The sequence below is a fragment of the Hemiscyllium ocellatum genome, unplaced genomic scaffold (genome assembly GCF_020745735.1).
Source record: "Hemiscyllium ocellatum isolate sHemOce1 unplaced genomic scaffold, sHemOce1.pat.X.cur. scaffold_98_pat_ctg1, whole genome shotgun sequence".
NCBI lineage: Eukaryota > Metazoa > Chordata > Chondrichthyes > Orectolobiformes > Hemiscylliidae > Hemiscyllium > Hemiscyllium ocellatum.
The window spans coordinates 1-52,982 of record NW_026869341.1 but is presented as its reverse complement, the minus strand read 5'-3'; the positions used below and the strand labels follow the sequence as shown (position 1 = coordinate 52,982).

Sequence of the window (52,982 nt, the reverse complement as noted above, 5' to 3'; positions counted from 1 at the left end):
GGGGGACACACAGCGAGGGATGGGGGACACACACACGCAGGGAGGGAGGGACATGTGCACACACAGCCAGGAAGGGACACGCACACACACAGCGAGGGAGGGGGACACACACACACACACACACACACACACACACAGAGAGCGAGGAAGGGGGACACACACACACACAGCGAGGGGGAGGGACACACACAGCGAGGGGGAGGGTCACACACACACACACACACACACACACACAGAGCGAGGAAGGGGGACACACACACACACAGCGAGGGGGAGGGACACACACAGCGAGGGAGGGACACACACACAGCGGGGGAGGGGACACAAACACACACGCACAGCGAGGGAGGGGCACGGCCACGCACACACAGCGAGGGATGGGGGCACACACAGCGAGGGATGGGGACACACACACACACAGCGAGGGAGGGGGACACACACACACACACAGCGAGGGGGTGGGACACACACACACACACAGCGAGGGAGGGGGACACTCACACAGCGATGGAGGGGGACACTCATGCACACAGCGAGGGGGGGTCACGAACAGTGAGGGAGGGGGACACACAGCGAGGGAGGGGGACACGCGCACACACAGCGAGGGAAGGGGACACGCGCACACACAGCGAGGGGGGGGACACGCACACAGAGCGAGGGAGGGGGGACACGCACACAGAGCGAGGGAGGGGGGACACGCACACAGAGCGAGGGAGGGGGACACGCGCACACACAGGGAGGGAGGGGGACACACAGCGAGGGAGGGGGACACGCGCACACACAGCGAGGGGGGGACACGCACACATAGCGAGGGAGGGGGGACACGCACACACAGCGAGGGAGGGGGGACACGCACACACAGCGAGGGAGGGGGGACGCGCACACACAGCGAGGGAGGGGGACACGCGCACACACAGCGAGGGAGGGGGACACGCGCACACACAGCGAGGGAGGGGACACACGCACACACAGCGAGGGAGGGGGACACACACACAGCGATGGAGGGGCATACTCACGCACACAGCGAGGGGGGGTCACGCACAGCGAGGGAGGGGGACACACAGCGAGGGAGGGGGAGACACGCACACACAGCAAGGGAGGGGGGACACGCACACACAGCAAGGGAGGGGGGGACAAACACACACACAGCGAGGGAGGGACACACACACACACACACACATACAGCGAGCGGGTGGGACACACACAGCGAGGGGGTGGGACACACACACACACACACAGCGAGGGAGGGACACACACACACACACAGCGAGGGAGGGGGGACACACACAGCGAGGGATGGGGACACACACACACACACACACAGCGAGGGAGGGGACACACACACACACAGCGAGGGAGGGGGACACGCGCGCACACACACACACAGCGAGGGAGGGGACACGCGCACACACACAGCGAGGGAGGGGACACGCACACACACACGAGGGGCTGGGACACACACACAGCGAGGCGGGGACACACACAGCGAGGGAGGGACACACACACACAGCGAGGGAGGGACACACACAGCGAGGGAGGGACACACACAGCGAGGGATGGGGACACACACACACAGCGAGGGATGGGGACACACACACACACAGCGAGGGAGGGGACACACACACAGCGAGGGATGGGGACACACACACACACACACACAGCGAGGGAGGGGACACACACACACACAGGGTGGGAGGGACATGTGCACACACAGCCAGGAAGGGACACGCACACACACAGTGAGGGAGGGACACGCACACATACACAGCGAGGGAGGGGGACACACACACAGCGATGGAGGGGCATACTCACGCACACAGCGAGGGGGGGTCACGCACAGCGAGGGAGGGGGACACACAGCGAGGGAGGGGGAGACACGCACACACAGCAAGGGAGGGGGGACACGCACACACAGCGAGGGAGGGGGGGACAAACACACACACAGCGAGGGAGGGACACACACACACACACACATACAGCGAGCGGGTGGGACACACACAGCGAGGGGGTGGGATACACACACACACAGCGAGGGGGTGGGACACACACACACACACACAGCGAGGGAGGGACACACACACACACACAGCGAGGGAGGGGACACACACACAGCGAGGGATTGGGACACACACACACACACACAGCGAGGGAGGGGACACACACACACACAGGGTGGGAGGGACATGTGCACACACAGCCAGGAAGGGACACGCACACACACAGTGAGGGAGGGACACGCACACATACACAGCGAGGGAGGGGGACACACACACAGCGATGGAGGGGCATACTCACGCACACAGCGAGGGGGGGTCACGCACAGCGAGGGAGGGGGACACACAGCGAGGGAGGGGGAGACACGCACACACAGCAAGGGAGGGGGACACACACACACAGCGAGGGAGGGGGACACACACACACAGCGAGGGAGGGGGACACACACACACACACAGCAAGGGAGGGGGGACACGCACACACAGCGAGGGAGGGGGGGACAAACACACACACAGCGAGGGAGGGACACACACACACACACACACACACACATACAGCGAGCGGGTGGGAAACACACAGCGAGGGGGTGGGACACACACACACACAGCGAGGGGGTGGGACACACACACACACACAGCGAGGGAGGGACACACACACACACAGCGAGGGAGGCACACGTGCACACACGGCGAGGGGGGACACACGCACACACACACACACACACACACACACACACACAGAGCGAGGAAGGGGGGGAAAACAGACACACACAGCGAGCGGGTGGGACACACACCCACATACAAACACACACACACACACACATATACAGCGAGGGTTGGGGACACACACACACCACACACATACACACACACACACAGAGCGAGGAAGGGACACACACACACAGCGAGGGAGGGACACACACACACACACACACACACACACACAGAGGGAGGGGGACACACACACAGCGAGGGAGGGGGACACACACACAGCGAGGGAGGGACACGGACACGCACACACACACACACACACAGCGAGGGAGGGGGACGCACACACACAGTGAGGGAGGGACACGGACACGCACACACACACACACACACACACACAGCGAGGGAGGGGGACGCACACACACACACACACACACACACACACACAGAGGGAGGGACACGCACAGATACACAGCGAGGGAGGGACAGACACAGCGAGGGAGGGGGACACACACAGCGAGGGAGGGGGACACTCACGCACACAGCGAGGGGGGGTCACGAACAGCGAGGGAGGGGGACACAGCGAGGGAGGGGGACACACAGCGAGGGAGGGGGACACGCGCACACACAGCGAGGGAGGGGGGGCACGCACACAGTGCAAGGGAGGGGGGACACACGCACACAGTGCAAGGGAGGGGGGACACGCACACACAGCAAGGGAGGGGGGAGACGCATACACAGCGAGGGAGGGGGGAGACGCATACACAGCGAGGGAGTGGGGAGACGCGCACACACAGCGAGGGAGGGGGACACACGCACACACAGCGAGGGAGGGGGGAGACGCATACACAGCGAGGGAGGGGGGAGACGCATACACAGCGAGGGAGGGGGGTGACGCATACACAGCGAGGGAGGGGGGTGACGCATACACAGCGAGGGAGGGGGGAGACGCATACACAGCGAGGGAGTGGGGAGACGTGCACACACAGCGAGGGAGGGGGACACACGCACACACAGCGAGGGAGGGGGGAGACGCATACACAGCGAGGGAGGGGGGAGACGCATACACAGCGAGGGAGTGGGGAGACGCGCACACACAGCGAGGGAGGGGGACACACGCACACACAGCAAGGGAGGGGGACACACGCACACACAGCAAGGGAGGGGGGACACGCACACACAGCAAGGGAGGGGGGAGACGCATACACAGCGAGGGAGTGGGGAGACGCGCACACACAGCGAGGGAGGGGGACACACGCACACACACAGCGAGGGAGGGGGACACAAGCGCACACACACAGCGAGGGAGGGGACACGCACACACACACACAGCGAGGGAGGGGCCACACGCACATACACACGAGGGGGTGGGACACACACACAGCGAGGCGGGGACACACACACACACAGAGCGAGGGAGGGACACACACACACACAGCGAGGGATGGGGAGACACACACACAGCGAGGGAGGGGGGACACACACAGCGAGGGAGGGGGGGACACACACAGCGAGGGAGGGGGGGGACACACACAGCGAGGGAGGGGGGGGACACACACAGCGAGGGAGGGGGGGGACACACAGCGAGGGGGGGGGACACACAGCGAGGGAGGGGACACACACACACACACACACACAGCGAGGGATGGTGGGATACACACACAGCGAGGGATGGGGACACACACACACACAGCGAGGGATGGGGACACACACACACACACACAGCGAGGGATGGACACACACACACACACACACAGCGAGGGATGGACACACACACACACACACACACACACACACACACACACACACACACAGCGAGGGATGGGGACACACACACACACAGCGAGGGAGGGGACACACACAGCGAGGGAGGGGACACACACACATAGCGAGGGATGGGGGACTCTCACACACACACATACACACACACACAGCAAGGGAGGAACATGCCTCACATAGTGAGGGAGGGACATTTTCACACACACATTGAGGGAGGGACATGCTCACACACACACAGCGAGGGAGGGACACACACAGTGAGGAGAGTTACACACACACAGCGAGGGAAGGGGACACACACACGTACACACACACACAAACACAGAACAAGGGAGGGACTCGTGCACACACAGTGATGTGTCTCCTCGGACGTGTAATCGTCCAGCTCTTACTCTAGTCTGCTCCCTCACAGGGTCACCGTCTCTGTCACTCCCAGGTACAGCTAGGCCTCGATCCTCAGTGCTGATTTATATTCTCCCAGGTGTGAGTCAGCCTCAAGCTCCTGCTCCAAGTTGCTCCCTCACACGGTCACTCCCTCTGTGACTCGGTGCTGATTTCGAGCCTCCTGCTCTGCTGTTTCTCCAGATCCAAGTCCCAGTCGGCCTTGACCCTCACTGCTGATTTATATTCTCCCAGTCTGTGCTGCTCTCTCTCAGATTCTCTCCCTTAGTGACTCCCAGGTAATGGTAGGCCGCAAGCCTCAGCTGAGATTTATAACATCCCATTCCGCACTGGTCTCTTACAGGATCACCATTGTACCTGGAAGACAGTGGGAAATAGGAGGATTAGACAGAGCAGAGGGTTTTACAGTGATTGATGGAGCTGTAGGGGATGGAACAGGTTATCTGGGGAGCTAGGCAGACCTGCAGTAACTAAAGAGCGTTACTGGAAGATACAGCGAGTTGCAGACACTGAAGAAGGCAAAGGAAATAGCGAGATGGGGGCTTGTTCATGACGGAGCTTTGTAGAGTCTAAAGGGCTTCAAAGTTTGGGAGAAGATTTGTAGCTCGGGTGCTCGTTGTTGTGGTTCTGTTCGCCGAGCTGGGAATTTGTATTGCAGACGTTTCGTCCCCTGTCAAGGTGACATCCTCAGTGCTTGGGAGCCTCCTGTGAAGCGCTTCTGTGATGTTTCCTCCGGCATTTATAGTGGTTTGTCTCTGCCGCTTCCGGTTGTCAGTTCCAGCTGTTCGCTGCAGTGGCCGGTATATCGGGTCCAGGTCGATGTGTCTGTTGATTGAATCTGTGGATGAGTGCCATGCCTCGAGGAATTCCCTGGCTGTTCTCTGTTTGACTTGTCCTATAATAGTAGTGTTGTCCCAGTCAAATTCATGTTGCTTGTCATAGGAGTGTGTGGCTACTAAGCATAGCTGGTCGTGTCGTTTCGTGGCTAAATGGTGTACTTGGATGCGGATCGTTAGCTGTTTTCCTGTTTGTCCTATGTAGTGTCTTGTGCAGTCCTTGCATGGGATTTTGTACACTATGTTGGTTTTGCTCATGCTGGGTATCAGGTCCTTTGTTCTGGTGAGCTGTTGTCTGAGAGTGGCTGTTGGTTTGTGTGCTGTTATGAGTCCGAGTGGTCGCAGTAGTCTGGCTGTCAGTTCGGAGGTGTTCCTGACGTATGGTAACATGGGCCAGTCCTTTGGGCCGCGGCATGTCCTCGTTCCGTTGTCTTTCCCTGAGGCATCTGTTGATGAAATTGCGTGGTGTTTGACCCCACCCCACAGCTCACCAATAGAATAAACAACACACTGAGAAACTACAAAAAAGATAGATAATGAAAACTGAAAGCAACAACACCTTCAGATTCTATGGACTACCTAAAGTACACAAACCAGACATCCCACTCAGACCCATAGTATCACTACCAGGGACACCATCACACAAACTGGCTAAAGAGCTACAACAGAAACTGAAACACCTGATCAGCAGATCCAGACACTCGATACAGTCAACACAGGAATTCTTGGACATCATCAGAAATACACACATAGACAAGGAAGAAACTATTCGACGTAACAGCACTGTTCACCTCTCTTGACAAAACCCTAGCCAGAGAAACAATAGCCAACCTGCTGGACGTACAGAACAGACAACAAGACGGGGAACCTATCAACAAAGACAGCATACTCAAACTACTGGACCTGTGCCTCACAACACACTTCACATTCAACAACCAAATATGTGAACAAATCAACAGCACACCCATGGGCTCAGCCATCTCTGGACTCATCGCAGAAGCGGTAATGCAAAGATTAGAACAAACAGTCTTACCGCAAATTCAACCCAAACTCTGGGTCAGATATGTGGATGACACCTTTGTAATAATTAAAAACACAGAAATAGAGAACACACACCGGATCATCAACGCCACACTCACAGGAATCCGATTCACTACAAAGGTAGAAAAGGACAACCAACTCCCATTCCTAGACGTGATGGTACAGAGAATACCGAACGGAGAATTCACCACAAAGGTATACAGGAAAGCCACACACACAGACCAAGTCTTGAACTACGAAAGCAACCACGCCAACACACACAAAAGAAGTTGCATCAAGACACGGTTCAAAAGGGCCACAACACACTGCAGTACACCAGAACGGCAAAAAGAGGAAGAAGAACACCTCTACAATGTATTCGCCAGAAACGGATACCCCCGCAGTTTCAGTCAGGATTGTCTGTATGGATCTGCTAGACAACTGCCCTCTAATATTGATGAGGGCAGTACAGATGATGTGGGTTACATGGAGTTCATTAAGGTCTTTGACAAGGTCCCACACGGAAGGCTGGTCCAAAAGGGAAGATCCCATGGGATCCAAGGTCAGTTGGTAAATTGGCTCCACAATTGGTGGAGGGTTGGTTTTGTGATTGAAAGCCTTTGCCCAGCGGGTGTACCACAGGGATCTGTGCAGGAGCCATTGCTGGACGTTATGGACATTAATCACTCGGATGGGAAAGCAGAAGGTAACATTAGTAGGTTTGTAGATAACATGAAAGGTGAGGGTGTTGTCCATGGTGAGGGGGATGGACTCAGGCTGCAGTCTAATGTCCATCAGATGATAAACTGAGCAGAGTAATGGCAGACAGAGTTTACTTCTGATCACTGTGAGGCAATGCACTGTGGGAAGTCTCATAAACAAATGATATCCATCATGAATGGTCGGTCCTCCTGGAGTACTGAGGAATACAGGGACCTTGGTGGGCAAGTCCCTGGATGTCTGAAGGTGTCAGCACAGGTAGACAGGGCTGGGAAGGCACCTGAACTGGGAGCAGGAGGGGGACCCATATCCTGGTGGGGAACGTTGCTGGAGCTGCTCGAGAGGATTTAAACTTGTCTGGCAGGGCTGTGTGACTCCAAAGAGTTGTAAGGCCAGAAGGAAATTTGAGGCTGGTACAGATGTTGTAGACAGCAATATAAATAGACAAGGCAGGCACGAACATAGCAGACAATGAGGGAAAACGGGTGGATTAAACTGCAGTTATTTCAATGCAAAGGGCCAGACAGATAAGGCAGATAAACCCAGAGCATGGATGGGAACATGGGATTGGGATACCATAGGTATTACAGAAACACAGCTGAGGGAGCGACAGGCCCAGCAGCTCGATGTTCCGGAGACAGATGCTGCAGGAAGGATAGAACAGGAGGCAAAACAGGCGGAGAGCTGGTGGTTTTGACTGGGGGAAACATCCCAGCAGGACCTAGAGGGAGTATTCATGCAGGATCGCCCAGTTAAACGATATTAGTGGAACTGAGAAATAAAAATTGGCCATTAGTTTTCTATGGTCGGACTACAGCGATAGGCAATGGGAGATGAAGGAGCAAATATGTCAGGAGATCTCAGATATCTCTTAGAATATTAGGGTTGTAATGATAGGGGATCCTAACTGTTCCAAACCTGGACTGGGATTCCTACTAAGTTAAGCATTTGGATGAAAGGAATTTGTTAAGTGTGTTCCTGAAACTCCCAGTCATTATGTAAGTGGCCCAACTAGAGAATGGGGCTAAAGCTGACCTCCCCTTGGGAAACAAGGTTGGGAACGGGACTGAGGTGTTAGTGGGGGAGCCCTTTGGAAAGTCACCACAATTGTATTCGTTTGAAAATAGTGATGGAAAAGGAAAGGCCTGGCCCACAAGTTCAAGTTATTCAATGGAGCAAGATAGTATTGGACAGGAATTTTTAAAGTAGATCTGGGGAGGCTATTTGCAGGTATGTGGATGGGTGTATGAATAGCAAATGTTTAGAGGGATATTGGCAAAATTGTGGCAAATGTGACTAGAAACGTCATGCAGGAGTTGGTCTGAAGGGCCTGTTTCCATGCTGTATATCTCTATGACTCAATGTCTTGAAATGAGTCCACATTATCGAAGAGGAGGTGCTGGAGGGTTTAAAACACAAAGGTAGATAAATCCCCAGGCCCTGATCAAATGTAGCTCAGGACATTGTGGGAAGCTGGTGAAGACATTGTAGGGCGCCTAGCAGAGATATTTGTACCATAGAGAGCTATGTGTGAGAGGCTGATAGACTGGAGGGTGGCATTGTGGACAGTGAAGGTGGTTTTCTGAGATTACAAAGGCATCCTGATGAAATGCATGAACAGCTGAAAAGCTGTAGATGGAGTTCAATCTGAATAAATGTGCGGGAATGCATTTGGTACAACAAACACGGGCAGGGCTTATACAATTAATGGTAGGACCTTCGGGAGTGTCGTAGAACAGAGGGACCTCAGGGTTCAGGTACATAATTCTTTGAAATTTGTAACATGGAGAGACAGGATAGTTTAAAAAAAGGTGCTTGCCTCATTTGCCTTCACTGCTCAGTCCTTTGGATATCGGAGTTGGAAGCCATATTGAGATTATACAGGCCATTGGTGAGTCCTCTTCAGGAATACTGTGTCCAGTTCTGGTCGACCAGTTATAGGAAGGATATTATTAAGCAGGAAAGGGTTGGGAGGAGATTTACTGGGATGTGGCTGGGTATGAAAGGCTTCAGTATAAAGAAAGGCTGAACAGGTTGGTATTTTTCACTGAAACCTGAATGTTGACAGATGACCTCATAGATGTTTATAAAATCATGAGGAGGATAGATCGAGTTAATGGGAGTTGTCTTTCCCATGGACAGGGGAGTTTCAAGGCAAGGCATTACATTTTTAAGTTTAGAGGAGAGACATATAAAAAAAAGACATGAGGAGCACATTGTTACACAGAGGATGGGTTGTGTGTGGAATGAACTTCCCAAGGAAGGGGTGAATGTGGGGACATTTACAATGTTTAAAAGACATTTGGATTAGGGCAGGAATAAGAAAGGTATGAAGGAATATGATCCAGGAACAGGTAGGTGGGATGAGATCCGTTTTAGAGTATGGTTAGTGTTAACAGAACAGTGTGGTATGACTCTCTGACTATGATTATAATGTTGTGTCATTAATTAAGAAAGGCTGCAAGAGAAAGCCAGGGAGCTACAGGCTGATGAGCGAGACATCAGGGTGGGTCAGTTGTTCTGACAGGTAGGCCTTATTACGAACAGCCAGCATGGCTTTGTGCGTGGGATAACATGTCTCACAAACTTGACTGGAGTTTGCTCAAGATGTGACCAAAAACATAGACAAAGGCAGAGCAACAGACGTTGTTTCTGGCTTCAGCAAACCCTTGTTCAGGGTGAAGCATGATCCATTGGTTAGTAACGGTAGATAACAAAGGATCAGGGAGAGCTTGCCAACTGGATACAAAATGGGATGACAGTGAGAGACAGAGGATGGTGGGAGAGGGTTGTTGTTTAAACTGGGGCCTCTGACCAGCAGTGTGCTGTAAGGATTGGTGCTGGGACCACTGTTGTGCACCATTTACATAAACAATCTGAGTGAAAAGAGAGCAGTCCCTGTTAGTATGTTTGTGGATACCAAGATTAGTGGAAGAGTGGGCAGGGAATATAGATATCGAAGGGGATATTAATCAACTGGGCCAGTGGGCCAAGGAATGAAAGATAGAGTTTAATTCAGGTATTGGATTTAATCAGACAAACCAGGGAGGACTAACACAGTTAATGGTTGGGCCCTGGAGAGTGTTGTAGAAAAGGGAGAGACCAAGGGGTGCAGTTACATTGTTCCTTGGACTGGCATCACAGGGGGACCGGGTGTTGAAAGCGGTAATTGGCACACTTGTCTTCATTGGTCAGAGCATTGAGTACATGAGTTGGAGATATTGGTAACACTGTCGTCAATATTTCTCCTGGGCAGAGGAGGCCACGGGGTGACCTTATAAAGGTTTATGAAACAATGTAGGGCCTAAGTACGGTGAATAGCCAAGGGTAGGTGAGTCCAAAGCTAGAGGCATAAAGGTGGGGTGAGAGAGCAAGGATTTAAAGAGGGAGCTGAGGGGCAACATTATCCACAGAAGATGGTGCATAGACGGAATGGACTGCCAGAGGAAATGGTAAAATCAAGTACAATTACAACATGGAAAAGATACTTGGGCAGGTACATGGAGAGGGGAAGGTTTGAAGGGATACGGGCCAAACACAGGCAAATGTGATTCATTCCATTTAGGAAACCTCGTCCGAAGAATCATGCCGCACAGAAACAGACCCTACGTCTGCAGTTATTGGAGGAGAAGACTATCGAGACAACGCATGTTGTACAGACTAAAGCAAGTTACAGCGTTATGGATGGTCATCTGGACTGGAGGTTTCAAATATGTGAAATAATTGGTGAGAGGGGAGGAGATGACAGAGATAGGAACTGTGATAGGAGTTAGAATGATTGAAGACACTGGTCCTCAATACAAGCCGTAGATAGTGTTGGAGAGGGAATAGGGAACAGAAAGATCCCAGATTGCATTACCACCCTCTCATGGGAGGCCTGCTTTCCCCTCAGTTGTTCTGATGCTCCCTAAGAAAGCACAGGACTGGACTGATAACTGGGAACTCCCGATGCTGTCTCATTACAACAAAACTTGCAGCAGGTATGGTGATTGAGCCTGGGTTGTGTCTGTACTGTGCTCCCCCTCCAGCACTTTCTCTATGTCCTGTTTTGTTAGCTGATGTTTGGATCCCTCTTACTACTTTCTGCTCTGTGCACTGGAATGACCTTACCTGGCAGCAGGGTTGATTGATGACTCCGACCTCCCTGACTGTGTCTTTCCGGCTGACCAACCATCGTCCCAGCCAGCAGTTGGCAAGTCTATTGAGTCAGGAACTCCATGAGTACCTGTAGAAGACACAGAAAGGGGCAGAATGGGAAATTAGACTAATGCTTTGAGGGTGACACATATAGAATGGCACTGAGCCCCACATAGATCTGGAAAATCCCAGTCTCCATTCCTGACCTGTGCTGCCTCATCTCTCTGGAGCGGAGAATTCTGTTGGCTCATGATCTGGAGTAGCTTCAAAAGTGAGAGAGGCTGACAGAAGCAGCAATTAGACCCCCACAGTGAGGGATACCATACGGTGAGGTACTGAGTCACTACACCAGAGCGCCGGGTCAAACAATTGTGCAGGAAGAAAGGGTTTTGATTCATGTTGCACTGGGATACACAAACTGTGAGCAGGTGAAGTGATGGCCTTGGGGCATTATTGTGTGACTATTTATCCAGAAACTCAGCAAGTGTTCTCTGGACACAAGTCCAAATCCCACCATTGTAAATGATTGAATGTGAAATAAATGCTTCAAAAATGATGTAATTAAAAACATGTAAGTGAGTATTAAACAATTGCTGATGTTAAGAAAAATACATCGGATACATCCCTGTCTTTGGTGAAGTAATCTAAAATGGCATTGGGATATCCCAGGTATTACAGAAGAACAGCTGAGGGAGGGACAGGACAGGCAGCTCAATGCCCCAGGGGACAGATGCTGCAGGAAGGACAGAAGGGGAGCTGAGAGAGGAGGAGAGCTGCTGGTTGTGATTGGGGTGAAACATCACAGCAGGGACTGAGAGAGGAGATTCCTGCGGGACCGCCCAGTGACGCTGTGTTCATGGAATTCATCAGTAACAATGGGTCTTCCCTTTCCTCTGATTGTTCTACAGACCCCGAGAGCCCCGCCCTCCTGCACCTTGACCTTCACAACATGGCGGCCCAGAGCGCTCCCTCTTCCCTCAAACAAATGGCGGCCGTGACCCTGGGCCGCTTCCCTGATCAGAGACCGCCACCTCCTTCCCCGGGCCTGGAGGGGCTTTTTTGTGTTTTTTTACCTCTATCCGAGATTTGTGAATTCTGTCCGCTCCTTTCTCCCAGCGACGCTCCCACACACCGGCTCTGAGCTCACTCTCTGAAGCCGATCGCAGCCGCTGCCGGAGAATTCAGCTCCGTGACTCTCCCTCTCCCTGTCCCGATCAGTGTGACACTGCGCATGTGCCACATAGGAACCAAACTGCGCGTGCGTCTGAGGTTTCCGGTGAGTTTATACAGATTATTCATAACTGAAGAGAATCATGGGTGATATATTTGTCATTAACAACAGTTCTGTCGACTTACAGATATAGAGCTGGCTAGTATGAGAGTAGATTGTTCGGTCCAACTCAACCATACTGGCCAAGTATGTAAATTACCAGTCGTTCTGAGTTTGAAAACAAGTTTCTTACTCAATTTGTGCAAATCGATTGAAAATATGTACGTTATCAGATTTACATCACAACTATTTCTTAAAATCTCACATTGATTTATGACAGAGGTTTAACACTCCACTATGTAGTGAAAACGATCAATCCTGCAAAACAGTTTGCATTCTGACCAATCCTGACGCGTTCACTCCCGAGAATGCTTTGGCCCCGCCCCTCACTCACTCTGGTTGGAGGACCGGCCGCTGCTTGGTCCTCCAGTTCCGCCCCTTCCTCCCATTTGCAGAGTTGATTCGGGCGTGACTCAGCAGCTAAGCACCAGAAACATTAAGGGACAAGGGAATTTAGAGTCGATGTCTTGTGATGCGGTGAAAATATCCCGAATCTTGACCGGGAGGCCTGGGTTCAATTCACAGCGAGTGCAGGTGTGTCTAATAACAACTTTAAACAGGTTCATTCGGAAAAACAAGGGAACCGAGTAAAAACAATAGAAAATGCATACAATGTGGTGGGGTTCTCAATGCTCAGATGATTTTAGTCTTTACCAAGTGTTTCAGGGCCCCAATGGGTCCCAGTACAGACTATTCCACTCCACCTAGTGCGCAGCCAGATACCAGGATTGTGGGACAAATTGTTGTGGTGGGATCCAGAGGTGCTTTCCCTCTATTTTGGAGGTAAAAATAGGTGAGAAGAAGCAGGGTTTTGTATGGAGTTACCTGCTCCCCTCCTGTTGCAGCAACTTATTATTGCCCTAACTTGACCTCGTACATTTTTGGTAGCGATCAGTGACATTTCGTAAGCCAACATACAAGATCTGTCACTCTGTTTAAGACAGCAGAAATCTCTTGTAGCACAATAGTCATAGAACAATACAGCGCAGAACAGGCCCTTCAGTCCTTGATGTCACGCTGACCTGTGAACTGATTCTCACCCCTACACTATCCCAAAATCACCCATGTCCTTATCTAAGGATTGTTTAAATCTTCCTGATGTGGCTGAGTTGTCTACATTAGCAGGTAGTACGTTACCCCTCTCTGAGTAAAGAACCTGCCTCTGACATCTGTCTTAAATCTATCACTCCTCATTTGTAGTTATGCCCCCTCGTGCATACTGACATCATCATCCTAGAAAAAGACTTCCACTGTCTACCCTATCTAAGCCTCTGATCATCTTGTATGTCTCTATCAAATCCCCTCTTAGCCTTCTTGCCAAGGAGAACAGGTTCAAGTCTCTCAGCCTTTCCTTGTAATACCTTCCCTCCAGAGTAGGCAATATCCTGGTTAATCTCCTCTGCACCATTTCCAATTCCTCCTGTCCTTCCCGAAATATGGGCACCAGAACTGCACACAGTATTCCAAGTATGGCTGCACCAGCTTTTTGTATCTTTGCAGCATGATATTGCGGCTCTGGAACTCAATTACTCTATGAATGAAACCTAACACACCATATGTCACCTTAACAGTACTTTCCACCTGGGTGGCAACTTTCAGGGATCTATGTACATGGACTCCGACATCCCTCTGCACATCCACACTACCAAGAATCTTTCCATTGACCTAGTACTCTGCCTTCCTGTTATTCTTCTCAAAGTGCATCACCTCACATTTAGCTGCATTGAACTACATTTGCCACCTCTCAGCCCAATTCTGCAGTTTATCCAAGTCCCCCTGCAATCTGTAACACACTTCCACACTGTCCACTACTCCACCGACTTTAGTGTCATCAGCAAATTTACTAATCCATCTACCTATGCTTGCGTCTAAGTCATTTCTAAAAATGACAAACAGCAGTGGTGGTCCCAAAACAGATTTTTGTAGCACACCACTAGTAACTGGACTCCAGTTGAATATTTTCTATCAACCACCACTCGCTGCCTTCCTTTAGAAAGCCAGTGTCTAATCCAAACTGCTAAATCACCCTCATTTCCATGCCTTTGCATTTTCTCCAACAGCCTACTGTGTGGAACCTTATCAAAGGCTTTACTGAAGTCCATGTATACCACGTCAACTTCCCTACCCTCATCTACATGCTTGGTCACCTTCTCAAAAACCTCAATGAGGTTTGCGAGACATGACCTGCCTTAATGAAACCATGTTGATTATCTGAAATCAAATTGTTGTTTGCAAGATGATTATAAATCTTATCTCTTATAATCCTTTCCAAAACCTTTCCTACAACAGAAGTCAGGCTCACTGGTGTATAATTACCTGGGTCATCTCTACTGCCCTTCTTGAACAAAGGCACAACATTTGCAATCCTCCAGTCCTCTGGTACCAAACGTGTAGACAATGATGACTCAAATATGAAAGCCAAATGCTCTGCTATCTCCTCCCTAGCTTCCCAGAGAATCCTTGGATAAATCCCATCCAACCCAGGGGACTTGTCTACTTTCACTCTTTCTAGAATTGATAACACCTGTTTCTAACTAATCACGATCCTTTCTAGTCTAATATCTCATACCACATTCTTCTCCTCTACAATATTCTCCTTTCCCTGAGTGAAAACCAATGAGAAATGTTCGTTAGCACCTCTCCGATCTCCACATGGTACACACTCAACTTCCCATTCTGTCTTTGATTGGACCTGTTCCTACCGTAATCATCATTTTATTCCTCACATACCTATAGAAAACTTTAGGGTTCTCCTTTATTCTATTTGCTAAAGACTGCTCGTGTCCTCTCTTTGCTCTTCTTAACTCTCTCTTTAAATCCTCCCTATCTGATCTGTAACTCTCCATCTCCTCATCTGAACCATCTTGTCTCATCAACACATAAGCCTCCTTCTTCTTCTTAACAAGCGATGCAATTTCTGTAATAAACCACGGATCCCTTACCTTATCACTTCCTCCCTGCCTGACAGGGACATACCTATCAAGGACGTGCAATATCTGTCCCATAAACCAGCTTCACATTTTCATTCTCTGCATCCCCTGCATTTTGCTACGCTATTCTATGCATCCCAATTCCTGCGTAATTGCATTATAATTGTCCTTGCCCCATTGATAACTCTTGCCCTGTGGCAGGTACCTGTCCCTTTCCATTGCTAAACTAAACATATCTGAATTATGGTCATTCTCTCCAAAGTGCTCACCTAAAACTAAATCAAACACCTGGCCAGGTTCATTACCAATCACCAGATCCAATGTGGCCTCCCCTCTTGTTGGCCTTCGACATACTGTATCAGGAACCCCTCCTGTACACACTGGACAAAAATTGATCACCCAACATATGAGAGTTATAGCATTCCCAGTCAATGTTGGGAAAGCTAAAGTCCCCCATAAGCTCTTCAGACACGTTCTCAAACAGACTCGCTACCTCTCTGCACAAAAGCTAAAGTCCCCCATAATGCCCACCCTGGTACTTTTGCTCTTACCCAGAATAATTTTGCTAATTCTCTCTTCAACTTCCCTGGAACTCTGTGGAGGCCTATAAAAAAAACTCTAAGCAGTGTGACCTCTCCTCTCCTGTTTCTAACCTCAGCCCACACTACCTCAGTAATAGAGTCCTCATCAAAAGTACTCTCAGCCACCGTTATAATATCCTTGACTAACATGACTTGCATGGACTCATTGCAGTGCTTCAAACTCCATGAGGCAGCCATACTCTCTATGACAGACAGACTCAGTCTGGAACCTCCTCTGTCAGTATTATTGCCAGAGCCCGTAGCCTTTGCACTACTTAGCCATTTCTTGATGTTATCCAAACTGAATCAAACTGGCTTAAAACTCGCATCTGTGATGTTGGAAACCACTGCAGAAGGATGAGATGGATCATCCCACTTTGCACTTCTGGATACAGATAGCTGCAAATGCTGTTGTCGTATCTGGTGCATGGATGTGTGAGGCCCCTCCATCAGTAAAGGTGGGGATATCTGTGATGCTTCCTCCAGTGAGTTATTTAATTGTCCATCACCATTCACAACTGGGTGTAGCAGAACTGCAGAGTTCCGATCTGTTCCATTGGATGTAGGATCACTTAGCTCTGTGGCTTGGTGCTGATGCTGTTTGAAATGCAGATGGTCCTGTTTGGTAGCTTCACCAGGTTGGCACTTCATTTTTAGGTACACCTGGTGCTGCTCTTGGCATGCCCTCCTTTCCTGTCCATTGTGATGGGTGAGAGCAGGATTTACAAACCCATTAGATTACAGATTGTGCTGGAGTACAGTTCTGCTGCTGTTGATGTCCCACAGTGCCTCAGAGATCCAGTTTGAGATTCTACATCTCTTCAAAGTCTGTCCCATTTAGAATGGTGATAGTGTCACTCAACACAATGGAGGTTTTTCTCAACTTTCAGCCAAGACTTTGTCTCCAAGAGGAATGTGTCCTGTCCGATACCGTCATGGACAGATGTATCTGCAGCTGGTCAATTCATAACAATGAGATCAAGTATGTTTTTTCCCTCTTGGTTCCCTCACCACCCATTGCAGACTCAGTTGAACAGCTGTGTCCTTTAGGACCTGACCAGCTCAGTCAGTAATTCTGTTGCAGAGCTAGTCTCGATTGTGGACATTGAAATCCTGTACCCAGAGTACGTTTGACACCATTTTACTTCCCCAGTGCTTCCTCCAAATGGTGTTCAACATGAAAGAGAAGTGATTCATCAGCCAAGGGAGGACGGTACCTAGTAATCAACAGGAGCCATGAGACTTCCTGGTGTCCGGAGTCAATGCTGAGTACTCCGAGAGCAAATCCTCCCTGTCTGTGCCACCACCTCTTCCTGGTCTGTCCTGCTGGTGGGACAGGACATATTCAGAGATTTCAGGAGAAAGTGAAGACTGCAGATGCTGGAGATCAGAGTCGAGAGTGTGGTGCTGGAAAAGCGCAGCAGGTCAGGCTGATGAAGGGCTTAGGCTCGAAACGTCGATTCTCCTGCTCCTCGGATGCTGTCTGACCTGTTGTGCTTTTCCATCACCACAATCTCAATATCTTGGGATGGTGATGGTGGTGTCTGGTCATTGTCTGTAAGGGTTGATTTCATGAGTATGAGAATGTCAGGCTGTTCCTTGATTGGTCTGTGAGACAGCTCTGCACATTTTGGCACCAAACTCCAGATGTTAGTCTGGAGGACGTTGCACCATCCAGAGGGCTGATTCTGTGGCTGTATTTTCTGGTGCCTTGTTAGAAACCGAGTGGTCCACCCAGTTTCATTCCTTTGTTGAGACTTTGCAGTGATTAATACAGTGAGTAGCTGGCTGGGCCACTGTCGGGTTGGCAGGATTGTTTTTGCCATTGACAATGGTTTCATGGAGATCAGGAGATTCCTAATTCCAGTTATTTTTTTCTTGAATTCAGATTCCACCATCTGCCAAGTTGGGATTCGAACCAGGACTTCAGTCATTTGTTTTAATATTTTGGATAAAAGTTAAATATATTAGGTTTGTTTAATCACTTTAAATATCACTTACCCAGGTTTTGTTTCTTTGTGAAACACTGTCCATCCTCCTGTCTCCTCCATCCAACAAGAAGAGTTTGGAGCACATGGCGTTTCTCTGTCACTAAGACTGAGATAATCCAATCTGCTGCTTCCCTCCCTCTCACTAGCCCACAGAGCCAAACTGCCTCACATGGTGTTCCTGGTTTTTGTCCTAAACTTACATCTTCTTCCAGTCTCTTGTCAAGCCTTATCAGAACTCATCTTGACCCTTTACCCTAATTTCACTAAACTATAGACTTTCCAACTCTCTTTCCTCCTCCTTCTCATCAGTCCCCCTCACTGATTCACCAATATTGTTCCTTGTTCTGTCTTTTCTGGTTTTATCCTTCTCTCCCAAAATCCTGCTCCATCTCCACTCTCTCCCTTTCCTTTCTGAATTCCTTGCATTTGGTGTCCTTGGCCCCTCCTGTATCTCACATACATACTGCCAGGAGGTGCCATTGTGCAAAAGCACCATGTTGGGTTTCACATGTACACTGACGATGCCCAGCTCTCCCCCCCCCCCCCCCCCCCATCATCCCTCTCCATTACTCCACTGTTACTCAGTTATCAAACTGCTTACCACATTCCCACTACTCGATTAGGTGCAGTTTCCTCCAATGAAACATTGTAATGGTTAAACCCATTGTCTGACAAATTCCTTTCCCTTACTGCTGAGCCTTTCCCTCTCACTGGGAACGATGCAGCAGAACTACACTCTTCACAATATTACAGTTGTATCTGATGTGAAGCTGACCTTCTGATCAGACATCTACACAATCCCAAACACCAGGAATTCCAATCTCTTAAATGTTGCTTGTCTCCTCACTCCAGATCCATTGCTACTGAAACCCCTTACCCGTGTTCCCTTAAACTTGATGAATCCGAAACAGAACCCTTGATTCTGTGACTGACTCAGAATCTGGTTTCAAACTCCCCCCTCTGTATTTACCCTCAGACACATCAGTATTTATTCTGTCAAACCCCTTAAGAATCTGGTGGTGCAGTCTGATTGTAGGTTGTGGAAACGGCAGAGGATGATGTGTTGTATCTGGGTGGAAGGTAAGGACTTGGTGGGGGGAGGGGGGGTGGTCTATCCTTGTTGCAGTTGGAGGTGTGGGTTTCAAAGGCAGAGATACAGGAAGTGGAGGAGATATAGTGGATGGTATTGACCACATGGGAGGGGAAATTGCAGTCCTTGAAATACGGGCCATTTGGTATGTTCTGGCCTCACTGGAACACTGCAGTAAGCATGAGACAGAGACGTTGGCCAGGGAACAGGCTCGTGTGTTAAAGTGGCAGGCAGCTGGAAGCTCGGGGTCTGTTTTTGCAGCAAAACGTAGATCATCAGTCGCCATTTCCGCCACCTCCACTGAGATGCTGCCAGACCCAGATTCCTGTCCCCTCCATTAACAGCTATGCACTCTCCCAATCAGATCATAATCCACTCCTTTGTCTTTCCAAATGTTCCTGTCTCTCTTTGGGTTCTGTCCCTGCCCATTATTTACTCTTTAACCCCTATCTCCTGCAGTACAAAGATCTGCAGGTTAGTTGAATTGGCCAAGCTAAATTTCCTATAATGCTCAGGGATGTGTAGGTGAGGTGCATTATTCAGGAGAAATATACAGTAATAGGGTAGGGGAATGGGTCTGGGTGGGATACTCTTCGGAGATACGCTGTGGACTTTTAGGGCCGAATGGCCTGTTTCCACACTGTCAGGATCCTAATTTTCCCAGCTCTCATCGGTCCTGAGGAAGGGCCACTGGACAGATTCCTGTTCCCAGATGCTGCCAGACCTGCTGAGCTTTCCCAGCACCTCCTGCTTGTTGTTCCTGATTCTCACCATCCATCCACCTTCCGGGTTTGATTCAGGCAGGGGGAGGATCCCACCACTGACCTCACAATGGGGTCCAGCTGATTGATGGCAGCTTCGGACCAATAGGAAAAGGGGGTGGGACTGGTGGACCAAGTGGAACCAGCTGGTCATCCAAACAATGGGAGTGAATGAGGGGCGTGGCCAGTGGGATGACACGTCACCAGTAACTCCGCCTGTGCAGTGTCACGTGACTCGGCCATTGGTGAATGTGGGAGACACAAACAGAGAAGGGGAGAATGGCCTCGGAGACAGGAGATAATGAGGCACTTTAGACTGGGAAGTCTTAATTACACTCTGTGCGGAACGTTAGTCTGAATTAGAAACTCTTTCCCACCTTTGCAGCAGATGGGAAAATGGCTGCGGCCCTCAGGCGGTGAAAGGTCCTGGGATATGGCCGCCATCTTTATTGGGGGCAAGGTACAATGAGGCACATGGACATGTCCCATTCCTAGGATGGGGGGGGGGGTGGTTGGGGGGGCGGAGGTGGGGTGTCATTGCACATATCACTCGTCTGGCAGGAATAGCGTGTGATTTTAGGAGAGGCATTTACACATCAAGCACATACCAAGAGAAAAGTATGTCTTTATATTCTTCCTGTACTGACTGAGTTTTGTTTTGTGAATTCATTTCATAGGATATTAAATCAGAATAATTGAGGCTGGGATCTCAAAAGCAAGTTTTTACAGTCAGTGGAGTCATCAGGATCTGAATATCATTGGCATTTAACTGTGGAAGGAGAAAGGTTTGTCTGTTCTGTTTGTGGGAAAATATCTCCGATATTTTTGTTAAGCAGAAAGATGTACAAATTTGTGGTTGGATCACCCTTTGGGTGTGTGCTCTGTTCTGGGCCCTGCAGCTGAGGAAGGAGATATTGCCCTGAGAGGGAGCACAGATTTATCCAAATTACACCTCGTCTCTTTGTAAGAACCCTCAGATTTAGACCCAGGCACCCACTTCGTGATGTTAACCCGTAAACTTCATATTTTCAATTACCTGCAAACTTCCCATTAAATGTCCTTTTGGATTCAAATTCCAGTACCTTTTCAGGTGGAATGTTCCAGCTTCTGACAACTGACTGTTCATTCAGAAACTGCTAAGGTCCATGTTGACTCTGGGGTTACAAAGGGCTGAATTGAAAGATGAGATGCTGTCCCTGAGCTCCCATTGAGATACATTGGAACAGTACAGGAGGCTGAGGGCAGTGTAGGTGTGAGCAGACAATGACAATGACAGGGCTGCACTGTGGGTGCTACTTGGCTCAATGAGTGTTTTGGAGTTAGATGAAAACAGAGCGAGGGAAGACAGGGAGAAGGTGAAACTGAAATTCATTTTTAGTTCAGGCCGTTCAGAAATTCCCATGGTCCCAATGGGAACAGCCAGTTTTTAAGTGATACCTGCGGGGTATTTGTTAACAGTTTTTAAAGTAGTTTTCCTGAGGGCAGTTGAGAGTTAACCACATTGCTGTGGGTCTGGAGTCACATGTAGGCCAGACCAGGTGAGGATGACCGTTTCCATCCCTGCAGGACATGAGTGAACCAGATGGGTTTTCTAACAATCGACAATAGTTTCATGGTCATCATTCGCCTTTTCATTCTAGATTGTATTGAATTCCGATGCCGTCATCAGCCATGCTGGGATTCTAACCCTAATCCTCGGAACATTGCACATATCACTCGTCTGGCAGGAATAGCGTTAAGCCGTTGCCTCCCTTTTTAGCAATGTTTAAAAGAAAGTTCCATCATTCTACGCATACAATGTGAGATAAAGTACTGCAACCTCCATGTGTCAGCCTCTCCAAAAGGTCAATCAACGGAAATTTGTTTGGGGGTGAAATATTTCACTTTTTTTTGTGGGGGGGGGGCGGGTGGGTGGTGTTTATTAAACAAAAACGAATCCAAATAAAAATCTGATGCCACAGACGTGTAATTTCTGAAGCCGGAGGGGGATTACAGAGACAGGGAGGGTTGTGGGGCCAGAGGGGGACTGTTGTCCAAACATCACTGTGGTGTACATGGACTGCAGCATTTCAGGGAGGCGGTTAGCCACCACTTTCTCCAAGACAAGGAAAGGTGGCCAATAAATACTGGTCTGGGCAGCAAAGGCACCCTCCAGTGAATACAACCAAGCAGTGACCTCTCTGAGCTGACTTGCTGTGAAGTTAAAAACCTCTCTGGAAATGGAATGGGCAGAGAAGAGAAACAGTGACATTTCACAGCTGCCCTCAGAGAGACCTCACCCTTGGAAGTACTCAGAGCCGGGATCAGCTCAGTGAGTTTCAGTCTCTTCAAACATCAATCTTAGTCAGTTTTATTTTATTAAATCTACAATAGTGAGTAAAGTGAGGATTTCTTTTTAATGTCTTACGGTCTCTTGATTAAATGTTTAAGATATAAAACATAAGTTATTCTCGGGCAGTATTTATCGAGCAGTTAGACTGTGCCTTTGCCTTGGTCTGTAGATTATTAAGGCAGAGTGATGGCCTGTTGTAGAGTGGCGTGCTGTTCCTGTTGGATGTGGGAAATTAGGGAGAGTTTCAATGATCCTGATGATTATGTCTGCAGGAAGTGTGATTACAAATTCAATTGGATCACATGGATTGGTGGAGGAGTGATTAAAGGCAGTGAGGAATTGACAGGAGCCGGGGAGTGTGATAGGCGGCAGTCTCAGGATTGCAGGATACTGCAGATACAGTCAGGTAGATGGGTTACCCCCAGGAAAGCTAGGAGGGGTAGGTAGGTACTGCAGGAGTCTCCTGTGGCTATCTCCATCTCAGACAAGTGTACTGTTTTGGAAAATGTAGTTGGTAATAGACTTTCAGGGGAAAGTAGCACTGACAGCCAAGTTACTGGGACTGAGACTGGCTTCTAACATAATGTGAGGTATATCCAGTTCCACACGATCGATGGTGATAGGGGACTCTCTAGTCAGGGGCACAGTCTGCCATTTCTGCACCTGACAGTGAGGCATCAGAATGGGGTGGTGCTGCCCTGGTGCCAGTGTCAAGGATGTCTCACAGAGGGAGCAGAATATTCTCAAAAGGGAGAATAACCAGTGGGAGGACATTGTACATTGGTACCAATGGCATAGGAAGGGGAAAGCATGGGGTCCTGACGAGCAGGGAGATTTGCTAGTGCCACTCGGGAGACGTTAAACCAGTGAGGGAGTCGGGGTAATCCTAAAGAGATAGTGAGAAAAGAGGTGAGTCTGAGGCTGGTACTGTTCACCGGTCAGACTGTCAAGGCTGGCAAGAGCAAGCTACAGAATGAGGTGGGACGGACCAGTTGCACTGCATTTATTTCAGTGCAAGAGACCTGACAGGTCAGGCAGGTGGGCTCAGGGTATGGTTTTGAACATGTGACTGGGATATTACAGCAATTACAGAGGCAGCACTCAGGGATGGGTAGGACTAGCAGCTTAATGTTCCAGGTATAGATGCTATAGCAAGGATAGAAAGGGGCCAACAGAGCAGGGGGAGAGGTGTTTTTGATTAGGGATAACATTATGGCTGGGCTTCGGGAGGATATTCCTGGGAATACCTCCAGGCAAGTTACTTGTGTAGTACTGAGAAATAAGAAAGGGATGACCATCTTACTGGGATTGTATTATAGACTCTCTCCCAATAGTCAGCGGGGAATTGAGACAGAATTTTACCAGGAGACCTCAGTTATCTGTAAGAATAATATGGATGCAATGATAAGTGGTTTTAACTCAGCCTCGGAGTGATGTAGTGTTAAGGGCTTGGATGAAAAGGTATTTGTTCAGTGTGTACGCGAACATTTCAGATTCAGTTTGTAGGATGTACCTACTAGAGAAGGAACAAAACCTGACCTGTTTCCTTTATTCATTCACAGGATGAGGCTATCACTGGCTCGGCCAGCATTTATTGCTGCGTTTACCCAGAGGGCAGTTAAGAGTCAACCACGTTGCTATAGGTCTGGAGTCCCATGCAGACCAGACCAGGTAAGGATGGCATTTTCCTTCCCTAAAGGTCATGAGTGAACCACATGGGTTTTTTCAACAATTGACAATGGATTCCTTCTCGTCACTAGATTATTTTTTCCAGATATTTATTGAATTCACGTTCCAAAATCTGCCGTGATGGGATTCAAACCCAAGTCCCCAGAACGTTATCTGGGTCTCTGGATTAATTGTCTAGTGATAATTTCACTCCATCATCACTGCCTCTTAGGAAATGAGGCAGGGTGAGTGACTGAGGTATCAGTGGGGCAGCACATCAGCACCAAAGATCCCACAGTATTGTGGCTCAGTGGTTAGCGCTGCTTCCTCAGCAACAGAGACCTGGGTTTGATACCAGCCTCAGGCAACTGTCTGTGTTGGAGTTGGCACATTCTCCCCAGTGTTTGTGAGGGTTTCCTTCGGATATTCAAATTTACTCCTACAGTCCAAAGATGTGTAGGTTAGTTGGATGAACCATGTTAAATTTCCCATAGTGTCCAGATGCAGTATATGAGGTTTTGGGATGTGCAGGCAAATCTCTGCCTGATGTGAAAAGATCGTTTTGAGGTCCTGGGCAGAGCTCAGTGACGTGTGGCTGAACGTTTTACATTTTAGTGGCGGTAAGGGAAGGTCAAAGGTGTGGAGCATGTGTTGGTGGGAGGCTGTGGACCTAACAAGGGAGGTGCAGAGGGAATGGTCTCTGTGGAACGCAGAAAGCGGTGGGGAGGGAAATATGTCTATGGTGGGGTCTGACTTTAGGTAGCAGAAATAAGAGGTTAATGCGCTGTATCTGGAGATTAGTGGGGTGGAAGATGAAGCCCGCAGGGCTGTATTCTTTATTGTGGCTGGAGGGGTGGGGTAAAGGTGGAGGTGCGGGAAGTGGAGGGTATGTGTTGGAGGGCATTGTTGATCAAGTCGGAGGAAAGTTACGGTCCTTGTAGTAGGCCTTTCTGGGATGTCCTGGCATAGAATCCAAAGAGATTAAACGAATATATCACAGACAAAAGATTAACTGGACCAGAGAATAGGACCGCTTAAAGGTCAACAAGGCTGTCTATGGAATCACAGAGGGTGTGAAATATATGCAAATATTTCACGTCATTTTTACTGGAGAAGTATATGGAAGCTCGAGAGTTTGGAGAAATAAACAGTGATAACTTGAAAAGTGTCCATGTTACAGAGGAGGTGGGACTGGATATCTTATATCGCATCAAGGTGGATAAAGCTGTGGAACCTGATCAGGTGTATCCTGGAACTTTCCGGAAATCTAGGGAAGTGATTGTTGGGCCTCTCCTGTGATATTTGTATCCTTGATAGTGATAGGTGAGGTGGGTGCCATTATTTTAAAAAGGTGGTAAGGAGAGGCCATGGAACAAGAGAACAGTGAGCCTGAAGTCAGGCAGGCAAGTTGTTCGAATGGACAGGATATCCATCTATTTGGAAAGGTAAGGAATGATCAGGAAGAGTCACTGTGGCTTTGTACATGCACAATTGGGTCTCACTAACTTGATTGAGTGTTTTGAAGTGACAAAGAAAATTGATTAAGCCAGGCGGTGAATGCTGTTTATATGGACATTCAACAAGGTTCCACAAAGCAGACTGGTTAGCAGGGTTAGATCACATGGAATGCAGGGAGAGCAAGCCATTACAAAACTACCTTGAATGTAGGAGACAGAGGATGATGATGGAGGGTTGCTTTGCGGACTGGAGGCCTGTGAGCAGCAGTGTGCTGCAGGGATGGATATTGGGCCCTTAAATAAATGACTTGGATGTGAATATATGAGATATGGGCAGTAGGTTTACAGAAGACACCAAAATTGGAGGTGTAGTGGACAGTGAAGAAGGTTAGTTCAGAATACAACAGGATCTTGATCAGATGGGCCATTGGAGCAAGGAATTGCAGACTGAGTTCAAATTAGATAAATGTGAGCTGTTATATTTTGGAAAGGCAAATCAGGGCAGGACTTATGCACTTAATGGTAAAGTCCTGGGGAACATTGCTGAACAATGGGACCTTGGAGTGCAGGTTCTTGGTTCCCTGAAAGTAGAGTCACAGGTAGGCAGGGGAGTGAATGCAGCATTTGGTACGCTCCCCGTTATTGGTCTGTTGTGATGTCATATTGTAGCTGGACAGGGCACTGATGAAGGCCCTTCTGGAATTCTGTTTTCAGTTCCAATCTCCCTGTTCTTGGAATAATGTTGAGAAACTTGAAAGGGTTCAGAAAACATTTGCAAGGACTTTCCTGGGGTTGGACGATTTGAGCTATTGGGAAAGGCTGAATAGGCTGGGACTATTTTCCCTGGAGATTTGGAGGCTGAGAGGTGATCTTATAAAGTCATGAAGGGCATGGATAAGGTGAGCAGTCAGGGACTTTTTCCCAAGTTCGGTGGCTCCAGAACGAGAGGGTACAGGCTTAAGGTGAGAGGGAAAAGATTTAAAGGGGATTTAAGGGGTATCGTGTTTAAGTTGAGGGCATTGCAAGTATGGAATGAGCTGCCAGAGGAAGGGGTGGAGGCTAGTACAATTGCAGCATTTAAAAGGCGTCTGACTGGGTACTTGAAGAGGGAGGTTTTAGAGGGATAAGGGTGAACCGCTGGCAAATGGGACTCCATTAACGCTCTCCGTTAATGGTCAATGCATTGAATACAGAAGCTGGGACGTCATATTGTGGCTGGACAGGACGTTGATTAAGCCACTTCTGGAATTCTGTTTTCAGTTTGAATTTCCCTGTTCTGGGAAGGATGTTGTGAAATTTGAAAAGGTTTGGACAAAATTTACAAAAATGTTACCAGGATTGGAGGATTTGGGCTACAGGGAGGGACTGAATAGGCTGGGGCTATTTTCTCTGGAGAGTCAAAGACTGAGAGGTGACTTCATTGAGATTTATAAAATCACGAGGCGCGTGGATAAGGTGAGCAGCTGGGGTCCTATTTCCTCAGGTTAGGTGGGTCCAAAACTAGAGCACATGGGTTTAAGTTGAGAGGGCAAAGATTTAAAAGGGATCGAACTGGCAACATTTTCAAGCTGAGTGTGGTGTGTGTATGGGAAGGGCTATCAGATGAAGTAGTGGAGGCTGATAAAATCACAACATTTAAAAGGCTTCCAATTGGGTACATGAATAGGAAGGGTTTTGATGGATACAGGCCAATAGATGGTAAATGGGAATTCATTAGTTTAGGATTCCTTGTTGGCACAGACGAATTGGACCGGAGGTCTGTTTCTTTGATCTTAATAAATTAAGATGCATTCCTCTCTTTTGTGCAGAGCTAGCTGAAGCACAGATAATTATCCTTGGAGCTGAGAAGGTGAAGCAGTGATTTTGACCTGGTGCCGATTTTGTTCCAAGGTCTTGAATTTGCAAAGAGAGAGAGGAATTGTTAACCCTGTCACAATTTTTAGTAACTACTTTCAAGTAATTGGCAAATAATACAAGGTGAAAATGTGAACATTATTTTACTCAGTAAGTTCTGAGCATCTGGAACAGTCTGAACGACACAGATTCAGCAGGTATTTTGAAACAGACTTGGAATTTTACTTTTTAAGGAAAGATTTGGGGGTAGTTGGGACAGATTTGCACCATCTACAGAGGGAGAGAGGACAGCTCCAATGGGCTGAATAGCCCCCAGCCCCAGTGCTCTGTGATACTGCCCCATTCACTGTGAATGATGAAGCTCATCCCAGAGCAGAGAGAGGGAGGAGCTCACCTCTCAATCGGCGCCGGCTTGATTAACGGCAGCTCCAGACCAATAGGAGGAGAGTTGGTGTGGTCCTGCAGCCAATGGGAGTGAATGAGGGGTGTGGCCAGCAAGACGACACCTGTCCATGAGCTGTGCAGATGCAGTGTCACTGGGTGGGGGTGGGAGAGACAGCAGAGACTGGGACAGAGGCTGCTGGACCTGAATTACAAACTCCCGGTAAATTAAAACCAAACGAACTGCAGATGCTGTAAATCAGAAACAACAACCAGGAGGTTCTGGAGAAGCTCAGCAGGTCTGGCAGCATCTGTGACGAGAAATCAGAGTTAAAGTTTACGATCCGGTGTTCCTTCCACAGAACAGATGTCACTGAGAAAAAAAAAAGTCAAGTTTATGTGCAGAAGATAGTGTTTTTTTGGGGGTGGGGGACAAGATAAAAGGAGTAAAGGGTAGGTGTGGATAGAGTGAGAAGAACAGTGGGTAAAGGAGTGGATAACCATCTGGCTGGGCGAAGGTGACTAGCTGTTAATGGAGACTGTTAGTGGCAAATCATAGGTGGTGTGTAATGACAGGCTGTGAGAGCAAGGCCTGGTGTGTGGGGTAGGGGGCTATGGCATGGGGTTGTTAAGCTACAGTTAGCCACTAACTGTCTCTGTTGTAAGCTGTGGCCCATCTATATCACTCCACGATTGGAACTGCCGAGGACACAGACCTTTGGAATATCCTCCCTCACCCCCACTCTGTCCGCCTTGAAGATGTATCTAAAAATTGTTCTTTAATCAACGTTTCCATCATTTGTGAAGCATTTTAGGAGATTTGTCAATGTGAAAGGCTCCATACAATGCAGGTAGTTGTTGTTATTGTCTGACATCAGGAGAAACAGGGATGAGCCCTCTCTCTCTCTCTCTCTCTTATACCTGATGAACAGCAGCAAAAGCAGGAAGCACTGAGCATGCTCCAGCCCACAATGGGCCTCGGATTATTGATGTCAGCGCAGGACCAATGAGTGGGGGGACGAGGCTGGAGGACCAGGATGTGCCAGTTGGTCCTTCAACCAATCGGAGTGAATGAGGGGCGGGACAATACTTTACCACCTGATAAACCTCACTGACAGCACTGTGTGTGTTGTGGCCAAGGCATTGGAAATGTGTGAAGGTGCAGGGCAGGGGAAAGGAAAGACATATTGACCAGGAAGAGAAGGGAATTTTCGTGGTATGGAATGAGGGGTTTTACAGAACTTAGTGCACATTGTAAAACACAAATTTGAAAATCCCAAATGCTGCAACACTTTCCCTCCCTGTAATGCATTTAGCACTGCCTGAAATATCAGCTGTGTTTCTCCTTCCACATATCCCAATGATCAATGCCAAAGCCCCATTGCCTGGGGAGAGGGTGATGTTTGACTTCCCTGTACAGCTGCAGTTCGTGTGGTGAAATTGCTCCCACAATGTGGTTGGGTAAGTGCTGTTATAGATTATTCACTCAGCGACAGTGAAGAGTTGACAATGTATGTGCAAATCAACAACAGTTTGTTTTTTTTTATCATGTTTATAATTCCACAGAAATACTATTGAGAGCTTCTGACATAAGGCCACAGATGGGGATATTCGGTCAGGTTATCAAAAGAATTGCCAAATAAGCAGGTTTTCAGGAATAAAGGAGGAAAGCAGGTCTGAGAGGGTTAGGGTGGGAATTCCAGACCATGTTGCCTTGGCAACAGTAGAAACAGCCAGATAGGTGAAGCAATGAAAAAAAAATCGTTGGGAGTCTGAAAGAAAATGAGTTGTCGGGATCTCACAGGTTGTGTGGTGCAGGGAGACAGGGATGTTCACAGCCAGGAATTACATTAAGGGTGAGAATTTTAAATTGTTGCTTGTTAATAGGAGCCTTTTGATGGATCAACAAGTTTTGGTACAAGTGAGAACTTAGACAGTCGAGTTTTAGATACTCTTGAGATTGCATGTAAGTTGAATGTGGGAGGCTGGCCAGGAGTGTGTTTGGGTAATGAAGTCTGGAGATAACACAGGGATGGGCGAGTGTTTCAGTAAATGAGCTGAGACTAGGGTGGGGTTGGGTGATTTCACGGATGTAGGAATAGTGCTTTTGGAGTAGGGCTGCTCCTCCTCATAACTCCCCCTCACCAAATCACAGAAAATGTGCCTTTTTCTATCTGTCTGTCTTTTCTGGTTATGTCCTTCTCTCCCGTTCTGCTACAAACTAATATTTGGCCTCACCATTGTTGGAAAAACCTACTCCATCTCCACTCTCCCTTTCCTTTCTGAATTCCTTGTAATGTTCCAATACTGGCAACACCCTAGTAAAACTTTTCTGAACTCTTGCAAGTTTCCCAACATCTTTCCTAAAGCAGGGAGACTGGTGAATGGAAAAATAAAAACAATTTCCTGACAATTCATAAATTGAACAACAATTACAAATACACTTTGATTAAAGGACAGAGTAATACTTAGGTGAATCACAACATTTAGTTACAAAGTAGGTAACCAGCTGACTGACAAGTAATAGGTGGGAGCATTTGTTAGTTTACTGAAGAAGATATCAACGTTATTTCAAATTTATAGCATGAGAGAATAATGTTTAATGTGTTTCAATTGTTTGGACTTGCCACTTTGTAACAAAAAAAGATCAATCACATTACTTAAACATCGTAATCTTTAATTCTGCAACATTTTCAAATATTCTCCAGGAACTTATAAGCAACAGAATTAGATACAGGTATCACCACTATCAGAAAGTATAGCGTTATTATGAAACCTTTCACAAGCTGTTAATGCATAAATCGAAGAAGCATTAATTTATATGGGGAAACATCCCCCACCCCCCCTTTTTCGTTAAAGTGAAAATCCTCTTCAGATTTCTCTCAGTTAGAGAAACTAGGGACAACTGTAAGTCTTTTGTAAAAGCAAAGTGGCTAAAGCGATCTTTCCAAAAATGGGGGATTCCCGTACACATATTTCTTGGTAACCTGACACAAATAAGCATCAGATTTGTGATTATTGATATTACATATAAAAGCAGATCTAATGTTGGATTGAAAAGCAATTCAGTCTGCGCTTAGCTACTCTCTAATCAACATTCAGAGCAGCTCTTGATATATTTCTGTTGAAGGTGTGACCTGAAACCATCCCTCAGGTCTAGTAATAGAGACACTGCCACAGCCTCACAAGCTCCTTTCATAATGTTCCCACTCAGCACGGCGGGACTGCAACATTAGTTTTCATTTGATTAACCACATTAAACATAATCAGCTGTTTTATTGTTGTAATTTAAATGGGAATTAATTCGGTAGTTTCTGTGTGTAATGGACTGGAAATTAAACTATTTTACAATAACAATAGAATAAAAGAATGATGGTCGTAAATAAACAGGAATCTCATGACAATTCTTTGAAAGACAAATTGACAAAACTGCGTGATCATTGTACGTTGAATGACTGATGCATTTTTAAATCAATGTGAATATTCAGCTGAAGACAATATCCCTTCCTTTCAACAAAGTACAGCTTCCACAATTTCAAAATGAACAGTCATTGAAAAAGGAAGGAACAAGCAGATGATAATGCTATTTTCTGTACGTAAACGTGCGATGAATTTTAAGTAAGTTTTATATATGTAAAAAGGAAACTCTTATTGTGATTCGAAACACAATAAATGCTAGCATGAAGTGAAATATAATGAAATCAATTCAACTGTGTTTTCTCAGTTAAAATACAGTTCAATATTCAAAGTAATCGAGTGATTGTACACTGCAACATCTTTACATTAATTCAGTGCTGAGACATAATTCCATATTTATACCCCTAATAGTGAAGCAAACTTGTGCCAGGAGTCAGAGGGGGTAGGGGAGGTCCTTAATGAGTACTTTGCTTCAGTATTCATGAGTGAGTGTGAACTTGTCCTTTGTGAGGACAGCGTGAAACAGGCTGGAATGCCCGAACCAGTTGATGTTAAGATGGAGAATGTGCTGAACATATTGAAAAATCATGGTGATAGATAAGACTCCTGGGCCAGAAAGGATATATTAGAATTGTAATGGAAAATGAGGGAAGGGATTACTGTGTTTTGGTGACGGTCTTTGCATCCTCATTGTCCACCAGAGTCATACCAGATGATTGGATGGTGGCAAACATTATTCCCTTATGCAAGAAAGGCAATTGAGATAATCCTGGGAATCATCAATGAGTCAGTCTCGCATCAGTTGTGGACAAATTATCGGAGAGGATTCTGAGAGACAGGATTTATGATTATTTGGAAAAGCATAGATTGATTAGAGATGGTCAGCATTGCTTTGTGAGCGGCAGGTTATGCCTCACAAACCTTATGGAATTATTTGAGGATGTGACAAACACGTTTGTGAGGACAGAGCAGTGGATGTGGTGTATCTGGATTTTAGCAAGGTGTTTGATAATGTTCCCCATGGAAGGCTCATTCACAAAGTAATGAGGCATAGGATACAGGGTTATCCTGATATCATGATTCAATGTTGAGACGTTTGTGTCAGAGACTGCAAGGGGGTGACTGAGAGAAAGAAATAAGAAAAAGCAGAAAGGAAAGGAACTGGTGAGCAGAGGAGCTCCAAATGTAGTTTCTCACCCTGCCAGCATCGTATTGGGTGAGCTAGAAAACAGACTAGTCAACCAACAGCCTTACACAGTCATACACGCAGAATCATATCTTACAATGTCCCAGGCACCACCATCACCATCCCTGTATATCCTGTCCCACCAGCAGGACATGGATGTAACTGAAATGCTGGAACATGCAGGGCTATGGACTAAGGCCTGCAGAATAGGATCAATGTGATTTATTTGACATTTTCTCCAGAATATTAAACTCCAGTCCAATTAGAAAATTCATTAACATCATCATCAGACTTGAACTCCAAATGTCAGATAAGAAATATCAGAAAGTTACAGCACAGATCACGGCCACTTGGCCCATCCTATATGTGTTGCTTATAATAGAACTACCCAGACTTTACAACGATCTGTACTCACCAACGAAAGCAACAATTTCAGACTGTGAACTCTGCTGTCTATATTGTTATAATCTGTTTTTCCAAAGTATTTCTTTGACAGCTGCATGTCTTGTTTCCTGGTTTCTTTCCCAGCCCTAACTCCATTCCCTGTGGCCTTGAGGGACCACCATTTCTGCTGTTTAATCTCTCCCCCCTTCCCCCTTGTGACAGACTGTCTTTTTGTCCCTGTCTGACCACCACCTTCCTCACAACCTGTTACATTTCTGATGGTTCCCAGGCCTCTTTAACTTTCACTGTGTCCCCTGGGTCAGTAGCACGAGTTTTGAATTCTCTTTCCCCAGAATAATTGGAAATCTTTCTGGTTGCAATTTCCTCCAGATTTTATTTTTAAAAACAGAGCATTTGTGTCAGAATCAAATATTCGTGAGCCTTCATCCACAATTCCGAGCACTTGGATGTAATCTGTGACCCTCCCACAGATGTGCAGGCCGTGCTAACATGGCCTGTAGTGTGCAGGTTCAGCCGGTTGGGTTAGCCATGGCAAATGTGGGGTTATGGAGGCAGGGTGGGAAAGCAGGTCATTGCAGGCTCGATGGATCGAATAGCCTCTTTCTGCACCTGTGACTCTAACTAGTTGCGATTGTCGTCACGTTTTCCTCATGCCAGGTTCTTTCAGCTCATGTACACATGCTGCCTCTATGTTTCTGTGGGTGCTCACTCAATGCTTTTCTTCTGTTTTACAGCAAATTCACACTGTGTATGTGAGGGTGAGAATGAATTAGTAAATACAAATACTCCAACCCAAACCCCTCACAGGTCAGGAACTGTTTCTGCTGCTGGCATCACTCACAAGGAACAGAAAAATAATAAAGGATTCATCCCAAATCTTACAGGAACATAGAGGTTATAATTACCAGGAAAGGCTGAACAACTCAAGAAAAGAGGAGGCTGAGGGCCAACCTGTCATGAGTAGGAAGCTTTGTTTTTATGGGCTCAGAGATTTGAGGTTGGAATCATTGGGTCTGGAGCATGTTTCATTGCCCCAGGTCAAAGGTGCTATCTAAATGTGTATCTTTCTTTTGTCTTTCTTCTGTGTTAACAATCAGATGGACAGGTCAATGTCTGAGTATCTTACCAAATCCCTCATTAAATCTGTCTTCCCCCCACAAACTCAGGTGCCTCACCATTCACTGGGTCACAGAGAAACTCTGCTGTTACAATGTGAACTGTCTTTGCTGTCGCCTCTCCTCGTAGTTCTGCCTAATCCCCACTTCCCTTCATTAAATCCCAGCTGCCTGTAGTCCATCCACATGGGAATGTTGAAGAGCATGGCAGGAAAATGGATTGAAATCGAGAGTTCAATAGCCAGAATGAGAGAGGAAGGAGGAAATAAATGGGTTTCGTGGATCCCAGGGGATACAGACTCCGGGCTGAGTCCTTTGTGAGCATTCCCGCAGTAATATGAGACAGCATTCCATGATGAGAGTTAAACCCGGATGGCAGGTAAGGGAGCCACTGAACATGAGCAGGTTTCGTTCAAACACAGGAGGTTTGTTCAGTCAGTAACAGTGTGTTAGACATGGAGGTGAAGTGAGCAGTGAGGGGAAATGTTACCACAAGCTGCAGATGGACAACTTTCATTGGAAGAGGAGGAGACCTTTCAGCCCCTCAACCATGCACTGCAATTCAATAGATCATGGCTGATTTGTGGCCTAACTTGCAGTTTTCAAAACCCTCTAAATTCCTCGATAAAATCCTCTGCAACAGACAAGATGAATATTGAAAAACTAACTATCTGCAAATGCAGGGAAATCAGAAACAAAAACAAACATTGCTGGGGAAAGTTCAACAGAACTGTCAGCATCTGTGGAGAGTGAACCTTTGTGTCAAGTGCCCAGTCAGGTGACCAGCTGCAGCTGACCATTCTGCCTTTTCTGTAACACTCTCTGGAACAGGTTCTGGTGCGGGGGGAATGAGATTGTCAATAGCTACTGAGGAAACAGGAGGACCTACTCAATCAGAATAAAACCCATTTTGGTCTTTCACTTTTAATTCAACTGCAAAAATTATTCATTATTATTTCCGAAATAGGATAATAGACCAGAAAGCAACTCTTCATGTCATTGGGCCTGGGAAACTGTGGTAATTCTGGCCTGGTCCAGCCGACATGTGAATCCAGACCCTGAATAATGGGGTTGACTCTGAACCATCTCCTGCGCAGTCAGAATGGATGACAAATGCTGGCCCAGCAAGTGATGCCGTGATCCCATGAACAAACAAAATAAATCCAATGGCTGTGGTTACTTGTGAACTCGCCAGTGTTTCATCAAGCTGGATGTCTGAGTGAACTGCTTCCCACACTCAGAGCAGGTGAATGGCCTCTCCCCAGTGTGTATTCACTGGAGTACAGTGAGGCTGGATGGTGTCCTGAACCCAGTCCCACAGTGAGAGCACCTGAATGGTCTCCTGTTACTGGGTGAGATGATATTCACCATCCCAGGGGATACTGGGTAAAGATACCTCCAACAGGGGTCTCGTGAGAATAGATCAGGACAAACTGTTTGCATGCATGAAAGAATCAATAATGAGCAGGCACCGATGTACAGGGATTGACAAAAGAAGCACATGTGACATGAGACAAAACGTTTTCATGCAGAAAAATGTTTATGGTCAGGAATGCACTGCCAAAGAGTGTGGTGGAGTCAGGTACAATGAAGAGAATAGAATTGAACAGTTACTGGAAGAGGACGAATGGGAAGGTTTATGGGGTAAAGGTAGAAGAATAGCATTCGGTGAGGTGATCCTTTGGAGAGCTGATGAGGCAAACCACCTCATTTTGCGCAGTAATAATTCTGTGAACATTTCATTCTAAGCCCTCTGAGGAAATATCATTTCAGGGTTTGTAAGGAGGTCAGATTGAATGAGGGTGTCGGTGAACAAAAGTGAGACACAGACACAGGGGTTTTGGGATGGATTGAATCAAATGTTATCAATTTGCAGTGCCCACAACACTACAGCAGTTACAAACGGGAGTGATCAAGAGAGTGGAATTAGAGCAGCAAATACATCTTAAACATTGATACAACTAAAGGGGATGCTGGGTAACATACTGCAGTTAGTGCTGGTTTCATTCCAGATACACCAGCCAGGGAGCACATCCTTCCTGTATCTGTCCTATCGAGCTCTTGAAGAATTTTGTTCATTTCAAGTGTTTCATTTTAGATACTTCAGAGAAGACAGTTTCACGCTCTTCAATCTCTCCAGCCAGAGCGATGCTGTCATCAGAATTCCAGTCACTGGTGCATGTTACTGGCTGCTTCATGGACTGGAAATGGCAATTGAGAGTGTAAGGTTACTGTATAAAATATCTTCAGTTGTATTGCCAGATACATGAAAAAAGACACAACTTACAGGCATTGAGTGTCAGAGCACTTCCTGTTGTGAGGATACCCTGTTCAGATACAATTTATTGATAACTGTTAGAATTGACCTGCACTGGCCCCGTAGAAGTGGTGAGAACATTATAACTGTCATTGGAGCAGGGAACAAATTTCCCATGGGTTAAAACTTTCAAATGATAGAATAGGTGTGGGTTCTTCTGGTAAAATGCGCAGTTATTCAAAATGTTCCTAATTTACTTTCGGAAACAGGTAAGAGAAAGGCACATTACGGAGGTCATTGCATTAGTCCCAATTTAGCAATTCAGGAGAACTGAAGGGAGAGCTGGTGTTGGGAGTTGTAGTAATGATAGGGAGAGAGAGAGTTCCCAGCTGGGAAACTCAGCTTTCACATCACATCAACTGCAGAGTCATCGAATTCCGCAGGTCCTGATCCTTATCGGTAATATGGAAAGGGAAAGCAGCATTCCCAACCCAGAGAAATCATTCCCATGTTTCGCATGTGGTCGAATATTTAACCGGTCATGTGATCTGGGAAGACACCATTATGACGGGACCAGGGCGAGGGTGTGCAAATATGGGGATTATGGGAAGGAATTTACCTCCCCCTCCCAGTGGGACACTCACCAACACAGTCACACTGCGAAGAGGCCACTCACCTGCCTCATGTATGGGAAAGAGTTTACTCGATCTTACAATCTGCTGAGGCACCAGAGATAGCACAGTGGGTTTAGACCCTACACCTGCTCAATGTGCGATAAAGGATTCATTCAAATCTCCCACCTGCAGAGACATCAGTGCATTGTCATCGGGGAGAGGTCTTTCACCTGCCCAGTGTGTGGGAAAGGATACACTTAGTGACCTGCTGAAACACCAGCGAGCTCACTATGCGGAAAGGCCATTCACTTGTTCCCAGTGTGGGGAGAGATTCACTCAAATGCACCACTTGCTGAGACCCCAGTGAGCCCACTCAGGGGAGAGGCCATTCAGATGGTCAATGTCGCTCTGGGCAATAAGTATCCACAAACAGCAATGTGATAATAAGCAATGATCATATGTTTTGATTTAAATTATGATTGTAGCACTGCTGCTTCACAGCACCACGTACTAGGTTAGAGACCAGCCTTGGTCAATGTGGAGTTCCCACATTCTCCCCATGATAATATGGGTCCCCGCCAGGTGGTCCGCTTTCCTCCCACAGTCCAAAGATGTGCAGGTTAGGTGGACCAGTCGTGCTAAATTGTCCACAGTGTCCAGTATTGTGCAGACTAGGTGGACCAGCCATGGGAAATGCAGTATTACAGGGATGGAGTGCTCTGGCGTGATGTTCTTCAGATGGTCAGTGGGGTTTGATGGGCCAATGCTCTCCTTCCACACTGTCAGGATTCTATTCTATGATTGAGGATAAATGCGACACAGCAGGGTGTCCTTGGAGAAGGAGCATGTGGTGTGTATCAATGCCCTCGATGCCTTCAGATAGAGGTGGGCACCACAGGGGATACATTGCTTTATTTCCGCCGCTGCCCCCTCCCCCCCCCAACTCTACTTTGATTGAGTCCCTTCCCACTCTGTCACTTGTAATGGTTTGCTTTGCACGTCATAGGCCTTGTTTATAAATATTCAATTAGTTACACGGGTGGTTTACTGCGGGTGATTAACCAAAAGCAAAATGGCGTAATGATGATTTTGATGGTGGGAAGGTTGCTGTGATAACACTTCTGAGTAGGAGAAATAGGGGAAAAAGAACACTTCACAACACTCAGAACGAGAACTGAAAAGCAGTTAAATCACACCAAAGGTTCAGACAGGGTGGGAATATTTCCCTGTTGTTTGAGCAGCTGGAAAATAATGGTGTCCAGGAATAGACAGGAATTTGTTCTATAGGGAATTTTTATTTTAAAAACTATTATATTCAGATAGTTTCATTTCTTTTACTTTTATTTTTTGTGGACTAAACTTTGTTTTTATTTTGTTAAATTTGCAAACCTTAAAATTTAAAATCGTTAAATAAAATCCATCAAACCATCCCTCATTGAAAACTGTTGTGGAAGTGCAATCTCCTGGAGAATCCCTGCCCACTTCTTCCTACCCAGGCTCCATGGCTATATACATACCTGGGAGATAGCAGCAGGAGGAGACCATTCAGCCTTTTAATCCTGCTCCACCATTCAATGGGAAACAGCAGACCATCCAGCTCAGTCTCCTGTTCCTGCTGTGCTCCAATCCCCTTTCATGACTCTACCTCAAAGAACTATATCTAAGTCCTCCTTTGGTTTCACTGCCTTTTGTTCCAGTGACATTGCGGTGTTACTGTGTGGGTGTAGGCAGGGGTAATGTGATGGTGCTGCCTCCTGGAGGATACACTCAGCGTCCCTCATCATCCTGCAGTAACATCAACTGGGGTTCAGAGATAGAAGCCATTTACAGGATATGGGTATCACTGGCTCAGCCAGCATTTATTCCCCATCTCTAGTTACCCTGGAGAAGATGGTAGTGAGCTGCTGTCTTGAACCATTCACAGTCCATTTGGTGCAGATAGACCAACAATGCTGGGAGGGACAGGGTTGCTGGATTTTGGCCGAGTCATTCTCCATCTTTGGTTCTTCAAATGCTGGTTAACTTAATCACAATCTGCACGAGTTTGAGATTTCAGTCTGCAAACCTTCACGATCTAGTACCCTGTATAAAGGAATATGTACAGGTTAGAAATTCAGAACAGACAATTCTAGTTTCTCTGGAGTATCTTTTTCCCCTTTCTTCCCCCAACGCTGTAACCCTCCAGCCCACTTCCTCTCTCCCACCATTCTGACTCTGCTACCCCCTAGTGTACACCCTCCCCATTCTCATGGAGTTACTGATAAACAGATCCATGCCACCACTTCCCGTCCCTGGTTAGACTCTGCACCCTTTCTGGGTTCACTTCCTTTCCCTTCAGTTGCTGCAAGTCAATAATGTAACAGCAGAATGAAACAAAAGGAAACAGAAAGGGAGGTGGCAGATCCTGGACAGAAGAGGAACCTTCAGTCTGGGAGAATGGGTCAGATCCTTCTTTGTTTCCCATTGGTCGATGCCCAGTGTTATGACGAGTTGGGGATGGCCTTTGGCCCCACGTGGGTGTAGTGACACTTTGACCCCCCGCCCCCCCAACCGATATGTTCCTCCTCCAGCCAGTCACAGTGTGAAGTACTTTCCGCTAGTTACCCCAAAGCACATGCTCCAAAATCGGCCCACATTCTGTACATTTACAGTGCCAGGCTTCCACACAGACGTGTGGTTCCCACCTCAGGGATTGTGGGAGTTGTAGTCCCCATGAAGCCACTGGTTTCCTGTCTCTGGAAAGTGAATGAAAAGTGTGGGGTGGAAGGTGTTGGGTATAGGATCCCCATTCAGACAGACAGGACATATGGACTGTCACTGGGTTTTACTGAGACATCTGCTTCCACAAACTGATTTCTGATGTAAAGAACACAGATTCAGCCAATTGCGGGGCGGGGAGGTTAATAAGGGGGAGTAGAGTTTAAGCAGAGGTGGCTCAGTGGCGAGCACCACTGCCTCACAGCGTCAGGGACCCGGGTTTGATTCCAGCCTTAGGTGACTGTGTGGAGTTTACACGTTCTCCCCATGTCTGCGTGGGTTTCCTCTGGGTGCTCCAGTTTCCTCCCACAGTCCAAATATGTGCAGGTTAGGTGGGTTGGCCAAACTAAATTGCCACAGTGTCCATGTATGTGCCAGTTAAGCCATTAACCATGGGAAATGCATGGTTACAGGGAATGGGTGGGTCTGAATGGGATGCTCATCATAGGGCTGGTGTGGACTCGGTGGATGAATACCCTGTTTCTGCACAATGGGGATTCTATCCTATTCTCAGGAAGAAGAATGTGCTTATCTCAATGTGTTGTGAATCTGTGGAATTCCCTATTCAAAATGCGGTGGATGCCAGGACAATGAGCAGATTTAATGAAGAGATACAGATGTTGAATTTGCAATGAGATGAAGGAGGAGAGAGAGAAGGTGGGAAAATCCAGCTGAGACCGAGGTGAGCTCAATCATCATCGAAAGGCTACACCGCCTCTCCTGTGCCCAGTGCTCATCTTCTTACGGTAATAACAGGAAAGCTGAATCCAAAACTCACCACCTTCACCCAAGGAGTTTTTCGGAAAACGTAGGATAATCTGGTGGATTAGTGTTCCAAACTTAGATAGTGAGGACGCATGTAGGAGATAATGATTTTGCAATTTTAAACTGAGGGGAGATAGTGATTTATGATTTTAGACTGTGTCGTACATTCACACCGTCCAGAATACTCTGTTGTGAATATCCATCCTGTACTTTATTACAAAGTTAAGGTCACTGATAATGAAAACCAAAACACCCAGGAAACATCCCCTCACCTTGTAATCTGATAAAAGACTTGTGACAAGTATGGATGAATTTAGAATACAGATGGAAAGCGGGAAGATTAAATCCAGTCCCAAAATCCTGTGCTTAAACAAAGGAGACTACCATAGGATGAGACAGGAGTTGGCTAATGTAAACTGGAAGCAAAGAGTTTACGATGGGGTAGTTGACAGACTGTGGAGAAATATCAAAGCAATTTTTCAAAGTGCTTAGCAAAAGTTTATATCAGTGAAATGGAAGGACTGTAGGAAAAGGAGTAATCTGCCATGAGTGGCTAAGGAAATAAGGGAGTCTATCAAATTGTAATAGAAGGCATATAAATTGGCAATGATCAGCGAGAAACTAGGAGATTAGAAAAACTTTAAAGATCAACAGAAAGCTAGATGGGACTGGGGATAAAAATTGACGAGTAGCTAACCCGAGGGCCAGAATAGCATACTGCTAGAGGGGAACATGTGGCCTCTGTAATTATTGAAGTACTTAACTGAAGAAGTCTGTTATCATAGAAGTAGACCTGATAAAGTTAAAAATTACACCGTGCTCGGAAAGCTAGTGCTTCCAAAAAAACCTGCTGGACTATAATCTGGTGTTGTGAGATTTATAACTTTGTCCACCCCACTCCAACACCGTCTCCTCCACATCAGAATCCTGACAGACAATCCCACTGAAACTGAAGCGCCTGTCAGGTATGGAAATGAGCCACGGGGGGTGGGGGGGGAGGGATGCGATGTTAAAACACAATGTGCTGAATTGAACTAGACCTTTTTAACTGCCGTTGCCATGGAGATAATCCTGATAAACAGCCTCCATTCAAAGCTACAAACTTTGGTAACATGGACTTGGCTGTGTCGCAGTAATTTTTCCAGACACACTGACATTTGAAATCTTTTTCACGGACAGAATACACACCTTTCCTTCCAGATGAAAAGGCCAATGATATTCAGGTCGGCACGGATCCAGTAACCATCAGGTCTGAACATGAAGCTCAATTTGAATTTCTCATTCACAAATCCACCCTTTCAGTACCCTACAACAGAGAAAACAACTCACCACTGTTAATACAGGATGGAACTTTATAAGATAATGATAGTATTAAATTGTAGTTTCCTTGTTCCCCCCAAAGCTTTAAATCTCAGTCTCACAATTTCTCTCTCTTGTTAACTGAAGACCAAACCAATCTCCTCACTCCTTCCCTCCACACCCAGTTTTCACAATCTCTCTCCTCTCCTTGAATTCAGTTACCTAGCTCTTGTCTGCAGACTAAGAACCAAATCAATGATTCTGACTCAGAGCATCCCGCGTGTTGGTGAATCCTCCCACCAGGTCCTCGGGTTTCCTTCCTACTCGGAATCACATTGGAGAAAAATCAATCTGGAACCTCCCATTTATATTCCCCACCTCCACCCTCTGATGAGAACCATCCTGCACACACTGCATCCTGCACACTGGCAAAATCATATCTGGTTGAACTGAAATGAAGCAAGTTAGAACTCTAATTGCATGCCCATCCATGTCCCTTTCCATAACATTCCTGAATTTTCATAAAATGTGTTCTGTTAACTTTCTGCAAAATCCTCCCCCAGTGAAATAGATTACCTCAGAGTACAAGGCATCTGGATCACGTGGGCAAATGGGCTGAGGAGTTCAATTTAGAAAAACATGCGTGGTGTTGCATTTTGGAAAAGCAAACCTTAGCAGGACGCGTACAGTTAATAGTAAGTTCCTGGGGAGTGCTGCTAAACAAAGACCTTGTTATGCAGCTTCATAGTTCCTTGATAGTAAAGTCGCAGGTAGATAAGATAGTGAAGGTGGCAGTTGGTCTGCTTGCCTTTATTGGTCAGAGTGTTTAGTATAGGGGTTGGGAGGTCATAATGTGGCTGTACAGGACATTGATTCGGCAACTTTTGGAATATTCCATGCAATTCTGGTCTTCCGATCAGAAGAATGTTCTCAAACTTGAAATAGGTCAGAAAGGTATTACAAGGATGTTGCCAGGAGTTTTACCTGGAGTGTCGGAAACTGAGGGGTGACCTTCGAATACTTAGAATACTACATTCAATTCTCGTCTCCCTGATTTCAGAAAGATGTTACGACAATAAACTCAACCTCAATAACAAGGTCCTGGGAAATGTTGACGAATAAACAGACCGTGCAGTGTGGGTTGATAGTTCCTTGAAAGTGGGGTTGAAGGTAGACAGGTCGGTGAGGTGGTGTTTGTAATGCTAGCTGTTATTGGGCAGTACATTGAGGATAGGAGTTGGGAGATCATGTTTCGGTTGTACAGTTTATTGGCTCGGCCACTTTTGGAATTTCCATACTGCTTTCAATTCCAGTCTCCCTGCTATAGGATGGATATTGGGAAACTTGAAAGAATTCAGAAAAGATTTACAAGGGTCTTGCCAGGATTGGAACATTAGAACCATAGGGAGAGGCTGAATAGGCTGAGGCTATTTTCCCTGGATCACTGGACGCTTGAGGTGGCATTGTAGAATTTCATAAAACTATGAGGAGCAACGATAGGGTGACTAGTCATGGTTTCTTTTTTACCCCAGGGTATGGGAATCTAAAAGTAGACAGCATAGGTTTAACATGAGAGGGGAAAGACTTCAAGGGGATTTGGAGGCTTTGGAGAGGGTGAAAACAGGTTTACCAGGATGTTGTCTGGATTGGGAGAGGCTGGAAAAACTTTTGTCTTTGGCAAGTCAGTAGCTGCGGGGTAACCCGAGAGGCACAGACAGAGTGAATAATGTGAGTTTTTTTCCAAGGTGGAAGTGACAAATTTTAGAGCCACACATTTAAGAGGAGAGGGGGCAGTTTAAAGGAAATGAAAACCAAAACAACTGCAGATGCTGTAAACCAGGAAGAGAAACAGAGGTTTCTGAAACAGCTCAGCAGGTCCAGCAGCATCTGTGAAGAGAAATTAGAGTTAACGTATCTGAGGAAGGGGGACCAGTCCCGAAACATTAACTCATTTTTCTTCACAGATGCTGCATGACCTGCTGGGCATTTCCAACGATATTTGTGCAGGTTTAAAGGGAGTTATGTCAGGCAAGTTTCTTAAGCAGAAGGTGGTAGTTGACTAGAATGTACTCTCCTGGGAGATGGTAAAAGCAGGAACAATCACAATGTTTTTGAGGCATTTGGGCAGACATAAGCAGGCATGGGGTGGCAGGGATATGGATCATGTACAGGCAGATGGAATTAGTTTGGAATGGCATCATGATCCACACAGACACGGTGGGCCGATTATTCTGGTGCTGTAACTGTTACGTTTTCCAAAGGGAAGAATGTCTTTTGAAGAAGTAACAAAGGATTGATGAGGGCAGAGCGATGGACATGATCTACGTGGACTTCAGTAAGGTGTTCCGCAAGGCTCCTCATGGGAGACTGGTTAGCAAGGTTAGATCTCATGGAATACAGAGGAAACCATCCATTTGGATACAGAACTGACTCAAAAGGTAGAAGACAGAGGGGTGGAGGGCTGCTTTGCAGACTTGAGGCCTGTGACCAGTGGAGTGTCACAACGATCGTTGTTTGATCCACTACTTTTCGTCATTTATATAAATGACTGGAATGCTAACATAGGAGGTATGGTTAGTAAGTTTGCAGATCACACCAACATTGGAGGTGTAATAGACAGTGAAAAAGATTACCTCAGAGTACAATGGGAACTTGATCAGATGGGCGGATGGGCTGAGGAGTGGCAGATGGAGTTTAATTTAGAAAAATGTGAGGTGCTACAGTAGGGACTTATCCACTTAATGATAAGGTCCTCGGGAGCATTGCTGAACAAAGACACCTCGGAGGGCAGATTCATCGCTTCTTGAAAGTGGAGTCGCAGGTAGATAGAATAGTGAAGGCAGCATTTGGTATGATTTCCTTTATTGGTCAAAGCATTGAGTACAGGAGTTAGGAGATCATATTGCGGCTGCACGGGACATTGCTTAGGCCACTGTTGGAATAATCCATACAATTCTGGTTGCCTTCCTATCAAAAAAATATTGGGAAACTTGAAAGGGGTCAGAAAAGAATTTCAAGGATGTTCCCAGGACTGGAGGATTTGAGCTACCAGGAGAAGTTGAATAGGCTGTGTTCCCTGGAGCGTCAGAGGCTTGCAAAATCGAGATTTGCAAAATCATGAGAGGCATGGATAGGGGAAATACACAAGTTCAGATGGTTGGCATAGTCTCATGGGCCGAATGGCCTGCTTCCACACTGTAGGGATTTGGTCACTGAGTATAGGAATTAGCTACAGTTGTGACTGTACTGGGCATTGGTGAGGCCAGCTTTAGAATACTACATTCAATTCTAATCTCCCTGATTTTGGAAAAAAAATGTTACAATAGGACTCAACCTCATAATAACAAGTTCCTGGGAAGTGTACCAGAACAAAAGCACTGTGCAGAGTGGGTTGATAATGCCTTGAAAGTGGGGTTGAAGGTAGACAGGTCGGTGAAGGTAGTGTTTGGTATGCTAGCTGTTATTGGGCAGTGCATTGAGTATAGGAGTTGGGAGATCATGGTTCGGTTGTACAGTATATTAGCTCGGCCACTTTTGGAATCCCCAGACTGCTTTCCATTCTGGTCTCCCTGCTACAGGAAAGATGTTGGGAAACCTGAACAAGTTCAGCAAAGATTTACAAGGGTGTTCCCAGTATTGGAACATTTGAACCATAGGGAGGGGCTGAGACTATTTTCCCTGGAGCAGGAGATGCTGTGGGATGGCTTTATACAACTTTATATAGTTGTGAGGAGCAACAACATGGTGACTAGTCAGTTTCTTTATTCCCAGGATAGGGGAGTCCAAAAGCAGAGGGCATAGGTTTAAAGTGAGAGGGGAAAGACTTCAAGGGGACCGTAGGGACAACTTGCTTGCTACATGCATAAATGAGCTGGTTGGCATGGACGATAAGGGCAGAGGGTTTGTTTCCATTCTGTACATCTCTGTGACTCTGTTTTACAAAACATGAGGAGAGTTTCAGAAAATATCTGCAAGGCTATTGTTAGGACTGTGGAGTTAAAGGGAAAGGCTGAATAAGCTGGGGCTTTTCCCCAGAGCGTCAGAGACTGATGGGTTACCTTACGGAGAAGCACAGACAGGGTGAATAGCCAAGGTCTTTGTTTCCACCCAGTGTCGGGGAGTTCAAAACTGCAGGGCGTTGGGTTTTAGGTGAGAGGGGAAAGGTTTCAAATGGACCTGAGGGCCAAACGGTTCACTCAGAGGTTGGTGAGCGTATGGAATGAGATGCTATAGGAATGATGAACACAGGCCAAATTAAATTTAAAAGGTGTCTGGAGGGGGACATGAATAGAAAGTGTTCATGTGTGATATAGGCCAACTCTCCCAAATGGAGCTGGATCAGGTTAGGATATCTGGCCGACATGGACGAGTTGGACTGAAGGGCCTGTTTCCGTGCTGGATAACTCTCTGACTCGAAGTGCCTCAGCAAAATGGTGGAAATTCACAATAAAAACAAAACCTGCTGGAGATCCTCAGCGGGTCAGGCAGCGTCTGAAATGGTGACAGATGCAGGAAACATTGCAGCCTGGAAGTAGTGTTGAGATGATCACACCAAGCATTACAATATCGATTACACGCTGAGTGCCAGAACGTGGGACCAGAATAAATAAGTGCTTGATGACCAGCATGAATACAATGGGGATGGAAAGCAGACGTTCTGGGTCAGGACTATTCATCAGGACTGACAAAGAGTCCCGACCCAAAACATCAACTTTCCTGCTCCTCTGATACTGCCTGACCTGCTGCACTTCCCCAGGTCCACATTGTGTACACTCTGACTTCCAGCAATGCCCACATCTTATCCACCCTGGTCATTGTGTTCAGGCCAGGCAGCATCAGTAGTGCTTGGTGTGTCCATCTCAACACTTCTTCAAGTGCACTATCTACCTGCACCTCTACTTTCGAGGAATTATGAACCTGCACTGCAAGGTCTCTTTGTTCAGCAACACTCCCCAGGACCTGACCATTATGTGTATCAGTCCTGCTAAGCTTTGCTTTTCCAAAATGCAGCACCTCACATTTATCTAAATTAAACTCCATCTGCCACTCCTCAGCCCATTTGCCCATCTGATCAAGATCCCATTGTAATCCGAGGTAACATACTCCATTGTCTGCTATGCATTCAATTTTAGTTTCAAATGCTAACTTACTAACTATATCTCATATGTTCACATCCAAATCATTGATATAAATGACAAAAAGCAGAGGGCCCAGCACCGATCCTTGTGGCACTACACTGATCACAGGCCTCCAGTCCAAAAAACAATCTACCTCCACTACCCTCTATCTTCTAACTTTGAGCCAGTTCTGTATCCAAATGGCTAGTTCTCCCGGTATTCTGTGAGATCTCATCTTGCTAACCAGTCTCCCATGGGGAACCTTACCAAACGCCTTACTGAAGTCCATAGAGATCACATCTACCACTCTGCCCTCATCAATCCTCTGAGTTAATTCTTCAAAAACAGCTCAATCAAGTACGAGACACATGATTTCCCACACACAAAGCCATGCCGACTCTCCCAAATCATAGAACATAGACAAGTACAGCACAGAACAGGCCCTTACGTCCACGATGTTATACCGAGATTTAATCCTAATGTAAAACATAGTAACTTAACCTACACACCCCTCAACTCACTGCTATCTATGTGCACGTCCTGCAGTCGCATAAATGTCCCCAATGATTTCGCTTCCACCACCACCACTGGTAACGCATTCCAAGCATTCACAACTCTGTGTAAAAAACTTACTTCGGACGCGTCCTTTATACCTTCCTCCTAATATCTTCATAGTATGACTTCTCAAACAAGTTAATCCTGCCCTGGGGAAAAGTCTCTGTACACCTCTCAGGTCTCCTCTCTTCCTCTTTTTCTCCAGAGAGAAAAGTCCGAGCTTATTCAAACTTTCTTCATACAGGAAGCCTTCCAGTCCAGGAAGCATGCCGGTAAACCTTGTTTGCACCCTCTCCAAAGCCTCTGTACATTTCCTGTAGTATTGAGACCAGGACTGGACACAAACTTCCAAGTGTGGTCTCACCTGGGACTTGTAGAGCTGTAGCAAAACCTCACGGCTCTTAAACTCTATCTCCCTGTTAATGAAAGCCAAAAAAACATTTGCTTTGTTAACAACCCTATCCACTTGGTTGGCAACTTTGAGGGATTTATGTACTTGCACACCCAGATCCCTCTGTTCCTCCACACTGCCAAGAATCCTGTCTTTAATCCTATACTCAGCATTCAAGTTCGCATTTATCCAGCCATTTCTCAGCCCAGCTCTGCATCCTGTCTATGTTACGCTGCAGCCTGCAGTAGCCCTCTATATTATCGGCGACACTTCCAATCTTTGTGTCATCGGCAAATTTACTAAGCTAACCATCAACCTCCTCATCCAAGTCATTTATAAATCCTACAGAGACCCAAGAACGGAGCTCTGCGGGACCCCACTCAACACTGTCCTCCAGACAGAATACTTTCCATCTACAACCACTCTCTGCCTTCTGTCAGCCAGCCAATTCTGAATCCGGATAGCCAAATCTCCCTGTGTCCCATACTTCCTGACTTTATGGATAAGCCTACCATTGGGAAACCGAACAAAAGCCTTGCTGAAATCCATTTATAACACATCCACTGCTCTGCAGTCGTTGACCTGTCTTGACACGTCCTCAAAGAACTCAATAATCACACTATGCTTTGACAAATTGTCATAAATTCTATCCCTCAGAATTATTTCCACAACTTTGCTGACAACAGATGTAAGACGGACTGGTCTGTAATTGCCACCGATTTCCCTATTTCCCTTCTTGAAAAGAGGAACAACATTCGCCTCCTTCTAATTCTCCGGTACGACTCCTGTAGAGTGAGGAGGCAAATATCCTCGCCAGCAGCTTAGCAACCTCCTTTCTCGCTTCCTGGAGCAGCCGAGGATAAATCTGGTCTGGCCATGGGGACTTATCAATCTTAATGTTTTCCACAATTTCCAGCACATCAATTTCATCAATCTTGATCTGTCCTTGCTTTTCTAAATACATGTAAATCCTGTCCCTCAGGGTTCCCTCCAACAACTTGTCTAGCACCGACGTCAGGGTCACGCGTCTGTAGTTCCCGGGCTTGTCCAAACCGCCTTCCTTAAACAGTAGCACCACATTAACCAACCCCCAGTCTCCTGGCTCCTCAGCTGTGACTATCAATAATACAAAAATCTCAGCAAGGGGCCCAGCAATCACTTCCCTGGCTTCCTACAGAATTTTAGGGTACACCTGATCAGATCCTGGGGATTTATCCACCTTTATGCGTTTCAAGGTATCCAGTACCACCTTCTGTGTAATATGGACATTTTTCAAGATGTCACCATCTATTTCCCGACATTCCATAACTCCCATGTCCTTCTCCACAGTAAACACTGATGCCAAATACTCGTTTTGTCTCTCTCCCTCCAACCCCATCCTTAACCCCATTCGCCAAAGCTGTGTCCTGTCCCCTTTCGCCCTCCTGATTTCCCTCTTCAGTATACTCCTACTGCCTTTATACTCGAAGGATGTTTTGTATTGGAATAAATGCAAAATATTACATCTTGATTAAAAAAAGGCAGGATTTACACTCATTAAAAGTCAGGCCATGAGAAGTGATATAGAACAAAGAGACCTCGGTGTTCAGATTTTTGAAGTATGTGTCACATGTAGACAGGGTGGTTAAAAAGGTGTTTAGCACATTTATCTTCATTGCTCAGACCTCAGAGTATAGGAGTTGGGACGGGATGTTGAGGTTGTACAGGATGTTGGGGAGGCCTCTTCTGGAATACTGTGCCCAGTTCTGGTTGTGCTGTCATGGGAAGGATATTATTAAACTGGAGCGGGTTCAGAAGAGTTTTACCAGTAGGTTAATGGGAATGGATGGTTTGAATTTTAAGCAGAGTCTGGATAGGCTGGGACTTCTTTCACTGGAGCGTAGGAGGCTGAGGGGTGACCTTATTAGAGATTTAGAAAATGCTGAAGACTATCAGTAATGTGAACAACAGGTGCCCTTTCCAGGAGGGGGTGCGATTCAAGACTGGGTATATACATTTTAAAGTGAGAGGAGGAAAGCTTTAAAACGACGTTTGGGATTTTATTTTTTTTTTTTGCATAGAGAGTGGTTCACGTGTGGAATATACTTGCAGAGGATGTGGAAGCTGTGAATACAATTACAATTTCAGGGTAGCACAGTGGCTCAATGGCTAGCAGGGCTGCCTCACAGCACCAGGGACACAGGTTCAATTCCTGCATTGGGTGGCTGTCCATGTGGAGTTTGGATATCCCTCCCCATGTCAGCGTGTGTTCCTCCAGGTGCTCCCATTTCTTCCCACAAGCCACAGATATACAGGGTAGGTGAACTGGCCGTGCTAAATTGCCCATCGTGTTCAGGGATGATTGGGTTTAGTGAATTAGTCAGGGGTATATGTAGAGTAAAAAGGGTAGGGGAATGGGATTCTAAGAGGAAAAAACATTTGGACCCGTATATCGATCGGGAATGCTAGGATGGATTTGGACCAAGTGGAGGCAAATGCGATTAGTTCAGATCAAAATTATGGTCAACACGGACTGGTTGGACCACAGGGTCTGTGTCAGTGCTGTATAACTTTATGACTCTAACGCTCCTACCTCTGTAAATTCCTGTGTGCTCGGAACTCTCCCTGTCAATGCCACCTCATCCAGCCTTACAACTCTTCCATATCTCAATAATTCCTCTCCAGCCTCAACCCCAAAAATTTCTATCATAAATATCTATCTTTGTAACATCCTCCATCCTCAGAATACTTTCCAACTTTCATGCCCTCCAGATTTATTATCCTCCCTATCTCTAATCCCCTCCCCTCTCTGAAAACTTTGCGATATGTGCCTTTCTTTATTTCCAGCCTCCAGGACACCCAATTTTATTTCTCACTTGATGATGGCCCTTTCTGATTCCTGAGCTGAGCTTCTGAATTTCATCTTAAAACTCTCCGTCTCACTTACCTCCCAAAAACATCGACCAACCATGTGTCATCTATTCTAGTATCACCTTTTCTGACCTGATGTCCAATGGAGCCTGTCATATTCCTGTCATAAACATCTCAGCTGTATACAGAACAGAAAAAATACTCTGGTGATCCATCTGTGAGAAAGGAAACTACCATCGAACTATCCTGATCTATTTTCCAGTACTTGTGGAAAAGTCTCCTCTATCATGGCATCACAAGTGCACACTAAATACATCTTAAATGTTTTTGGGATTTGTGTCTCCCACCCTTACAGACAGTGAGGTTTAGTGCAACTGTTGTTCTATAATGACATTACCCACAGGAACACAGAGCAGCTGGGTCTGTGCAAACCAGAGATCGCCCACACATTGGGAAGGATGGCAGGGTCCTTGAGAGGGGGCACAGGAGATTTACCAGGATGGTTCAAGGCATGGGGGATTTTAGTTGCAGGAACATGGGTGTTAATGGTACAGATCAAGAATATCCATCTACAATAGATGGACTCTCCTTTCTAACCTCTCCCCTTGCCTGGGCTGGGTAACCTTCAGGTTAAACCCACCACCAGTCATTTCTCCCTAATGAGAGAGCAGCCTATGGTCTGGGAGGACAATGCTGCCTTTCCCTTTTACACAGTGATGTCCACTGTACCCCGGGGGTGGGGAGAGGGAATGCTGAAGGTGGGGATGGGACACCACTCAGGCACAGTGCTTTGTCCTGGAGGATGTTCACTTTCTTTAATATTGTTGGGGCTGCACTGATGCAGGCAAGTGGAGAATGTTCCAACACAATCCTGATGTGTACCTTAGAGAGAGCAAACAGACATTGGGGAATCAGGGTTTGGGGAAACTGAGGTTGTTCTCCTTGTAACAGAGGAAATTGTGGCTGCACTGTGACAGAGGGGTTTACAGAAATTATACATTAGAATAATCAACCTTACACTCATCAGCTCATCATAAACTGTTGACAAGACATATATGAAAGACTTGGGGGAGATCTATTGACAGGATGGTTTGATTGAAAGGAGAACTTTTATGCATCAAATAGGAATGAGCTGGAACACAATACTCACAACTAAATGCAAATATCCAGGTCCTGATGAATTGAGTAATTCTGTCAGAGTTTGGTGTTACGAATACTGAGGTTACCATCTGAATGTCCACTTGTAATACAAGTTTATAAAATCCGTCACTGTCAGATCAGGTTAGAAACCCGCACCATCCCCTCCTCCTGGCCCAGGATGACTGGACACATTACCCCTTGTGGAGGTCAGCATTCAGTTCAGGGGGAAATGTATGTGGGTTTCTATCAGTTTCCATCTTGGGACTTCATGTGACTGAACAGGGCAGATCTTTGACACATGGGAGAGAATGTTCCAAGTGTTAGTGAGATGTGGAGAGCAGGATTTGCTGCTTCTTCTTCCTTCTGTGCTGCCGCTGTGCCTCATCAATAACACATGGCGGGGGGCGGGGGGGGGGTGAAAGGCTCATGCAGCTTCAGGGGCAAGTTGTCACCATTCTGACCAGATAGGCAGTAAGCTCCTCCCAGTCATTCCATAGAGTAACCCTTAAAAGACAGCAACTCTGTATGCTTCCCACTGCCCAGTGTTCCCAGGAAAAGTTTAGAAGAATGATTGGGAAAATCTCCTCGGAAAGGCATAACAGTAAAGTTCCAAAAGGATTATAACAGTTTACACAGAGGGATTCATTGGAGAAGTGGGCAACAAGTTGGCAAATGGAGTATCACTTGGGAAAATGTGAAGTTGTTCATTTTGGAGGAGATAATAAAAAGAACAGAGGACTATTTAATTGGGGAAACTGTAGAAAGCTGCACCACAAAGGGACCAAGAGGTAATGTGCAGGAAACAAAGCAAGTTAGCACAAAGTTACACCAAGTCATCAGGAAGGGGAATGGAATATTGCTCCTGATTTCAAGGGATTTGCAGTATAAGAGTTTAAAGTATATACCTGAGAGCAACTTTATGCAGTGTGAGTGAGACCACATCTGGAGTGATGAGAGAAGTTTTGGTTCCTTTATTTAAGGTAATACATCACTTCATCGGAGGCATTCAGAGAAGGTTGACTGGGATGATCCTTGGTTTGAAGGGATTCTCTTTGAAGAAAAGGCTGAAGAAGTCGGGACTCTACTCACTCGATTTGGGAAGAATGAGAAGTGAACTCTTTCAAACATATAGGCTTCCTACGG

The 52,982-nt window shown here is 46.7% G+C and overlaps 2 long non-coding RNA genes across 2 annotated transcripts; both read right to left on the bottom strand.

Moving 5' to 3' along the window:
* Positions 1–4,887: 4,887 nt before the first annotated feature.
* LOC132814966 (uncharacterized) lies at positions 4,888–12,796 on the bottom strand. Its single transcript, XR_009644612.1, has 3 exons — positions 12,670–12,796; positions 11,570–11,684; positions 4,888–5,240 (listed from the first exon to the last, which is right to left on the bottom strand). It is a non-coding gene; the product is annotated as an uncharacterized LOC132814966 (long non-coding RNA).
* Positions 12,797–38,375: 25,579 nt separating this feature from the next.
* Positions 38,376–51,906, bottom strand: LOC132814965 (uncharacterized). Its single transcript, XR_009644611.1, has 3 exons — positions 51,850–51,906; positions 41,676–41,793; positions 38,376–39,047 (listed from the first exon to the last, which is right to left on the bottom strand). It is a non-coding gene; the product is annotated as an uncharacterized LOC132814965 (long non-coding RNA).
* Between the last annotated feature and the right edge of the window lie 1,076 nt (positions 51,907–52,982).